This window comes from Meriones unguiculatus, chromosome 14, assembly GCF_030254825.1.
Source record: "Meriones unguiculatus strain TT.TT164.6M chromosome 14, Bangor_MerUng_6.1, whole genome shotgun sequence".
Lineage (NCBI taxonomy): Eukaryota > Metazoa > Chordata > Mammalia > Rodentia > Muridae > Meriones > Meriones unguiculatus.
The window spans coordinates 13,294,239-13,364,472 of record NC_083361.1 but is presented as its reverse complement, the minus strand read 5'-3'; the positions used below and the strand labels follow the sequence as shown (position 1 = coordinate 13,364,472).

The 70,234-nt window shown below is 49.0% G+C and overlaps 2 protein-coding genes and 2 long non-coding RNA genes across 4 annotated transcripts; 1 reads left to right on the top strand and 3 right to left on the bottom strand.

Annotated features, from left to right (window-relative positions):
• Window positions 1-2,214: 2,214 nt before the first annotated feature.
• Znf629 (zinc finger protein 629) lies at window positions 2,215-15,844 on the bottom strand. Its single transcript, XM_021635909.2, has 6 exons — window positions 15,696-15,844; window positions 13,955-14,038; window positions 13,609-13,687; window positions 10,295-11,190; window positions 7,856-7,962; window positions 2,215-7,723 (listed from the first exon to the last, which is right to left on the bottom strand). Exons 5-6 carry the CDS (start codon window positions 7,926-7,928, stop codon window positions 5,211-5,213), a joined length of 2,586 nt encoding a protein of 861 aa, XP_021491584.1. The 5' UTR covers window positions 7,929-7,962; window positions 10,295-11,190; window positions 13,609-13,687; window positions 13,955-14,038; window positions 15,696-15,844; the 3' UTR covers window positions 2,215-5,210.
• LOC110548002 (proline-rich protein 2-like) lies at window positions 9,624-10,355 on the top strand. Its single transcript, XM_021635928.1, has 2 exons — window positions 9,624-9,689; window positions 9,789-10,355. The coding sequence occupies exons 1-2, from the start codon at window positions 9,624-9,626 to the stop codon at window positions 10,353-10,355; spliced, it is 633 nt and encodes a 210-aa protein (XP_021491603.1).
• Window positions 15,845-34,839: 18,995 nt separating the features above from the next.
• Window positions 34,840-43,097, bottom strand: LOC132647144 (uncharacterized). The gene is made up of 3 exons (XR_009585434.1): window positions 42,063-43,097; window positions 36,433-36,501; window positions 34,840-35,955 (listed from the first exon to the last, which is right to left on the bottom strand). It is a non-coding gene; the product is annotated as an uncharacterized LOC132647144 (long non-coding RNA).
• A 6,485-nt stretch (window positions 43,098-49,582) lies between these two features.
• Window positions 49,583-69,585, bottom strand: LOC132647143 (uncharacterized). The gene is made up of 2 exons (XR_009585433.1): window positions 69,033-69,585; window positions 49,583-54,984 (listed from the first exon to the last, which is right to left on the bottom strand). It is a non-coding gene; the product is annotated as an uncharacterized LOC132647143 (long non-coding RNA).
• Between the last annotated feature and the right edge of the window lie 649 nt (window positions 69,586-70,234).

The window sequence follows — 70,234 nt, the reverse complement described above, 5'->3', positions numbered from 1 at the left end:
TTGCCAAGACCCCGGTACCTGGAGCAGTAGTGCCACCTTGGCGGGGCTGTGAAACCACTGGTGCAGGATCTGTCGCAAACCGCTGTTGGCCTTCATCACTCAGCCAGGGTCACAGAAACAGGCGAGGCAGAACTCGCCCTTGGCCAGCTCCCAGCAGGTGATTTCAGTGATGGCTATGATCCTATTTCAGCTGGAGCTGGAGCAACTGCCATGAGACTACTCACAGAACCGACCCCGGCCTCTGGGGCTACATTCACTGCTTGCCTCAAGCTTACTGCCTTCTGACCGCTTCCTTCAGCCTTAACCACTTTCCTTTGCACTTGGCCTTTCTCTGAGCTGTTTATCCAGAGCCAATGCTACAGGTAAGCTGTTGACACCCAAATTCCTGAAGTTCTTTCTCAAGCTCCAGGCCTGAAAAATCACCGTTGTCACTCAGTCTCTCACAACACTAACTTGGGCTTTGGGGCCGCTGTGCTGCACCCCATCAGTCCCTTATGTTCTAAGGCACTGGTTCTCAACCTTCCTAAAGCTGTGACCCTTTAATACCCTTCCTCCTGGTGTGTGACCCCCAACCAGAAAATTATTTTTGTTGCTATCTCATAACTGTAATTTTGCTACTGTTATGTTTTCCCGTGGTCTCCGGAAATCCCCGGGAATAGGCTGTTTGGCCCTCAAAGGGGTCATGACCCGTATGTTTAGAACCGCTGCTCAGTCCCTAGCTGTTTGCCTCCTCTATCCCGAGCCCACTCCTGACTTCTATACAGAGGGTCCCCTGTACTTGAGACCCCTACCTCCAAGTATCACTCAGCCCACTATAGCAGGCGTAACCTCTGGCCTTGAATCAGTTACTGCCCTGGTCCCCCTCTTACTGTAGTCCCTTGCTCAACCGAGGACTCCTCCAGGGCAGAAATTTGATGTTTCTTAGTGTTCCCAGGTCTGTCTGGGGACCCAGGGACACGAAAAGGCAAATCCCCCTCCCTGCCCCACCCACCCTCCCTCCCACCCCAGGAACAGAAAGTGAAAGAACTTGTTCTGGGATCTGGGCTAGAGACACAGTAAGGCTTAAGGGAGGGCTGGAGAAATGCCTGATGTTTAGAGCCCTGGCTGCTCCTCCGAAGGACCTGGGTTCAATTCTCTGCACCCACACGGCGATGAACAACTATCTGCAACTCTAGCTCCCAGAGCTCTGATGCCCAGTTCTGGCACATGATGCCCAGACATGCAAATAAAACACCCACACCCATCAAGCAATTTTCAATTTAAAAAAAAAAGGTCAAGGATACATGTTTCTGCCTTCATCAAGAGTCCTTTATGACAGGGGCAGACATAGTCTCTGGCTAGTGACCAGACTCGGAAGACAGTGCTGAACACAGTGTGGCATTGAGGACTTCCTTGTAGTGGTCCTTGGGCAGATGCAGACACAGGAGAAAAGGCAAGGCTGGGGTGGAGTGGCCTGACGACCTGACCTCAGGCCATTCTAACTCCCCACCACGTCTTACTTGTGAGTTTTGGTTAAGTGGCTGCACTTCTTACAGCTTCCGCCTCTCTCCTGGTGAGAACCTCTGGGCTATGCTGGGGATGGGAGGAACCAGGGCGCCACTCACCTCTCAAAGAGGACAGGTCCCAGGAGAGGCTGAGCTGGGCCAGAGAGGTAGCTGCCAGCTCTGAGGAAGAGGACCGTGGAGTTTTTCCCTGTGGCATTGGGAAGGCTGTAGGTGTTATGGCCAGAAAAGCTGTCATAGAGGTTGCAAAGCTCAGACCAAGATAATCAGTTCTAGAGCCACCAGGCAGTCATGCAGCTTACCAAAAATTTCTCTATCTTACACAAGGATATGGAGTTGTTTTGTTTTGGTTTTTTTTTTTTAACTTTTAAACATTTATTATTTATACAGCCTGAATGTGGGCCTGTGCACTGGAAGCCCTGTAGATGGTTGGGACCCACCATGTGGTTGCTGGGAATTGAACTCAGGATCTTTGGAAGAGCAGCCAATGCTCTTAAACTCTTGAGCCATCTCTCCAGCCCTGGATATGGAGTTTTAAAGTTCACAAACCTTCCAACAAGCAAACACTGGACAGGGAGCAGAGGGCCCCTGGGGAAGGGCACACTTGGGACAATACTGAGCTTTTGGGGTCCTCATGGGTCCTTGTTCTGGGAGAGGACGAGTTCTGAGTTTGCTGTTGGCTGAACAAGTAGATAAACAGAAAAACACCTAGGAAATCTTACTCCCTTTATTCTCTTCAACTATTCAACATGACCACTGGGGACACAACACTGTTACTGACACACAACACTCAAAAATAGGACTTCCGTTCACTCCATGGAGACAAGTCAGGTGGGCAGGTCTTGGCTTCCTTTGTGGGGGCAAAGGCTTCTGGGAGCCACTCACTTCAGACTGGGGAGGATGGGGTCATGATGGTTTCAAGTCCTCTCCCTGGTTCATGATTCATACCCAGGTCCTGTACGAGTTCCTATCTATTCAACGTCAGTTCTAAGTGTCCCTTTAGTGCAGATCAGCTCCGCCCCTCTCCTTGCTTGCACTCCTTTGCCCATGGTTGCTAGGCTCTTCCCTAGAGGCACTGACAGGGCTCCAGGCCCAGAATGGAACTGGCTCCTTTATGCCTTCCAGACTTAATTCTGGTGGACCTTTTCCTGAGCCAGCTAGAGGGACCCTGGGCCCTGCAAGAGTGTCCTATGCTGTAGCTGGACCTGAGAGGGAGATGGCCACGAGAACAGGTCTCACCACAAGGTCTCTGCTCTGCCCTTATCCTACTGGGAAGCCCGGTCCACCATCTATCTACATGGTCCCCTCAGTGCTGGAGTCAAGACCAGAGCCTTCACATGTCTTCAGAACATGCGAGCATCCTATTACCTATGCTACATCTCGGCCCTCCATAGCCTACAGTCAGCCATGACTACGACGACCACCTGCCCCCAGCATCGATGACACTCAGACCTATGTCCGAGGGAGTCTGCTCCTAGTTTCACAAAGGATTTTTCCCTACTTTCTGCTACCATCTTAGAAGGGGACAAGTCAATTATACTTACGAGAGTGACTACTCCATTTTAGAGGGATACTCCCTTATCAACATTTCTGTCGCTAGAAAGCCAGGCTCCTCCCAGTCTCAAAGGTGCTCCCCTACCTGGTGCTTGGGACTCCAGCAAGGCCCTCTCTGTAACTGCATAAGATCTGCCTTTTCTTTCTCCCCAGGAGGCCTGGCATCCTTCTCCTAGTATTCTAGATTTTGGTCCTTTAAATTCTGAGGTCATCCCTTTGGGGACAGGATAGATGAAGGATGATGATGGGGGTCCCTACCTTTTTAGCTTTTAGGTAACGGGATTGGAGGTCTCTTCCCACAGCTTTGTAGGCATCCGGGTCACTCTGCCGGGCACATCACTTGGCGCCTCAGGCCTACCCTGGACAGCGTGTCCCTAATGCTTGCACCAGGCTGAGGACACCCCCTCCACAACCCAGGCCCCGAGGAGAGTCCTCCCTATCCATAAGGGTCTTTGTTACAGATGCTTCCCTCCACAGTTTTCCTTCAACTGTCTCTGCTCCATCCCACAGCTCCAGTCACGTGAGCAGGCTTGGCTGGATTAATGAAATCTTTTGCCTGTAGTGTCTGAGGAGGATTCAGGCCTGGTAGGGGAGAGCGTTTCTTATCCTTCCCTTTCCCTTCAACGGTTTCTGGCTAAGGAGAGAGGGGCCAAAGGGGTCAGGTGGAATCTGTCCTTTCCCCAAGCCAAAATCACATTCAGCCACCCTGTCTCAGAGGCCTCCAGGTGCTGGGGATGGAGAAGGTAAATCAAGTTTCCGTTGCCTCTTCAGGACTGTGGTCCAGTCTGTGCTGTGTCAGGACATCCGCCGGGTGCAGCCTGGCTGGTCCTGCGGGCGGCCTTACATGGAGTTCACACAAAAGGCTGAGGTTTAGGTCATGTGCTGGTAGAGCAAAGCTGTGTATTCTGTTGTCTTGCCATCCCTCGTCACCAGAGAACCCACGAGTGGCTCTCGTGGACTTGCAGAAGTCTAGGGAGGGCAAGCACATACAAGCCTTGGATCTCTGAAGGGATTTATTCTTTGGAAGTTGACTAGCAGCGAGTGGTTCTCTCCACTGGGGACAGAATCCGAGGAAACAGGTTGCCACTGCAGTAAGACTCGTGGCAGTTAGTTTTCAGGTAAAACCTGTGAGACCTGAGAATGTGGCAGAGGCCCCCTGCAACCCCAGAGGCCTCTCAGAGGAGACACTTCCAGCTGGGCTGGGGAAAGGCTGGTCCTGCCTTGTCTGAGGAGAACCCTAACGGCGTGAACTGGGATCTGCCTGCACTTGGAGTTTAACAAGCCCCCCGGAAACAGGAGAAACTGGCTGGCTTCGCAGTTTCTCCACCTTGGTTTGCTTCCCTTCGAACACACGTAACTTTCCCCTAATATTTGAGGTGCTTTCTCACCATTTTCTCAGTATTCTTTCACTTGAGGCTTCTTTTTTTTTTTTTAATACCCCAAACCCCAGCCTTTAAAATGGCTTGTCATTTTTTTTCTTTCCTACTTGGGGGGCTCTTATTGATAAGGGACCCCCAGTCTTCCCCTAGTACATACAATTCACCTAAGATTGGCCTCACACCCCCAAAGCACCCCCGGTGTCACGAGACAGACTTTGTCTCATTGGTGAGTTTGGAAGGAGCTTGGCAGTCCCTCCCCAGTCTTTCTTTTCCTAGTTCTATTGCATTCCTGTATGACTTCCCCTCTGAGCCCTTTCCTCTGTCCACGGCTGCCAGGAGGGTATACTAGGAAGACTTCAGGGGTTTCCTCTGTCATCTGAGGGTCACCTCACAAGTCAGTGCTGAGCTGTACTCCTAACACCACCCCCACCCGAGGATTCTGATAAGGGTTTGATACAGTTTTATGGGGTTGTCTAGAGACATGTTAGAACCTCTTCCTACGCTTAATAGGGCTTTTACCCACTATGGTTTATAGGATTCTCTGCTACAGACATAAAGGGCTTTTCTTCCTACATATTTATAGGGCTTCTAACCCAGTTTTTCTCTACGGCTTATAAGTGATTCTCACCCACAATCTCATAGGCGTTTCATTGCTGATGCAAACACACTATTTCTTCCCAGGGTTCCTGACCCTCTACTTCTCTATGGTCTGATGGGGTTGGTCTCCTTTCCCCAGAGTTTCTCAGGAGAGAGGTCCCTGGTCACCAGACCTACTTCACAGGGAGATGCCGGGGTGACAGCTCCTGTGGAGGAGGAGCGCTGCAACTTCTGTGAAGCCATCGCCACATTCAGGGCACAGATAGGGCTTTTTCTCCGAGAGAGTTTTAGGGCTTTCCTCCTCCCTGTGGCTGCTGCTCTTTGGGGGGCTAGAGGCCTCTACCTCATCTTCCTGGTTCGTGGACAAGGCGGCTGACTCTGAAGGGGGGTCTTCAGGAGTGGGGGACCTTTCGTGAGTGTGGGTTTCCTGGTGTCGTGTAAGAGCTAGTCGATCCGGGAAGGAGGCCCCACAATCAGAGCAGCTGTAGGGTCTGGCCCCCAAGGGGCTCCTGAGATGCTCCAACAGGACGGAGGAGCTCTTCCCCAGCTCCGAGCTCTTCTGGGATTTCCCACCTGCATGGACCTTCTGGTGCTGCAGCAGCTCCGAGCTGAGGCCAAAGCTTTTTTTGCATTCTGGGCATTTGAAGGGCTTCCCGCTTAGGAAGGGGCTGGCTTCCGCCCCTTCGCCAAGGCCAGTCCTACCCTCGGGAAAGAGAAAGGGCTTTTCGTTGGCGTGCGTGAGCTTGTGCTGCAGGAGCACGGCCCTGTCGAGGAAGCTCTCCCCACAGTGGGAGCAAACATAGCGCTTGGAAGAGAGCTGACCCAGCCTTTGGCTGAAGCCCTCCTGAGCCTCCGGGGCTTTCAAGGGCTGTCCTGGGGGGTCAGCTCTGCCCTCCGAAGCACCCGGGTGTGAGTTGCCTCCAAAGGGGAGCCGGGGGGAGCGGAACTGGGGGGGCTTGGGGGCCGGGTGTGCTAGACCGTCTGCGTTTTTGTAGGGGTTTTCCCCGATGTGGATCCTCTGGTGCTGCATGAAGATCCCTTCGTCGTTGAAGCCCTTTCCACAGACCAGACACTTGTGGGGTTTGGCTCCCGGCGGCGGAGTGAGGAGGGCGGGGTCCCCGAGCCCCAGCAGGCTGTCCCCCTGCGGCCTCCGGGCGGGCGTCTTGCCCCTCTCGTGGATCGCGCGGTGCTGCTCCAGCTCCTGGGCCTCCAGGAAGGCCTTGCCGCAGTCGGGGCACACGAACAGGTTCTCGTCCATGTGCGTGCGCACGTGCGTGATGAGGTTGGAGCTCTGGCTGAAGCTCTTGCCGCACTCGGGGCACTTGTAGGGCTTCTCGCCCGTGTGCGTGCGGCGGTGCTGGATGAGGTGCGAGCTGCGGATGAAGCTCTTGCCGCAGTCCGGGCACTTGTAGGGCTTCTCGCCCGTGTGGATGCGCTGGTGGCGGATGAGGGTGGAGCTCATGATGAAGCTCTTGCCGCAGTCGGCGCAGATGTAGGGCCGCTCGCCGCGGTGGATGCGCTGGTGGTTGATGAGGTTGGAGCTGACGCTGAAGCTCTTGCCGCACTCGGGGCACTTGTAGGGCCGCTCGCCCGTGTGCGTGCGCTGGTGGCGCAGCAGCGTGGCGCTCAGCGTGAAGGTCTTGCCGCACACGGGGCACTTGAAGGGGTCCTCGCGCAGGTGCGTGCGCTGGTGCTTGATGAGCGTGGAGCTGTGGCCGAAGCTCTTGCCGCACTCCAGGCACTCGTAGGGCTTCTCGCCGGTGTGCGTGCGCTGGTGCTGCGTCAGTTCGGAGCTCTGGATGAAGCTCTTGCCGCACTCGGTGCAGCGGTACGGCTTCTCCCCGGCGTGGATCTTCTGGTGCTTGAGCAGGTTGTGGTTCTGACCGAAGCGCTTGCCGCACTCGGGGCACTTGTAGGGCTTCTCGCCGGTGTGCGTGGCCTGGTGCTGGATGAGGTCGGAGCTGCGGTAGAAGGCGCGCCGGCACTCGCCGCACTTGTAGGGCTTCTCGCCGGTGTGCGAGCGCTGGTGCTTGATGAGGTTGGTGCTCTGCGTGAAGGCCTTCTCGCACTCGGTGCACTTGTAGGGCTTCTCGCCCGTGTGCGTGCGCTGGTGCTGCACCAGGTTGGAGCTCCAGCTGAAGCACTTGCCGCAGTCCGGGCACTTGTAGGGCTTCTCGCCCGTGTGCGTGCGCTGGTGCTGCACCAGGTGCGAGCTCTGCGTGAAGCTCTTGCCGCACTCGGAGCACGTGTTGGGCCGCTCGCCCGTGTGGATGCGCTGGTGCCGCAGCAGCTTGGACCACTGGCTGAAGCTCTTGCCGCACTCGTTGCAGATGTACGGCTTCTCGGCCCCGGCCGGGCGGCCCTGCACCAGCTCCCGCAGGCTGGGCTCGCTAGCGGTGACGACCGGCGTGCTGTTCCAGGGGGTGAGGGTTCCCCACTGCCAGTTGGTCTCACAGGCCTTGGTCCACTCGGATGGGGAAGGGACTACCTCAGGGGTCTGGTGGTCTAAGGGGCTGGAAGAACCCAGTGGGGCTGGGGAATGCTGAGGGGCTGAGGCATCCTGGGAGGGGCTCCCCAGGGTCAACTCTGGCGGATCCTTGGATTCTGGGCTCTGAGCTGGATCGCCCAAGATGACCTCCTCCCCAGAACTGTCCTGCTGAGGGCTCTCCTCTTCATTCCCACTTTCGGCACCTACAGACAGAAAGGGAGCTCTCCAGTCTCCATCTCCTTTCAGAACATGGGGTCTCGTCTCCCTCCACCCCGGTGACTGCCCAGCGCTTGGGCCCCTCCCTGAGCCAGGGCCACAGTCCCCTGCGCCCTCACCTCTGTGAGCATTGTTCTGGCTCTCTTCCGGATCCTGCAGATCTGGGCCCCACAGCACTGTCTCAGGCTCCATCCCAGAGCTCCGGGCTGTGAGGGTTCCAGGGACTCTGGGTGGGAAGACATGGGCACATAATGCAAGCGGGTTTTGTGCTTGGCTTTTCTTTGCGCTCCCACTTATGCGACTCTGGGTGACCTGACACTCATTTTTCTGGCAGGATCTCTCACCGAGCCCCTTGGCCCCAAAGGCCTGCTTCCAGACACTGCAGTTCATAAAGATCGCAGTGAAGCAACTCCGTGAATGTAGAGTCAATTAAAAACTCATCAGTCATAACCCTTTGTACCTACACTGAGGGCTGGAGCACTATCCAACATTCACAGGGGAGGCAGGCTTTCACCCCACACATCCGATGCCCAGAAGCCTGGAAACGGGTTATTTTGCAAATCAGAGGAAGCTCATTAAGACTCCAATTTTCTTCCTTTGTGAGGCTGCTAATTGAGACCAATAAACTTTTCCCCTACGAGCCCCAGAGAGAACTGAGACTGACACTTTTTAAATGGTTAAAAAAAAAAAAAAGTTTCCCCGAAGGGACAGAGACTCAAAAGGACTGGGGCCCTCTGCCACTTTGCCATTGTCCATGCACAAAAAAGGTTCATCCTATGGGCGGGAAAGGGAGGTCTGAAGTCAGGGACTCCTGCAGAAGACTACAGGAAGGGAAAGATAGGAAAGGAGATGCCTGCCTTGGTGGCATACTTGGGAGCTAGAAACAGCTAGAAACAGGAGGATCAGAAGTTCAAGGCCAGTCCCAGCTACAGGAGATCAGCCCTCACACAAAATGGAGAGAGGGGAAGGAGGTGAGCAAGGCTGGAGAACACCTTTGGGGACACAGGAACTACCAGGTGTCCTTTCTCCCACTGCCTTGGAAGACTCAGGAACCATTTGTCCATTTTACAGACCAGTAAATCAACACCGGGGGGAGCCGTCTCCAAGGCTCCAAGCTGGGAAGAGAGCTAAGACCACGGATTCATTGTTCTGTGTTTGGCCTGCCCCGAGGCACAGAGTGACCTTGATAGTCACGTGAGACTCATACTTGTGGTCTACTGGCAGGAGAGTGAGGAGGCAAGCTCAGACAGCCTGAGACTGTGTGGTGGGCTGGAGAAATTCTGGGAGCAGTTTCCTGGGTTGTAAAAGGAGGAGTTGGGCCCAGTGACAAGGTCTGAGCAGCTCTGAGCTCTAGATAACGCTGCTCCCAAAGCCAGCCAGACCCACCAGGGGACCCATCCTTCTGCCTGGTTCTTTTTTGTCGGTGCTTTATCACATGCCTAGGACGAGTGCCCAGTAAAAACTTTGCCGGATGACTGGATGAGCGAGACACTCCTTGCTCTCAGAAAACCTATTTGCTTTAATGTCTTTAAAGATCACTTTGCAAAGGGATGTCAGAAAAAGGAACGCAAGTTCGGAGCGGGTCCCCAGGGAAAGGAATCACATCTGTCAGGCTCAAAATCGCCGGGTGATTCCCAGGAAAGGGAACAGGGCCACACGGAGATAACTGCAGGAGGGCGCTCCCGTTTAAAGGAATCCCTGGAACGGCCTAAACTTGGGGTGACAGTGTGCATAGGGACGAAGAGGGCAAAGTTCACCGGGAGGCAGCTGGGATGTGAAGCAGGTAAAGCACCAGACAGCTGACCACTGCTAAGGCAGCAGAGTGAGAGTAAAGAAAGAAGAAATTTCATCTCCACAGCCTCCCCCCGACCTGTGTCTTTAGGGGAGATGGCAGCCACTGGACGCGCCTCCCCGCCGGGGAGAATGGTACCCTGCTGGGCTGACCAAGGACAGGTAGGAGCTTAGGAGCTTGGACTGACTGAGAAACTTAAAACTCAGGGGGTCTACCGTAGAAGGGAAAGGGTTAACGCCAAGGCCACATGCAAGAAGTAGCAAAGACAGGGAGGCGACAACTACTGGGAAGCGGCCCAGGCCCGAGAGCGCCAGCCTCCGGCCCCCCGGACGACCGGGGCGGGAAGGACGGCCCGAGGCGGCTGCCTTCCCGCGGAGGTGCGCGCGGCCCAGGGTGACCCTGACAAGGAGGCAGCGGGACCGCCCTCGACGCCGCCCCCCGGCCCCCGGCGGACCGGGGCGCAAGCGCCCGTGGCCCCGAGCGCCGAGCCCGTCCCAGCCGAGCCGCCGCGGCCGCCCCGGCTGCCCGGCCCCGGGAGAGCTGCGGCCGCCCCGCCGCCCCCGGCCGGACCCGCTCTCCCGGCGCGCGCGCCTCCCCTCCCCCCCGGAGGCCCTCGCACGGTTCCCACAATCCCCCGGCCGCCGCCCCCGCCGCCCCGGGCCCGGCCTGCGCCCCGCGCCCCTCGCCGCCTCCTTGGCCCTATTGTTCCCCGGCGGCTGTCCCGGGCCTCCGGGCCACCCCGGGAACCCGAGCGGCCCCAACTCACGGCTCTAGGGTCTGGGAATAGCCGGAAGGCTGAGTCCAGCCCCAGGGGACTTAACCCCTAAGTGCCCTGCCTCGGGGGACGGGCTGGATGTCGAGAACTCTGGGGTCCTTCTCAAGGGGTGATTCCAGGCTGAGGACCCGGGGACCAGTTCAGGGTGACTGGGACGGAGCAGGAAGTGACCCCAGCTTCCCGGGCCCCTCTAGCCTGGAGTCAGAACATCAGCTCTATGGGATTTAACCCTTTGCATCCCACGGCCTGGGAAAAGAATGGGAGGGGGGTTACGGAAGCAAGGAAGTGGCTGAGGACGCCCCTTCCCCTGTGTCTAGAGGGATCGTGCAAGATAAGCTTTTGTGGGGAGCTCAAGAGGCCGGCGAAGGTCTCCGGATTTCTGGCCGTACTCTCTCTCCAAAGGCTCCACCAGCCGCCCAGTTAAGCTGATCTTAGAGTCGGCTGGAGCGGGTCCCCCGAGACCGGCCTTTGTTTGGACTCACCCTGGGATGGGGTTGGTATGCCTGAGCCGGTGACTAGGAGGTGAGAGCAAAGGTTGGGTGGGCAGACTCAGCGGGAGGCCGAAAGGCTAAGAGGCTGACAGCCTGCCGTAAGTGTCCCTCCCCCCCTCTCCCCCACCTCGGTCAGGTCTCCTTGGAGGAGGAAACTGAGGCCCTGGGTGGTGGCAGAAAAGCCAGCGTAGGGTCCCTGGGTGAGGTGGACGGAAATTATTCCCAGCGTCTTGAAGGTAAGGTATCTAATTCAAAGCAGGGCAGTCCTTCCAAAAGCCTAGGAAGCCAGAGGTAGTGGTGATCACATTCCTGGGAGGCAGCGGCAGGAGGGTCCACAAGTTCCAAGTCCGAGTGGCTCGCATAGTTCCAGACCAGCTAAAGCGACCCAGGGAGACCCTGTTTCCAAACAAACAAGGCATACAGTGACCTCACGGGGCTCCCAGATTTGTCCAGCTTGTGTCTAATTTTCTCCCCACCACAATCCCTAGAGAGGACTCTGAAGCATCAACCCCTTTTCACACACAAGGCAATCAAGACGTGACACGTGAAGTAAAAATGTGTGAGGCCACACTTTTCAAGTGAACCCAGGTGTGAGGAGACCAGAGCTGAACACAAACGGAACTTTCCACCCTCAACAAAGTTGAGTGGTAGCTAGGATCGGTGGCATGTAACTGGAATCTTCAGCCTTTAGCAGGCTGAGTCAGGAGAGTCCAGAGCTCGGGGTCAGCCTGGGCTGCACGGTGGGACCTGTCCCAAGCCATGAATAAATAAAGAACGAGTTCCAGGCCCTGTGCCCTGTGTGGGAGTGCATGGCTGGGATGCAGCAGTCTGGAGGCTGAGGTGGGCATCACCATGAGGGAAGGCCAGCCTGGGCTACACAGTGGGGCTCCTGTGTTAAAACATCAGCCAACGAACATTGACTTGTGACAGTAAATAACAGGAGCCAGTCTTAAGAAACTGCGACAGTCGGCCAGCGGTGGCACATGCTTCTGGAGGCAGAGGCAGGGGGATCTCTGTGAGTTCGAGGCCAGCCTGGTCTACAAAAAGAGTTCAGGACAGCCAGGGCTACACAGAGAAACCCTGTCTTGAAAAAAGAAGAAAAGAAACTGCCTCTATTGTCCTTGAACTTTGTCCTGTCGCAAAGTTTTTCTTTTTTTTTTTTTCTTTCTGATTGCTTGCTGGAGAGAACGAACGGAGGCAGGATGTCTGTTGCAAAAGTTAGGCACTGCTCACCCAAAAGCAGGACGTGCCTCAACTCTACACTGAGCCCCCAAAGCGCTATAACTGTAACTTTGTGTGTGTGGGGTTCTTTCATAAATACTGTACTAGCAATAAATCTGGGCCATAGGCAAGAGAATTCCAAGTCTCTGCTGTGGTCCCGGTCAGTAATTTTTAATAAAGCCTCTTACTATTAAAAAAACAAACAGCCAAAAAAAAAAAAAAGCAACCCATTAATAGTAACTGTCGACTCTGAAAGACCCCAGATGCATAATAGACTCTGTGTGTATATATTCAAGTGCATGTCTGTGTACACACACGTGTATGCCACATACAAAGGAATCGTTAGAGAACGTGGGAAGGACCATCTGACCAAGGACAGAACAACCCAAGTGTCAGAGACACAGTTCTATTGGCATCTGGGGTGCAGAGCGCGGCTTCAGGCTTCCCAGCCCCAGCTCCCTTAACCCACTTTTCCTCTCTAGGTCGTCTAGGGGCCTAGTACACCCTTACCTCCTCCCACACAGTCAGGCCTTGGCTCACCCCAGCCTCCTCTGGTCCTCACATCCTCTGACGGGGAGCTTTGCTACCTCTTTTTACCTGTGCCCTACGTACAAGCTATTGTCCTCTCTGCTTGGGCAGGGCTTGGTCTTCCGCGTTGGCTGCCGCGTCTCCAGGGCCCACAACAATTGTAGCCATGTACTCAATTTGTAGAACAGACTACACAAGCTGGGCCCAGACCTGGAGCAGGGAGAAACCTGAGAGCTGCTGCCTGGAGCTGCGGAGAAGAGGTTAATTAGGCCAGCAGAGGTTCTGTTTGTTTGGTTGGTTTTGTTTTAGCTGGGTTAATTGCTACATTTAACAATCAGTACAGAAAAGCCAGGGGTAGAGTCTGCACCTGTAGTCCCGGCAAAATCGAGAAACTGAGGCGGGAGGCTCACTTGAGCCTGGAAGTTTGAGACCAGTTTGGACAGCACCATCAGACAATCTCAAAAGATTCCCATCTGGTGGGACTCGGTGGCGCATACCTGTGATCTCAGCACCCGGGGAGGCAGAGGCAGGTGGATCTCGGTGAGTTCGAGGCCAGCCTAGTCTACAAAGAGAGTCCAGGACAGCCAAGGCTACACAGAGAAACCCTGTCTCAACACTCCCTCCCTCCCTCCCCCCCCCAAAAAAAAAGATTACACCTGAATTTCTTGCTTCTATGGAAAAATCCAAAGATTATAAGAGAATGAAAATGAGAATATGCCCACTCCAAGGTATGGTTGAGGAGAAGGTTTTTAGAAATGATGGGAAATACAGCCAGAGGCTTCTGGAAGAGTCCAGAGCAGGGAGAGAGAGTAGTAGACTAAATACGGGCAGTAGACTGAATAGGGTCATGAGAGGCGAGAGGCAGGGAGAGTGGGTGAGGAAAAGAAGAGAGGGAAACAAGAGATCAGAAAGGGCAAAGAACATGTGGCCGGAAGCTGGGGGAAGAGAAGGGAAGCCTCTGGGCTGGAGAGGTTTAGGGTAGGGCATGGGGTGAGAAGAGCAGAGAGGGGCCACAGGGGGGAGCCTGGTTTGGGACCCAACAATGACAATATAGTCAGTACTCACTTGTCCCCAACTGTCCTCTGGCAGGAGCTTCCTCACTCACAAGGTGTCCCAGCCCAGTGGTTCCTGTGTCCTCGGGAAGCTGAGAGATGGTTTCACTTGATTTAACTGTGCTTCCTTCCATCTTTTCTCCTGCGTCCCCCAGGTTCAGAGGAAGAAACACCAGAGACTGGTGTCTTCTGACACAGTTGTGTTTTGTTTATTTACTTAGGCGTTTGAAATAGGATCTCACCATGTGGCTCTGGCTGGCCTTGAGCTATGTAGCCCAGACTCGCCTCAAAATCTTCCCCCTGCCTCTTCCTACAAAGCGCTGGAATGAAAGGCGGGGCCGAGGGGCCTGGGTACTTACTGTGTGTTGGCACTCTTTCTAGTGCTTGCACTGTGGCCTCTTGGACCTCCCCAACAGCATACAATAGCAGCCTTCTCATCACCCCTGTAAGAAAGCCACGGGTGCACATTGCAGAGTGAGACGGAAACCGAGGTGCCACCTTGGCTGTTAACCATTTCCTTGGATGGGCTTCAGTGTGTCTAGACTAACACGGAGCCCTACGGGCCCCTCCACTCTCGCCTGGTCTTGATCCAGAAGTCAGAGCAAGGCTCTGGAGAAAGCAGGAGAACCCCATCAGGCCAAACTTTCCCCCAAGGGTAGCAGGGAATGGGTGGTCCCATTCCTAGGGTGGCAGAGGGCACACTGGCCACACACAAAACTGTGGGCGGGTGGCATGGTGTTCACGGCAGGGGAACTTTGGGATGAATGTAGGTGATCCTTGCCCGGGCCTTTTATGAATAAACCTGTCAAAGGCCGGCTTAGACATTACAGGGAAACTGAGGCAGAGCCTAGAGTGGGTGACTCATAACCCAGCAGACTTTTCTCTAAGGGTGAAAAGCTTGGTTCTCTAGGACAGAAGTGCTTGTTAAGAGAAAAAGGAAAGAAAGGGGGAAAAAGAATCATAAACACACACACACTTGGCAGATGAAGCAAGCTTCAACAACTTTACATATATATACTTACATACATACACATACGTATTCGCATTAGGTGGATGGAGCAGACTCCAAAGAGTGTGCTCCAACGATTTTACACACACACACACACACACACACACACACACACACACACACACACACATATTGGATGGACGGAGCAAACTTGAACGAGGAAGTTCCAACAGTTCTATTGTTTCTCCCATAGCTATATATCCTGGCAAAACCTTTCAAGCAGTACAAAAATCACAACGTGGTTTCATTATATTTTTCTTTAAGTGAACGATTACAGTGTGAATTCATAGAAAAAAAAAAGCCCTCACATGATCAAATGTTTTACCTATTATGGACAATAAACAAATGTGAAAAATAAATTATTCCCAAGAACCCACACATATTTGTAACTAAGCAGCTTGTTATAAATTAACAAAGTGTAAGCAAGCAAGGCAATTTTTTCAGCCAGTTTTTCTTTACTGGCAAGCTGCGATTTGCAGTTACAAAGAAAGAATCAAATTATCTTAAAAAGTAATTCTTTTTTTCAGTTTTTTTTTTTGAGACAGGATTTCTCTGTGTAGCGTTGGCTGTCCTAGACTCACTTTCTAGAGTAGGCTGGCCTGGAACTCACAGAGATCCTCCTGCCTCTGCCTCCCCTGTGTGCTACTACCGCCCAGCTTCCTAAGATTTTCTACATCAAAGCCACTGACAGAAACATCTTGACCTGACTTTCTAAAACTTTATCAAATCAAGAATTCTGTAAAATCATTAGTCATCTAAACAATATGTTAGGAAAGCTCATCTTCATATTGACTGGCAGGAAAGTTGCCCAAATGAGTGAACTGTTTCCCAAGAGGCAATCGCACCAGACTATAGGCACTAAGGGTCTCCCCGGTATGAGAAATATAGCAATGACAACACGAGAAAGCAAAGCAAGAAGCAATCTGGAGACGAAGCTCCCTGTGCTGTGCCTCTCTGAGGTACATTGGTGGCCCGTCTCCAGGAAGCTCGCTTGCCCACTGCTGCTCCTGCCTGCATGGCATCCACCATAAGCTACTGGCCGCCATTCAGAAATGATTTACCATCCTTCCTCAAGGCTCCTCAATACTCACGTCCAAGTGCAAGGTTGCTGTGAGAAGTTGAGGGGGAGTGTTGGATTGCCATACACAGTTGGAAATGCCTTTGAATCTCTGCATCTCTTGAACGCCTGCTTGTTCTGACAGGAACTTTGATTTGTACCTGGAAATTCGTGCATCTGAGAATCAGGGGCCCTGACTCTTGCCAAACCCAGCCTTCTGGGTTCTGTGCACAGGGCTCTCCTCTTCTACTCTTTCTCACACAGCTACAAACTCTGATTCCCTGGCACAGAAGGACTGTCCTGTTCCTGGGTGATGAGGTGAGTCACATCTTCTCCAGAATCCTCCTCTTTGCTTCTACATTTCGGCCTCTCTCGAGCGCTGGGTAAATCCCAGTTAGCTGAAGTCCGGTGTTCATTCACATGGAGTGAGCACGCCACACTCATGAGGCACTTTTGTGAAGCCCGTTGTTTCTTTGTTGTCTTCCTGCAGCTCATGGCAACAGGTCTCATTGGTGAGGACAGGGACTTCAGACAGAGGAGTCCATGCACAGGGCAACTGTAGCACCTTGGCACCTTCAGGTCTTGGGCTTTTTGGAAGTTAACTCCAAACCTAGGGTTTCCTGCCTGTCGGAGGACCCTTCTGCTAAGGCTTGCAGTCCACCATGACCAGAAAGCTTGTGGATAAAGGGAGGACTCCCTTTGTCAACGGGGCTCCCTCTTCTGCCTCACCTCATCTGGAGAGTGTCTCTAGGCACAAAGGCCTCTAACCACATCTGGAAAACAAGCTTTGACACAGTTCCCTGCAAACCTCTTCCCTTGCTGCCCATAGGATAATTAGGTAGTGCGGTCCCCTTCTTAGGCGAGGCTGTGCTGCCAGATGCAAATGAATTATTTCCGCCACTTCCAGCCCGACAGCGTGTACACCTACCCTGGGAACCCTCCACCCCTCCATGACAGCTACCTAGCCTTAGTTCATCTGAAATAAAGTCGAGCAGTGTCGCTGCAGCTGGTCCCGGGAGGCCATTCTGTCACACTCCAACCCTTCCCCCTTTTCCCCTGCTCTCTTTGTCCTGGGGAACCAGTGGCCATTGATTCCCAGGCCCCGGGAGGATCACACCTGCCTGTTTTGTTTGTTTTGAGACAAGATCTCAGGTGTCTCAGGCTGGTCTGAAATTCACTGTAGAGCCAAAAATGACCCGGAGCCCTGATCCTCTTGCGACCAACTCTCCGTGCTCCGGGGCTCGGATTACATGGGTGTTCACCGTTGCACCCAGCTCCCACCTTCATAGTACAGTTGAATCTGGCTTCTTCCACAAAGCCTTCCTTGACCACAGTGTCTTCTTCGGCCTCATCATTGCCCTGCCTGACAGCAGAGCTCCAACATCTGGTTACCCATCTTCACTGTTAATTAAAATTTTCATTTGACCAATTTTTCTTAAACACAGGAGATGTTTCTGAAACAGGACATGGTGATGCATGCCTCTAATCCTGACGCTCAGGAGGCCATCCTGGGCCAAACACATTAAGACCCGTTGGAGAAAAAAAAAAAAAAAAAAAAAAAGGGGACATAAAGGGGGGAGGGGACAGAAATCTGAGAGAATAGCTGGGTGTGGTGGCTCGTCTGTGAGTTCAAGGCCAGCCAGCTCTATAAAGTCCAGGACAGCCAAGGCTACACAGAGAAACCCTGTCTGGGGGTGAGGGGGGACAAAAAAAAAAAAAAACCAACAATCTGAGAAGAAAACTCAATGTTAGTATGATAAATTTAAAAAATGACTGGCTATAAACTATAATCAGACAAACGTTGATGAGGAGGTCAAGCATAGGAATAGTTAGCACCCTGGGACTCCACTTGGTTTGGACTTACACCCTCCTCTTTTCTCACAATAATATACTTGGCGGCCTAGATCCTTCACCGACGTGAACAGACCCCATTCTGGCAACACCCCTAGCAACCCCAGAACTCCCTGACTCCCCAGCTGAACCAGTTCCGCACACACACCCCTCTCTGAACAATAGTGCAAGCTCCTCTAACCCTAGCAGCAATCAAATTTAGGCAGTTTCTGTTCTAGCGTATTCTCAACATATCCAGGGATGAGGAACACGAGAGCCAGTTTGGCCTGAACTGTTTTGGGGAGCACGAGCAGTAAGGCAAAACAATATCCCTGAGTAAACTTTCACAGAGAATCCTCAACGTATCCTCTTGCTCCTACGCACAACTGGTCAGTCATATCGTTAAAATCAGATGCATTATGGAATGGGACTTTGCACGGCAGAAAAATTATTGATAGCCCAATCTATCAATTAAAACAGAGAACCACCCCATCCATGCCCTAGGAACCAAACTCCTCCTCCTCTTGAACCATCTAAGAGGAGACCCTGAACAGAGTAAGCAGCCTTGGGAGCCCTCGTTTATGCTGTCTGCCGTCAGCCTCGCCAGATCCCTCTCTCATCTGTTCTGTTTCTTTGCTCCCAATAAAGTTATCCTGCCACTGTGCCCATCTATGGGTCCTTATTTTTAGTTTTATGGCTAAGAGATCAAGAACCTGGAAATGCCGGATCCTGACCACCAACTGGTGTTTGCCTAGCATGCAGGTGACATTGGGTCTGAGCCTCAGCTTTTTTGTAAAATTCAGATCAAGACCCTTGAGGGTGCTTGTAACAAAAAGAAGAGTTTAAAAGACTGAGAAGAAGTTGGGCAGGTAGTTTGGTTGGCACGGTCCTGGCCTAGCATGGACACAGCCCTCAGTTCATTTGCCAGCTCTGTACAGATAGACTAGATCCAGAGACACACACCTGTAATCTCAGCACGAGAGAGGCGGGCAGGAAGGTCGGAAGTTCAAGGTCATTCTCAGTTGCAAAGTGGGTTCAAGGTCAGTCTTGGCTATTTGAGACCTTGTGTCTGGCACACAACAACGGGCAAGCAGAAAACTGAAAAGAAAGAGTTTTCGTGAGAATTTGGAGAAACGGGACTGCTCTCTCATTGCTGTCATTGGGGTGGTACGGATGGATAACACCTGTGCTCCTTAGACAGTTACACACAGAATTACCGTGGACTCCACTGGAGCCCAGCTCCAGCAGGTCAGGTACTGAAGACTTTTTCTCTGAGGGAGCAAAACTGGGCTGGCGAAAAAGGGGTAAACACACACACATACACACACACACACACACACACACACACACACACACAGGTTTTCCTTACGTCAGTGTCTGACTTCATTATTTCCCCACAGCTTACATTCCTCAGCAAAATCTTTCAAGCAGTAAAAAAAAAAAATTACAATTGCAATTGCTCTCTGTCTTTCTTCGAACAATTCCAACGGGCACAAGTGAAAAAAGAACAGCTTGTTCCCCAATACCCTGACAGGATTAAGTGTTTCGTGAATTCCAGGTGAAAAATGAATTTTTCCCAAGGACCCACATGCACTCATGTCTAATCAGCTTGCTTAGAAGGCATTCTTTCGGCCAGTTCTTTTACGGGCAGGCTGCATCTCTCAGTTACAAGGAAAAACCAATCTTTATTATTTATCTCAAAAAGTAATCTTACACAAAATATTAAAAGAATCACAAATTTAAACTTTTATATACAAACAAACAAACAAACAGTCATTTCTACTTTAAGTCCTCACAGTGCATCATCAATTTTTTTGTTAAATCATATCAGGGGGCTGGAGAGATTGCTCAGAGGTTACGAGCGCTGTCTGTTCTTCCAGAGGTTCTGAGTTCAATTCCCAGCAACCACATGGTGGCTCACAACCATCTATCCTGGAATCTGATGCCCTCTTCTGACATGTAAATGATCTGCAGATAGAGCACACTTATATGTAGAATAAATAAAGAAATAATAATAATAAAAAACAGAAACATATTCACATAACATTAAAAAAAATCATATCAGGAAGCCAAGGACAAAAATGGGTACAAAAGAAATTAACAACACCTTTGATCACCAACTCATCTTTAGCAAGAAAGGCGAGTCAGCCAGTAATAACCAGGCTGCCTTTGTTCTTGTTCTCTGACCTCAGCGAGTCCCTCGCTCACCTAGCAAAAGGGTGCCTTTCTAAACTTGAAATGGTTCCCCAACATTTTCTACATCAAAGCCATCAAAAACATCTTAACCTAATTTTACCAACAATCTGTGTCTCCATATTCTCTCCAAGGGTGGTGCTTGAACCATTCATCTGCTCTAGCAGCAATGCTTGGAAAAGCTCAATCACTATTATTGTTAAGTCCCAGTGGCATGCCAGTGAGGGGCTGGAAATCCTTAAAGTTTTCACATAACTCTTACCGGTGTGGTGACTGCCAGGGCAACAGCAGAGCTATGCTCAATAAGATCACAAGGTCGGGGCTGGAGAGATTGCTCAGTGGTTAAGAGCACTGTCTGCTCTTCCAAAGGACCCGGGTTCAATTCCCAGCACCCACATGGCAGCTCACAATTGTCCGTAACACAAATTCCAAGGGATCTGCCACCTTCACACTAACGCACATTTAAAAAAAAAAAAAAAAAAAAAGATCACGAGGGCCCTACCTCTCTGAAGCACACCCATCATGGCTGACTCCATGGAAACCCCATGAAGTCCAAGACCACTTGCTGTTCCTCTTGTGTGGCCCCAACAGGACTCAGCGTTTCCATTCCTCGATTTCTGCCCAAGAGACCCCCATATTGGGGTCTTTGGAAGTACTGTAAAGAAATTACCCCCAGATTCCTTGCTTCTGACTGAAAAGAGTGAAGCCTTTCTGCATGTGATGTGCATGCAAACCACAGTGACCGTGTCAGAGCTGGAGTTAAAATGTGGTTGCAGGGACATCTGTCTTGTCACATGGGTACTGGGATCCAAGTTCTAGTGTTCAAGATTATAGAGCAACTTTTCTGAACCGCTGAGCCATCTTTAGCCCTGGATTATTTATTTATTTATTCAGCAGTCTGCCTGCTTGTACCAGATCTCACTATAGATGGTTGTGAGCCACCGTGTGGCTGCTGGGAATTGAACTCAGGACCTTTGGAAGAACAGCCAGTGTTCTTAACCTCTAAGCAATCTCTCCAGCCCTAGCCCCTGGATTTTTATTTTAGTTTCTTAGTTGATTGATTGGTTTTGTTGGCAGGGTTTCTCTGTGTAGCCTTGGCTGTCCTGGAACTCAATTTGTAGACCAGGCTGACCTCGAACTCAGAGATCTGCCTGTCTCTGCTTCCCAAGTGCTGAGACCAAGGGCTTGAGCAATTACCACCCATTTTAGACTCTGAGATTTTAACAAAATTATATTACACACACACACACACACACACACACACACACACGAAAGCTTATACAGGTCAGAGAATGACTTGAGGGAGCTGGTTTTCTGCTTCTTCCTTGTGGGTTCCAAGGATCACACTTAGGTCATCCAGCACAACAGAAGATCTGCTGGGCCGCCTCACTGACGCTTTTTAATTTATTTCTGATTTCATTTCTGTTGCTTGAGTGCCTCTCCCTGCGTGGTCTTGTCATCAAGTCTAGGCTGGCCTGGGACTTGTAACTGTCCTGCCTTAAGCTCTCCAACGCTGGGATTACGGTATTGAACACCACACTCATTTTTCCACCAGATTGCAAAAGCAAAACACTTTTTTAGATGTTTTATGTGTGTGATTGTTTTGTTTATATGTACACGTGGGCTCCATGTGCACACCCGGTGCCTCAAAAGTCAGAGTTAGAGAGGGTTGTGCGGCACCAGGTGGGTGCTGGGCATCAGACCCCACTCTTTCGGAAGGCCGTGCTGAGCTCTGCGCCATCTGTCCAGTTGCTCTCGTGCAGTGGAGTCTGACTATGGGAATAAGGTGAGCTCAGCTTCCTCTTCTCTGGCCAGACCGTTATGCGTGTCTGACCAGCTCAGGGAGGAGATGGATGCTTCAGCGTGAAACATTCGGACTTGCAGCAACACTTGGCGGAGGCCCGAGAGATCACAGAGGCCGCACACATAAGGGACTTAGCACACGGGGAAACTGCCAGCTACCAACCCGTGTCACGAAGCTGGAGACTCTTCCTAACCGTCCCTTTGAGGCAGTAAAAATGATGAACGAACGGATGCCATGACTTCGTGATGATCTGCAGCCGAGCGCACAGGTGTCCTCTGCCGTGCTCTGGAATCTTTCAAGCACGCCAGGTGCTCTTGTAGCGCGTGGGGCTAATTAGCTGAAGCCTAACAGTAATCCTCGGGGCCGTGTGATTATTTCACAGGGAAGAAGAGAAGAGGCTCGGGGCGGCGCCGTGGAGCGGTTGGGAGGGCGTTTGCATTTGCCTAGGATGCGTCCCCTCCGCAGCAAGGCTTACAAGGCAGGGGGTGCAGACATATGGGTCTTTAGAAGTCCAGTTCCGGGCTGGCCCTGGGTACATGAGGCCCTGTCTCTAAAAAGAGGTAGAATAATAATAATAATAATAATAATAATAATAATAATAATAATAATAAACAGAACCTCAGGGCTTCGCTAATGTGCGCGAGGAAATGAGCAGAGAGGTCCTATGCCCCGGCCAGCGGAGCTTAAGTTATTCGGGGGATAGAAGAGAATCCGATCGTGTGAAAAGATGGGCGAGAGAGAAAACGAGTCCAAGCAAACAGGTGCTTGTCAAGGACCAACTTTACTGAGCAAAATCAGCTTTTATAAAGGGTTCAGGATGAGGAAGTAGGGTGGGTGAAAAGTTACAGATTCTTCTCGGCCAGGGCCTGAAACATCTTGTGATGAGCCACGGTTCTGTGAGCACATCTCTGCTGCTGCCAAGCAGTATGTTTACCGCAGGTAAGGAAACGGGCAAGTTGAGGCAGGTTGATGGGTTTCCACAGGTGGTCTCTGACATCTCCAAGCAGTATGTTTACTGCAGGTAAGGGAACGGACATCTCCAAGCAGTATGTTTACTGCAGGTAAGGGAACGGGCAAGTTGAGGCAAGTTGGTGAGTTTCCACAGGTGGTCCCTGAAGTTGGCGAGTTCCCACAGGTGGTCCCTGACACTTGTAGGCCATAAGGAAGGCCCAGCATCGTCCAGAAGAGATCGCGTCTCCGCCCTGGAAGACAGCGCCCGCCCGTCTGCGGAGCAGAAGGGGTTAGTCCCACTGAGACGCGGGCGCTCGGCTCCTAGAGCGGCCGGCGGGAGGGCGGCGGGGAGGAGCGCGGCGTCTCGGGGCGGGATCTTGGAATCCGGGCCGCGCGGGTTCGCGGGGGCCTGCGGCCGCTGCATCCCTTGCCCACCCTCGCTGCCGCCCCTGAGCTTTGGGAGCCGCTCCCTGCGGCCTTTCCCGGGTCAGCCAGGGGTGGAGGCGGTCCCGGCCTCCATCTGTAAGGTTTGATTCTTGGCGTGGATGAGGTCATGCATCTGCAGCCGGTGCCCAGGGTCTCATCACCTCGTCCTGGTCACTTTGTCTGGGGAGGCTGGTGGCCCTTTTTCCCGGAGGAGGGAGTGTCTGTTTTACTGTGTCGCCAGGGCTCCACCGCAGAGTGAGTGCCCAGGAGCGGGGCTTACAGCTCTTGCTGCCCTGGGGTTCGCTCATCCTCCTTCACACCCAAACTTCAGCCATCTTTCCCACCTGCCGCTCCGCCACTTCCTGCCTTCCGACCTACTTTCCTTCGTCGGCGTCATCCACCTGCCCAGGCCTGTCACTTGCAATCTTGGCCGTCTCTAGCTTTGCCTCATATGCCACCCTTCCACGGGGGACTCCGGACAGACTCCTGTACCAGTGACACCGTGGAGTGGCCGTCGGAATCTAGACCCAGACCTTTCAGCTTGGCATTCAAGGCGGTTTGAGACGTGGCTCCAGCCACAGGGTGGTCGGTGCTACCGAGGAAATGGATTTCACCCCAGGGCATCCGTCCCCATCTCAACAAAGACTGGACAACTGAGATATGGTCCTGGCAGACATCTATAGAACATTCTAGACAAATGCTGCAGAGGACACGTTCTTCTCAGGAGCCCGTGGAACCATCTCTGAAGTGAATTACCGTTAGGATACAAACAAGCCTGACCAAGTATGGGACAGTTGAAATAATTGCTCGCGTGCTGTCTGATCATCATAGACAACAAAAGACCCTAAAGCATAGGCTCATGAGCTTAAACTCACTACTGAGTGAGCATGGTACTTGAAAAAGTCCAGAAGGAACTCATGAAATCCCTAGAAATGAAGGAAAATGAAAACACAGTAAGACTTAAACCCCGTGAGTTGGAGTGAAGGAGGTATAGGAAGTAGACAGTAGCAATAGCTGTCTACATTAAGGCATTAAGAGATAACGCAAATAAACAGTGAGACGTGCCTTAGGGCCTTGGAAAACAAGCCAAAACTGGAGTCAGGAGATGGGAAGAAATAATTGCAGCCAGGGCAGAAATGAATGATATGGAGATGGAAAATAAATGAGAATGAAAGATAGAGTTGCTTCTTAGAAAAAATAAGCATGATTGAGAAAACTTTAGCCAAACTAACAAAAAAAAGGGAGACTCAAAGTAATAAAATGTGGGGTGTAAAACACGTGACAGTGACAGAAAGATATTGCTAAAAAGAAATTTAAAAAAAAGTTATATGTGTTTGATAGTGGGCTTGGCCCAGATATCTGGGGCCAAGACTGTACCTAGGAATTAGCTCATGACTGATTAATAGTGACATACCTAAAAATCTTACTTCCCACTAGCTTAGAAAGTTCAAAAGTAAGCCAAGCTCGGTGTGAAAGCTTGTAATTTCAGCACTCTGGGAGGCAGAAGCAGGCAGATCTCTGCGTTTGAAGCCAGCCTGATCTACAAAGCAAGTCCAGGATAGCCAAGGCTAAAGAGAGAAATCCTGTCTCAAAAAAAAAAAAAAAAAAAAAAAAACAAAAAACCGAGAGTGAGAGAAATAAACTGAGAGAGAGAGAGATTCAAAAGTAGCCCGATGGAGTGACACACACCTTTAATCCCAACACTTGGGAGGCAGAAGCAAGTGGATCTCTGCGTTTGAGGCCAGCCTGGTCTTCAGAGCGAGTTCCAGGGCAGCTGGGATACATAGAGAAAACCTGTTTCCAAAAAACCAGGAAAAAAAAAAAGTTCAAAAGAACAACAACAACAACAAAAGTCTAGGTGCACATACCTATCAAAATTAAACCAAAATAAGATAAACTCTTTCTTTTTATGAGACAGGATGTGTGTGTGTGTGTGTGTGTGTGTGTGTGTGTGTGTAGCCTTGGCTATTCTGGAACTAGCTCTGTAGGCCGGCCTCAAACTCACAGAGATCCACTTGCCTCTGCTGCCCAAGTGCTAGGGTTAAAGGTGTGTGCCAGTATACCAAGCTAAGCAATTACTGTTCTTGCAGAGGACCCAGGTTTGCTTCTAAGATCCCACCTGGTGGCTCACAAACCACCTGTACCTGCTGTTTCAAAGGATCCAGTGCCCTCTTCTGACCCCTGGGGCGTCTGCACATGTGGCACACGCACACGCACACAAACAAACACACACACACGCACGCACACACACACACATATATACATACCCAGACACACATTCATGCACATGAAAGAAGAAATACTTTTAAAAATACTCATTTATTTATGAGCACTCTACCTGCATGTACACCTGCATGCGAGAAGAGGGCATCAGATCACACTAGAGATGACTGTGAGGCACCATGTGGGTGCTGGGAATAGAACTCAGGTCCTCTGGATGAGTAGCCAGTGCTCTTAACCACTGGGCCATTTGTCCAGCCCCGGAGAAATACTTTTAAAATGAAATAAAAATTTGTCTGTTGCACTGGCGAGATGGTTTAGCAGACAAGTACTGGCTTCACTTCCAGAGAACCTGGGTTCTATTCCCAGCACCCGAGTGACAACTCACACCTGTAACTCCCTTCAGGAGATCTGATGCCTCCATGGGCACTGCACACACGGGGTGCACAGGCACCCGCACAGGCAAAAGACTTCTACAATAAAATAAACGGGCTGGAGGGATGGGATAGCTCAGTGGTTAGGAGCTGGCTGCTCTTCCAATAGGACCCGGATTCATTTCCCAGCACCCGCGTGGCAGCTCACAGCTGTCTGTAACTCCAGTCCCAGGGTCTGACATCCTCATTCAGACATAAATGCACCAGTGCACATAAAAAGAAACATTAAAAGAAAAAAATAAAATCTTTTTAAGAACTAATGGGCACAGACTCATGAATTAAAAGGCTTTTATATAGCAAAGAAAGCAGTTACCTGAGGAGACTGTCTGTAAAATGGGACGCACCTTTAATCCCATCCCTCAGGAGGCAGAGGTGGATCTCTGAATTTGAGGCTAGCCTGGTCTACAGAGCAGTTCCAGGCCAGCCAGGGCAACAGTGTGAGGTCCTGTCTCAACAGGACAAACAACCCCAAAGATACTGCACTGAGATTCCGTGTTACTGTAGTCAGAATATCCGTCCGTGGGAAAACAAGTAACAAATGCTCTCGAGGAAACAGAAAGAAGGTTAAGGAAAAAAATTAATCCAAGGTTGTTCACCTGGCAAGGGCTCACGTTTTCCTTTGCACCGTGAGTCAGTCACGTCAGACTGTGACATGAGGCTTTGTCACCACCTACAGGCATAAAGGACAGGAGCCACGTTGCCTTCCTGTGTTCCTAGGCTGACTATTTTAAAAGAAGCCGAGCACGGTGGCAGCCGCCTGTAATCCCAGCACTCACAGAGGCAGAGGCAGGGGGATCTCTGTGAGTTCAAGGTCAGCCTGGTCTACAAAGGGGGTCCAGGACAGCCAAGGCTACACAGAGAAACCCTGTCTCAAAATACCAAAACATAAATAAATAAATAAATAATAAAGTGTTGCTGGGGTTGGGGATACAGCTCATTGGTTGAGAGCTTGTCTAGCAAATGCAAGGCTCTGGGTCTGTTCCTTAGCTTAAAAAGAAAAAAAAGTTGCCTTGCCAAGCTACTTCCACTTTGCTCACGTGTTCCTTTGTGCAACAAGAAGACTATTTCCAGCAAATGGAATTTACGCTGCTGGTGGGGGGGGGGGAAACCAGTTCAGCCTCTATGGAAACCAGCATGGCACATTCTCAGAAAACCTAAAAATAGGTCTGCTACATGCCCCAACTAGATTGCTCCTTGGCATTCAAGTCCCCATACCACAGAGACACCTTTACCTCAGTGCTCACTGCAGCAGCAACGGAGAAATGGGCTGGGCAAAGGTGCTACGTAGACACACTGACACTTTCTTTTTCTGAGAACAGAGTTTCTCTGTGTAGCCCTGGTTGTTCTGGAACTGGATCTGTAGACCACACTGGCCTTGAACTCGGGGATCCACTTGTCTCTGGCTCCTGAGTGCTAGGACTAAAGGTGTGTTCCCCCACTGCCTAGCACTTTTTTTCTCTTGAGACAGGTTCTCACTGTATAGTCCAGGCTCACAGAGATCTGCCTACCCCTGCCTCCTGAGTGCTGGGATTAAAGGCAGGCCCACTGCAATGAAGCTTTTTCAACAAGAGTGAAGTTATGTCATTAGAGGGGAAGTGGGTTTAACGGATAAGGCAGTCAAAGAAAGAAAAATTGCTTGTTTTCTCTTATTTGTGATGCTTATATTTCACATAAAATCATGTAAAAATATCAAGCATAAAATCATTTAGGGAAATGAGATAGATTAGTAGGATGGTGGAGAAAAAAGGAGGAGAACAGGCTGGGAAGGAAGATCCTCAGTAAACGATATATACATGGAAGATAAGTTTAAAGAATGGGTTTCGTCAGGTGTTGGTGCGTGTCTTTAATCCCAGCACTCAGGAGGCAGAGGCAAGCAGATCTCTGTGAATGTGAGGCCAGCCTGATCTACAGAGGGAGTCCAGGACAGCCAGGCCTACAAAGAGAAACCCTGTCTTGAAAAACCAAGAGCCAAAAGAACGGGTTTCACCGGGCGGTGGTGGCAAGCCTTTAGTCCCATCACTCAGGAGGAAGAGACAGCGGAATCTCACTTAAAGGCCAGCCTGGTCTACAGAGCAAGTTCCAGGACAGCCAGGGCTACATAGACACTGTCTCAAGAAAAACAGAAAAGAAAAAAAAAAATAAAATAAAGCACATAAACACAATAGGTTTCAAATGCCAGGCAGAGCTTTTCTGCTTCTGTGTTAGGTGTTTAAATGTATACATTGTACATGTGTCTGTGTGTATGTATGCTGATGTTTGGTCTTTTTTAATGGAAACTTTCCTGTTTTCCAAAAGGACAGTGTTTCTTTTTTTTTTTTTTCCAAATTTTTATTTTTTCTATTAATTATAGTTTATTCACTTTGCATCCCAGCCGTAGCTCCCTCCCATATTTGCTCCCTGATGTTTGTTCTTTCTGGCACACATGAAGGCCAGAGTTTGACATCAGGTATATTTGACAGTTGCCTCTCCACTTTACGTTTTCAGTTACTTTCATTCTTAGGTCTGTGTGTCTGTCACCTAGGTGTGTATGCCTGTGGAGGCCAGAAGAGTTAGAGTTAATTGTGAGCTGCCCTTCATGGGTGCTTGACGTGAACTTCAGGAAGAGCAGCAAATGCTCGCGATTGCTGAGGCATCATCTCTCTAGGCCTGTGCTGGCTAGTTTTTATGCCAACTTGACAGAAGCTAGAGTCGCCTGAGAGGAGGGAGCCTGGATTGAGGAAATGCCTCCCAGAAGATCCAGCAAGTCTGCAGGGTATTTTCTTAATTAGCGATTGACGGGGGAGGGCCCGGCACACTGTTTGTGGAGCCAATCTGGTCCAGAGGTCCTGGGTTCTCTAAGAGAGCAGGCTGAGCAAGCCATGAGGAGCAAGCCAGGAAGCAGCATCCCCCAGGGCCTCTGTTTTGGCTCCTGCCTCCAGGTGCCTGCCCTGTGTGGGTTTCCTGTCCTGACTTCCACAGAGATGACCAGTGACAGGGAGGCATCAGCCAGATAAACCCTGCCCTTCCTAAGCTGCCTTTGCTCATGGTGCTTCATCACAGCGATAGTAATCCTATCGAACACAAGGCCCCTCTCTGTGCTGGTGCCGAGATTACAGGGGTCTGTGACACACCTGTGCGTGCTGTGGACACCGGGATCTAATCACAGACGTGTGTGACACGCACCTGCGCGTGCTGTGAGTGACGGGCTTACGTTATCCTGACCAAAAGCGCACACCTGGAAGCCAGGCCGAAAGGACTATCCTGTAACCGAGAGGGTGCGCCCTGGCCTCTTCATTCCCTCATTCTCGGGATCCAGCACTATTATCATCGGCCACTCAGAGCGTCGAGAACCCTCACGTACCTCTAGTGCCCCACAGCACTTCATGAACCTAAGAACCCCAGGACTGTGCTGTTGCACCATCTTCCCCAGCACCAGACTCTGTTCGGCAGGTCCCGGCTGCCTCTGTTCTGTGAACCTCCCTGACAGCCAGCCTGCCATCATCCAGCCATCAACAACTTAGCTGATGTCGTCAAGTTAGAATAACCAAGCCCCCGTCGCCTTTGTTTCCCCTTTGTAAGTTTCTATGCCTGTGCCTCAGAGTCTTGCAAATAAATACAAACAAGGCACTTTTATATTGTGTGCTCCTGGGGACAGTGAATTGGGAGTCTAAGGCTAGCCTGGGCTGCGCAGTGAGGCTGTTTCAGAAGCCCAACACAGGAGCGGGAAAGATCACCAGGCAGTTAACAGCCCTTTCTGCCCTTCCAGGGGACTGGGGTCTGGCTCCCAGCACTCACATGGGGCGGCTAACAACCATCTGCAACACGAGCTCCGAGGAATCCCAGGCCCTCCTCTGACCCCTACCCCAACCGCCCCCAGACACAGTGCCTGGCAACAGGGCAGACATTATTAAGGGCTAAAGAAGCGTGTGCTGTGATGAGGCCCCCCAGACAGGTCGCAGATGCTGAGTTTCCGGTCACTCCACGGCTGGAAGCACCCCATGGAGCCTTAGCTTAAGAGGCAGCCCCAGAAACGGGGGATCTAGTGGCCTTACTCACTCTTGAAAGCTGGAGCACCTCAGGGCCCTCAACCCGGCAGGCTCTGCTCCGGATTTTGTCGTATCCACGAGACCCAGAGAGCAAAATCCCAGCCCAGCTCTCATTCTGAATTCCAAACTCTACCACCATGACTAGCATTAACAGACACTGCTCCCGCTCCAGTCCTTGGCCAGAGCGTCAGTAAGGTCCCCTCCCTTGCCACGGTCGTGCAGCCAGCACTGCAGAGGAGAAGCCTGCTACCTGGACTACGGCCAGAGCCAGGGTCACTCTGCCTCCACAGGGTCACTCTCCGCAGCCTGAGAAATTCACTAATCTTTGCTGGACTTTGACCCAGAGAGAAACCAAGATCCACAGCTTTGGCTCAAGAAAGAACATCAGGTCCAGCTGGTCTGAAACACAGTTGGGCTTTTTTATTAAAGATATTTTACTCTGGTCAGGACTAAGGAGAAAAGAGGTGCTTAGAAAGAAACAAACCACAAAGAAAGAAAAACCAAAGAGAGAGCAAGTTTGGACGAGGCTTCTCTAAGAGCCAGAACAACACAACACATCCAAGTGTGGTCCTGGCTCCTCTAGGAAAAGCTGCTGTTAGTCCCGGACTCCGCCTAGTATTCAGTCTGTGGCTAGTTAACCTTCATTTCCTTTTCTCTTTCCTGTATTGAGCAAGATTAGCGGGTGGCTCTGGAGAAGCCTCGGATGGCATTTTAATCTGAGGAAGCAGGAGCCACGAGGGTTGACACAAGTCCCTTTCCTGTAAGCGGCATTTCAGGAGTCCTAGGAAGCTGCAGGCTTCTGGCCAGGGAGAACCACCTTCTAGTTGTTGGTTGGGTGAAATTCTCCTCCTCCCTCTGCTGGTGAGAAACTTCAGCTAGAGTCAGGCGTGAGAGGCTCCTCTCCTCTTTCTGTCCCCCACATTCTCTCCGGTCTCACACACATCATCTGCTTCAAAGTTAAATGGGTTCTGCATGCACCGCCATCCACTGCGGAACCTCGCTCGTCATCGTCCCGGTCAACCGGAAGTGGACTTTTGCTTCCTTAGCTGCCGTCTCTGTCCGCCATCCTCCCGCCACCGCGTCCTCGAGTCCTCGATGTCCATTTGCTTAGCCTGAATGTTTCACATATGTGACAGACTGGGAGAAAGGTGGCACTTTAGATTGTATTTTCCCCTACTAAAGAAGTTTTATTTTGAATTCTCTGTCTGTGTGTGTGGGGACGTGCACACCCATTCAGATGGCTGGAGTTGGAGCTGTAGGCAGTCGTGAGCCTCCTGATGTGGACCCTGGGGGCTGAACTTGGGTCTAGAAAAGCAGCAAGTGCTCTTCACCACTAAGCTACTTTTCCAGCGACTCTTCAATTTTTTTTTTTCTTTTTGGAGACAGGGTTTCTCTGTGTAGCCCTGGCTATCTGGAACTCACTCTGTAGACCAGGCTGGCCTCAAATCAGAGGTCCACCTGCCTTTGCCAACCAAGTGCTGGGATTAAAAGGCATGTGCCACCAACGCCTGGCTATTTTTTTTTTTTAACAAACAACTTTAACTGTCCTTCAAATGTTTATAACTGGTGGTTACCTTCCTTAGTGTGTCACATGTGCAAGAGGAGGGAAGACCATAGCCCTTAGTCAAAATACAACCAGTAAAACCATTCCAAGAGGAAGGGGGATACTGAGTTACAAAAAATTCCCTGCTTCATTGCTGCTATAAAACTTCCAACCTGGTGGTTCTTCCAAGTGATTTTTTTTTGTTATTTAATTAATATATGTTAGTCTCCATGTGTATATCTGTGTTCCACGTGCATGCCTGGTGTTCTTGGAGGCCAGACAGAGTGTTGGGGTCTCCTGGGACTCATATTAGAGACAGCTGTAAGCAGCCACGTGGGTCCTGAGAACTGAACCCGCGTCCTGCACAAGAGTGATGAGCTCTCTTGGCCACTGAGCCTACTGGGTGCTTCCTTTTGTCGGCTAGTGTTTCCTATTTACATTTCAAAGCAACTAGCACTGTTTTCTTCATGGGTTTTCCAAGGCTCCTACAGCACCGCACGCCTTCTGTGTAGCACTTTGTGGCCGAGGCTGCTCCCAGGACTTGGTTGGTAGACAGTGAAATTGATTCCGGCCTCTCTGCCCACAGCCACCCTGTACTCTCCCCAAGCCACCTTTCTGGTCCTGTACAGTCAACCTTCAACAGTTTGGTTCTTAACTTTTTAATTGGTTCTCTGTGAATTTCACACCATGCACTCCAATCCCACTCACTTCCCATCCTCTGGTACCCACCCTCCACCCTTTTAACCACCCCCCAAAAAAGGAAAAAAAAAATCATCTCATTGTGGAAGTCGTCGTGTGTCAGTGTGTCCCACTGTATAATCTCCTCCCCCACCCCTTTTAAAAGATTTATTACATATACAGTGTTCTGCCTACACACCAGAAGAGGGCACCAGATCTCATTATAGATGGTTGTGAGCCTCCACGAGGTTGTTGGGAATTGAACTCAGGACCTCTGGAAGAACAGCCATCTCTCCAGCCCCCCACAGTATACCCTTTTGTCCACATTTCCTTGCTTGAAAATACTGATTGCCAGTGAGTCATGAATTGGTCTAGTTCTAGGCCTCTGGCTTCTGCTACTCTGTCAATCCTGGAATCCTCACTGTTACTCCTCTCAGATATCCTGCTGCCCTGTGCCATGGAGATCCTACAGTTTTGGATCTGTAGGAGCGACCCCTTCATGCACTCCATCTGTTCACCCATGAGGTAGATGTTTGCCTGGGCTGGTGAACTGGCTAGCTGTCCTGCACCCAGCCCTGTCTCAGGTAGGTCATCTGATGCTGCAGCCAGCTCTCCCAATCTCATGCCCTCAGGGCCGGCTCACCCGTGCCCACACCATCAAGGTAAGCTCTACTTTGCTGCCCCAGTGAGGTGTAGGGCCCACTCTCCTGAGTGTTACAGCTGGTGAGGGACAGGGACAGTTCTCCTGCCTTGCTGTAGGTGAGGAGGGACAAGGTGGGGGAGGGCATCTCTCCCTCATCCAGGCCACTGCACAACAGAGAAGTTGCAGGGCCAGCTCCTCCACACTCGTGTACTCAGGACTGGCTCATCCATGCCCACACCATCAGAGCCAGCTCTAATCTGCTGCCCAGGTAAGGGGCAGGGCCGGCTCTCCCATGCTCACATCCTCGGGGCTGGCTCACCTGCAACTCTGGCAACCAGGGCCAGCTCAACTGTGTTTCCTGGGTGACGTCTGGGGCCTGCTCTCCAGAGGCCTGCAGCAGGTGAAGGATGGGATCAGTTCTACTGCACTCTGCAGGGCCAGATCTCCCTCAACAAGAAAGGAGGGGTGGGGCCAGTTCTGCACAGCCCTCAGACATCAATATGGCCCTGAAAATAGCCCAGACCAGGGACATCCACCTGGCCTTAGGTGGTAACAGATCCCTGCTGCTCAGGGACACAAACTCAGACATGGCTCTCAGTGGCAGCACAGGACAGGACCTCACCTTAAGCGGCATCACCGCCTACTCACATCAGGTTGTTCCTCACTACCCTTGAGTCTCATTGTGCACACATCTGTTGGAGTGATGTTTTTGTGCACTTTGTAAAGATTATCCTTGTGTATTCAAATGCTGACTTCTGTACTAGTGCAGATACCATTCAGGATTCAGGCGAACTTTAGCATTATCATGTTTATGAAGCATGTTCTATCTCAATGTTGTGTAAACATTGTTCCTCATCACCTTCTGATTGGTTAATAAGGAGCTGAACAGCCAATAGCTGGGCAGGAAAAAAGGCAGGACTTCCGAGTGCAGAGTGTGTATGTGTGTATGGGGGGGGTCCCAGAGAGAGACAGGAGTCACCGATTGGAACATGTATGAAGGAGTGCCAGGGCAAGATGGCAGGTAGCCAGCCACTTGGCTGGGAAGTAGGCCAGGCCAGCTTGTTGGGTCGATACAGGTGAGTTTCTGCCCAGCTATCGTGCCTGAAGTTTTTAATAAGTATAGTAAGTCTCTGTGTCATTATTTGGGAGCTAGGGCAGGCATAGAAAAGCTGTATGTTCTACCCACATCCTTCTACTTCTCTTTTCCTTCCGTTTCTCCACCATTCACTTGCTCCTCTTAGTGGTGCCTGGGGTCTCTGGGGTCATCTCAGGAGTGGTCTCAGGAGTGCCATGCCCAACCTATGCAGTGTTATCATTTGGGCGGGGGTCATCTTGGGCATGGTCTGCCCGCCTGGGCTTGGACGGTGCTGTGTGGAGGAATTTTAATTTAGAACATGGCTGTTCTGGCAAGAAATCATATCTAAAGAGCTTCTAGGTCTGTTTGATCCAGCTGGAATACAAACACGCCTTTTAAACCAGGAGACAGAAGAAGGCATACCTCTGAGTTCAAGGAGAGCCTGGTATAGAGCAAGTTTCAAGTAAAGAAAAGCTTAGGTCCAGGCGTGTACATGCCTTTAATCCTAGACAATAATGGTAAAGATAATTTGTAGAAGGGATGTCTAATTGAATGGCAGAAACAGTGACAAATCAGAGAAAGACTTGACAGAATAAGATATGCCCAACTCTCAGGAGAAGAGAGAGGAAAGGGAAACTACTGACTGGCAATTCCAAGAGAGGAGGCAGTTTTACTAGGAGAGTGATAGACAGATTGCAGAGAAAGATAGAACTCAGGTGAAGGCCAAATAAACCAGAGAATGAGAAGGAACCAGAAGATTAGAAAAGATTGCTGGAGTTAGTTTGAAGCCAAGCAGAGCAATTCAGAGGCTGAGAGAGAAACCAGATTGAATAAGTCAGCTGGGAGAGGAGTTTGAGCCAGAACAGCTGAGTTGCACCAGCCAGCCCAGAGCTCAGAAAGAACAAGAAAGGGTGAGCTTATTAAGCAGTAAGCCTCAGAGACTGCAAACATTCTGGGCTGTGGTTAGATTGTACGGAGGCTAGAAGCTTTCAGGACTAGGCCTAGGTTAGCAGATGGAGGCAGTGAAGCCTCAGAGACAACAATTGAACCAGGTGAATAAAAGTTCCTTTTAGAGTGCTGGACTGGTGGTCATCTAGATAATGGCACCAAACTGGCGATTAGTCTCAGGCTCACTTGTATGCAGGACGCTGGGCTCTGGGCAGGGTCATCCTGTCTAGGGCTCTCCCAAGCCCAGGGTGTTTATGAAATTTCGATTGGATCTTTTTGTTCCTACTTGTAGAAAGATGAATCGTTCTTTCTAAATTAATGAATGCAGGACATTATTACGGCGGCAGTTTTCCTTAACCAGATAATTCCCCAATGACTGACACAGGGAGACGAGGATTTATTATTTATTAAGGAACACATTCTGGGCACATTCTGACTATTGTAATCCCAGAACCTCTAAAACCCACAATAAAAGCCAAGGGCTTGCCAATCTGATGCTTCCCGGGCGCCTTCTGCCCCATCAGTCTCTCCTTGCAGCCACGGGCTCCTGGTCCATCTTGCCTCAAGGAGATTCCTTCCTCTCCAGCTTCCTGCTTCCTCTTCTGCTATCTCCTCACCTTCCCCACCCCTCTCGACCCCAAGCAGCCAGGCACCTAAAACTCCGCCTACCTCTCTTCTACCCAGTCATAGGCTCCAGCATCTTTATTTAGCCAATCAGGGATGACTGAGGTACATTCCTTATCATCACAGGGGAGATAGTTCAGCAATGCCCAGCACTGCGGGGCTGTGACCAGATCTCAAGGCGCTGAAATCAGCATTTGAAAACACAGTCGGACCTTCCTCGACATCTCCCCTTTTCTGTCTGATTAGAAAGGCCATTTTAAAACTATATACAGTAAGAATAATTTATGAAACAACCATAAAAACCAATAGGTCAGACTTACACGCATCATGCCTCTTCAAAAGTTATTTGTCAACCTTGAAGAAAATACTGTCTCTCCTATCTTGGTGAGCCTAAAGTTTTGTACCTAAATTATTCTCCAAAAACATCTATCTAGACATAAAATATATTTTTAACTCCTAAGCAGCTAAGCTTAATTGTAAAAACTCTTTAGCTATTTAGTCTTCAACCCCATCAGAGACTTGAGAAGGAATAAAATTAATTACGTGAGTAAACAGGAAGTGCAGGCTAGCAGCTTCCAAAATTTAAAAATGACGAGAGACAGTTTGCTGCCCGGACAGCCAACCAAAAACTCTACCACTGGAGCGTCATCTTCAGCCTTCTGACCTGTGAATCTGACAGATAGATTGTGAAGCAGAGCTATTAAGGGCTTATTTACCCTGTCTTGGCAGAGTTTGACAGTCAAGCTGGTCTGCATCCAAGCTCGCCCATTTTAGGCAGAATTCTGTCTGTGGAAAAGTGAGGGCAATTTCTTTGCCCTGCTGGCTGTCTTCCCACATTTGAAGCCTTCTCCATGTGGAGGTTCTTCAGTGCTTATCATCTTCTTTGAGGTAGGCTGGGTGCTGTGAAGAGTTGACCTGTCTTGTTAAAGAATCCTTAAAATAATAAAAACATCTTTAAACATATTCTATTGGTCTCTGAGGTTTTTGAAGACCTTATCTATTCATTTACGCAATCTATCTCTCTATAGAATCATATCTATCTGTTAAACACAGGATGTATAGGCTTATAATAAGTTAGTCTAGCATCTGACATGACCATCAGTTGTTCAACTAACAATTAATTTGCATTATTTAATTATCCTAAACAGTTTGTAATAGCAGCTTTAAAAGTACTGGAAGTAAACCATGTATTATAAGTGAGTTGTGTGGGCACAATAACTCATACCAGAGCAGAACTATATAAGTGTGTATGTGTATGTAACAAAGTAACCCTGAGTTTTTATCAGTGTACACAAAATTTATACTAAGGAATTAAAAATAAACCTATTTGAGAATAACCATAAAGCTTGAGGTTGAGGAGAAGATTCAATAATCTACCTTTTGTCCTATCATTTCTATATATTTTCCATACTTCTCCCTCTTTACTGTCAACCCCTTTCTTCTTACCTAAGAGAGAAAGAGAAAAGTAAATGAAAAGAGAGAAATCCCTGAGTCTAACCTCCTTTTTTCTCTGAATAAGACCATTAATGACTTGTAACCAGCTCCCCTAGATGACAACAAACATAGCCCATTAGAACAACCAAAAACCCATCCCCCCCACACCTTAAGGGAAATGGGATGTCATTCTTCTTAAGGTTGCTTCCAGCTGATTTTGGAGTGTAGGATACCTTTTTTGGGGGGGCCCCAAATAAAATTGGGAAAAATGGTTAAGCAAGCTAGCAATAACATTTGTGGTCTAGTCTCTAAACGTTGAGAATTTTTAGGCTTAATAGAAGTCCTGTTTGGAACAGGACTGAAATGCTGGACCAAACGAGATCAGCAGCTTTTTTTGAAGCTGTCCTGGGAGCAGGCTTTGACGGAACAGCAACTGAAGCAGCCATGGTGGAACAGGCAGGAAGCCAGAATAAATGTGTCAGCGTCTCAGCATCCTGGAGGAGGAATCCTGTCAGGCTTGTTCCGGCGTCACCAGCTTCCAGTCCTTTTGTTCTGAAAACACATAATTTCTCACGAGTAATATATAGCTCTAAAACAAATGCGTGAGATACACAGACCAATTAAGGGTGTTTCCCTGCTCTTTGTGTGAGCAGAAGAAAGACATCTGTAAGTCTTCGTTCGTGCTGTATGAAAGGATGGCGTGTAATAATAAGTCACGGGGATTTTGCATAGCAAGAATTACTGGCTATGCATAGACACTCGTCTCTCAGCCAGTCTCAGAGATATTCCCAGGTAGGGGGATCACCAATATACCTGCTTGTTCTGCTGTTTGAAGTCACGTAAGTATGGAATGATTTAATTTAGCAGTCTCTCTTTTACCTACGCTTGTTCCATTTGACCTCCCTCAAAGAGGATGTATAACATTACCATTGAAAATACAATCATTATTATGCTGAATATCAAAACAAGACTGTGTAGTGTCTAATTATCTTCCTCTGGGCTCCTGGGCACCTGTTGTATTAGGCCTAGCTGCCACCTGTCCTCAGTGACAGCCTCATTTCTAAAGGGGTAAGCCGGTTGCCCAGAGCAACTGAAAAGCATTACCTTTTTAAAATCAACTTTAAACTCCTTTCAACCTCTAGAGTTTAAGCACACCCTGGGCATCTTGTACCTGGGTTTCTGCATTTGCTGTGGCTATCCTCGCCCTGCCCTTCCTTCTTCCGTATGGAAGGGGAGGTTCTGTCTTTATAGCCTTTGTGTTTGGGGACCTAATTTAAGTCAGCGTGTACTTTGTACTTTGCGGCCCTGTGTCTCTTTGCACCAGACTTGTCACCCGTGAGAGCTTGTTCATAGGGATAAGCCAGCTACCCACAGCAGCGGACACCTCACCTCAGTCAGCATTTAACGGCTTTTGGCCGTGAGAGGCATGCAGCTTGCATATTTGTCTCCCAACCTAACTTTAGGTTCTTATATTGATTAACAGAATATCCCTTTTTAGGCCAAAATTCATTTGGCACCAGTTTTCCCCACCAAGGGAACAGCAATTTATATTACCTGTTCAGTTTGATCTTTTTGATTTCCCTCTTCTTGTGTGTGTCCAAGATCTTCAGGGGTCTTTTTCTGTCACATCCGATTTTTATCAGTTTTGATGGAACCCTTTAACTTTTCTTTTCCTGTATGAACATATACAAAACCTCTACCCCAGCATAACACATTTCCTGTCTTCCATTCCGAGGTTAGCATATCCTTGAAATAGACAGGCTGATCTAATTCAGCAGTTTTTTGTTGTTGTTGTTGTTGTTTGTTTGCTTTTATAATCCAGTGTCTCTCATTAGCATTCAAGACATTTAAAGTCAATAAAGCATTATGTAATCTATCTCTGGGGGTCTTTGATTCCTCTTTGTTAATTAATTATCTCTTTTAAGGTACAACTGGATCTTTCAACAGTTGCTTGTCCCGAAGGATTGCTTGGTATACCTGTAATGTTTTATATTATAGTATGTAAAAAAACGGTTTCATTTTATTAGAGACATGTGCTGGAGCATTGTGAGTCTTAGTTTGTATAGGTGTACCCATAACTGCCATCACTTCTAATAAATGCATAATAACAGAATCAGCCTTTTCAGAGCTGAAGCCTGTTGAAATCCTGAATGTGTCTACAGTATGGTGCACGTATTTCAGTCTATCAAACTCTGTAAAATGAAACACCTCCATGTGTCAAATTTCATTTCTTTGGCTATCTCCAGGGTTGGTTCCTGTAGGTAATAGGGTTTGGTTTTATAAGGACATTGTCTCACAATTTCCTTGGCTTGCTGCCAAGTGAGAGAACCTTGTGGGTAGTGGTGGCACACCTCTTTAATCCCAGCACTTGGGAGGCGGAAGCAGGCAGATCTCTGTAAGATTGAGACCGGCCTGGTCTACCAAACGAGTTCCAGGACACCCAGGATTACACAGAGAAACCCTGCCTCAAAAAAACAAAACAAAACAAAAATTCCTTCTTTAAACCTTTGCTGTTAACATGGTATTTTTTTTTATGAAATTCTGAAGCCTCTAACAAACTTCCTATTAAAAGTTAATCAATTTCATCATTATCTAGTGCTAAAGGGCCTGAAAGACCTGTATGGCATCTTACATGGGTTATAGATAACGGATAATTACTATTTCTGATCATTTGTTGTAAATGAATAAACAGTGCAGTTAGGTTGGGATCATCCTGAATCAAATCAGCAGTTTCTATGTTTTACAGGTATTGAGAGTCAGTTACTATATATTTTTTGTCAGTTACTATATTATGAGATTCTTGAAAATCTGGTAACACCATCAGAATTGCATATAATTCTGATTTTTTTAACTGAATCGAAAGGATTCTCAACCACCTTGTATTTTTCTGACTTATAAGCTGCCCTTTCTGATTTATTTGCATCAGTGTAAAATGTAGGAGCTCCAGAAATTGGAATCCTTTTTACTATATGAGGGAGAATCCAATTAGTTGTTTTTATGAATTGAAGTCGCTTGCCTTTTGCGTATCAGTTGTTAATTTCTCCCCCAAAAAAACCTCACTGTGAGCTCTTTGCCATCGTTCATTGTCTGCCCATAATGAGGCAATCTCAGCATTGATAAAATGTACCACAGTCTCAGCTGCATCTATTTGAGCTAATTGATGAAGTCTTATTTTTCCCTTTACAATTAATTCAATGTAGGTTTTTAATTTTTTACTTTGTTTGTGTGGTAAAAAGTTCTCCATTTTAATAATCTTCTCTCTTATTAAGAATTCCTGTGGAAGAATAGAAGGCAAGCTGACTAATATACAGGCCTTCTTTGGAACAATATGGTCTATATGTGCATCCTGTAATTTCTTTTCTACTAGAACCAATTCCTTTTCAGCTTCAGCTGACAGAGTTCTTGTACTATTTAAGTCCTTATCACCTTATAAGGTTTGAAATAAGTTACTTAGGTCTTGAGTATTTAAACCAATGGTAGGCCGTAGCCAGTTAATATCGCCCAGTGATTTTGAAAATATTAGGGGTCCTTAATTGGTTTCTCCTGATTTGCACCTTTTGTGGTCTAGTTTTCTGTAGATCTATTTGGTATCCTAGACAGTTAATAGAATCTCCTCTTTGAATTTTTTGAGGGAGCAATCTGTAATCCCCAACAAGGCAAGTTCTGCTTAATTCATCAATTTTTTTTCTAATGTACTTGTATCTGAATCAGCCAATAAGATATGATCCATATAATGGTAAATTATGGATTAATAGAATTTCTTATGAGTTATCTCCAATGGCTGTTGCACAAAATATTGGCACAAGGTAGAACTGTTTAACATTCCTTGTGGTAAAACTTTCCAGTATCTCTTTATTGGGCACCTTAGTGGTAAGGCTGTGTTTTATTAGCAATGGCTCACCAGCCTAAACTAAAGAGTTAGCCTCTGCTGTACCTTGTTTATGGACAGCCTGGGCAGTCTACAACTGTTTTTGATGGCATTTCTTTAATAATTAACTTTTTTTTTTTTTTTAAATCAAGAGTATCATGTTTTCTGGCTTGTCTCTGAAATTGGAGGGATGTTAATCTGGGTTTTCCATTGTTGTGAAAGATCTCTTCCCCGTAAACTTAAGGCTGTATCAGACACCTACTGCTTTCCTTAATTTTCCTCTTTGACCTTCTGGCCCTGTACAGTTAAGCCATCTGACACTGTTTTATCTGAGACAAAGTTCCAACCTTTTGAAATTGGGTATCTACCTCTTGAAGTGGCCAATCTGGAGGCCAGGATTTAGGAGTTAGAACCGAGCTGTCAGCTCTAGCCTTTGATCATCAATAGAAGTTTGCCAAAGTATTTGGGATTTTTTTTTTTTTTTTTTTTTGTCTCCTTCTGGGTTTTTTTGCTTTATCTTTAGAACTCACGCTAGCCTTGATACCTGGTTTTCGAATGTCTGTCTTCAGAGTGGTGGTGCTTAATCATCTTGTGGAAGAGTATTCTTCTGTTTTGTATTGGGGCCTATGAGAGGCCCCTTGGGAGCTTTTTGGTAAGGGGTTTCCTCATCTGTCTGTTTTTGTTCTACATTCACTTCTCCAGTGTCCGGATTTGCCGAATCTTTTGCATATTTCAGAAGGCAGAGGCTCCCTTTTGAAATTAGTTTGGTTTTCCTTGTAATTCATTTTGCAGCAACCTTGTCTACCACAATTAAGACATTTCTCAGTCTTTAGTGGGAGCTTCTCCTATTAAAGACCTATTAGACAAGTGAGGTCTGACGTCAACTGTATTTCTAACCCACTCATCTATCGATGCTGATCTTGCTCTTAATGGCATTCAGCGTTAGCATTTTCAAAACCTGAAGATTCCATCAGTGCCTTTCTAGCCACTGGATCTGACATGCTTCTGTCCACAGCTGAGGTGAGTCTTTGCAGAGTCAGTGAACGTTTCTTTTGGACCTTGCATGATCTGAGAAAATGGTTCAAGTTTTTTTTCCCTGTCTCCTCAACCTTGTCCGAGGCATTTAGGGCTGCTAGGCGACACAACGCTAAGGTTTCTTCACTATACACAGCTCCAATCTCAAATCTAGCACTTCCACTGGATGCCATTTAGCTTCTCGGTAATCATGTGGATGTTTATCGTCTGCTGGTCTCTGTGGTAAACTAACCTTCGGTTGGCTTTCTTTATTTTTATATTTTGTCTCTGAGCATTTCCTTTGCTTAATATTTTAAGCCATTCTCTTAAAGTCTGTGCCCGTATTTCATACCTATCTCCCTGTTGTTTATTTGTTCAGTAAGTTCTTGGATCTTGTTTTATATCATGCTTCCAACCTTTATTTTCTTCTTTATATTGACCTAGTTGTGTTATTCCAGTATCTTTTCTAAAGCCTTTGCTTTTGAGAAGACGGAAAAGGCTAATCCAATTATTAAAGTTAAAATGAGGATTATGACTTTCTGATTTTTCTTTTATTTCTATCTTAAAACCACAGAAGACAGCATCGGCCAAGCTCCTCCTCGGAGTCTGTTTTATTGTCTCTCCCATTCTGTATGCTGTATTTCCTTAAAGTCTGTATTTATCAGAAAAGAGCGACTATTAAACAGTTTACCTGATCAGAGACTCTGTTTCCGTCCGTGTCTGGTTTCCTGTAGTCCTATTCGGCCACTCCCCTGTCTTTCGGCTCACGGATAAAAGGCTTGTTTCCGCCTTCCACCTGTAGCTTGGACTAACTTTGCCAGATTCTGACCCTTCCCCATCTCTGGGAAGTTATAAAGCATTGGCTTCTGAGGTCATCACGTGCCCCTTCAGTTTGGGTCTGGCGTTTTACCTTGGGGTAAGCTTTTGGCCCTCGTTTTCTTGGAGCCTCGTTCCTCTTTGCAGGTTTGCTTGCAAGCCCCTAGGCAGTCGGGCTCTGAATGTCAGTTGCTAAGTAACCGCCTAGCAGGAGTGTCCCTAGCAGTTGGTGCTTGACTCCTTTGAAAATTTCCGCAGAGTGAACTGCCCGCGTTAGCCCCTGGCCCTGCTCCCCCGGCCGGCTTCCCACCTGAGCTGGGGCTGGGCCCCGTCTGCTTTGCAAGCTTCTCAGAGCTCTTGGCTCTGGGGGGGGGCAGCTGTAGTTGAATCCCCCCCCCGGCATCCAGAACTTTTTTTTTTAAATGTTTAAATATGAATATTCAGGGTGTTAGATAACATGAAATTCATTGGGCACCATTTGTAGAAAGATGAGTTATCCTTTCTAAATTAATGAATGCAGGACATTATTACGGCAGCAGTTTTCCTTAACCAGCTAGTTCCCCAGTGACTGACACAGGGAGATGAGGATTTATTATTAAGCTGTAAGCACTACGCTGGGTACATTCTGACTATTCTAATCCCAGAACCTCTAAAACCCACAATAAAAGCCAAAGGCTTGCCAATCTGATGCTTCCCGGGCTCCTTCTGCCCCATCAGTCTCTCCTTGCAGCCATGTGCTCCTGGTCCATCTTGCCTCAAGGAGATTCCTTCCTCTCCAGCTTCCTGCTTCCTCTTCTGCTATCTCCTCTCCTTCCCCACCCCCTCTCGACCCCAAGCAGCCAGGCACCTAAAACTCCGCCTCCCTCTCTTCTACCCAGTCATAGGCTTCAGCATCTTTATTCAGCCAATCAGGGATGACTGGGGAACATTCCTTACCATCACAGGGAGACAGTTCAGCATTCACAGCACTGCCCAGCACTGCGAGGCTGTGACCAGATCTCAAGGCACTGAAATCAGTGTTCCGGCGGAGGCAGGAAGGTAGCTGTGATTTCCAGGCCAGCCTGGTCTAGAAAGCTAGTCTAGGACCGCCAAGGCTACACAGAGAAACCGGCTCAAAAAAAGAAAGAAAGAAAAGAGTTGGACCTTCCTCCAACACCTACTTTGTGTTATTTTATCATTAATATTTTATTGTGTTTTTACACTTATCTATTTCTTGGATGTGTATAATGCAAATTTTTGTTGTTTTTTTGTTTTGCTTTGTTTGCTGGGATTGCAGGCATGTACCACTGTGCGTGGTGGGCCACCTGCACTCACATGTGCACAAACCAACACACACACACACACATATATTTTTAATTAGTAATGTTTTTTAAGTGGCTCAGAGACCTTAAACTTTGAAGCTCTAGAACAGATGATCTCAACCTTCCTAATGCTGCGACCCTTTAATACCCTTTAATACAGTTCCTCATGTTGGGACAAGCCCTAACCACAAAATCATTTTTGCTGCTACTTCATAACTGTAACTTTGCTGGTTATGAATTTTAATGTAAAGAGTTGATACCCCTGATATCGGATTCGTGGCCCTTGTAGGGCTCATGATCCATGGGGTTGCAAGCCGCTGCTCTGGAGGCAAACACTTCAGAGATTTTTTTCAATGGCACAGAAAATAACCTGCAGAAATGAGAGGTGGGATTGCAGGACATTTTAAGATGGTTCTGCCCAACTAAAGGAACCAAAGTGGAGAGACAGCTACAGAATGGGGAAACTGGTCTTTCAAGTATATCACAGTAGTAATATTCAGGATATATCTTTAAAAACATTAAACATTAAAGAAATTTATCCAGCTGGGCATGGTGGGGCATGCCTTTAATCCTCCACACTTGGGAAGCAGGGCAGAGGCAGGCAGATCTCTGAGAGTTCGAGGCCAGCCTGGTCTACAAAACAAGTCCAGGACAGCCAAGGCTACACAGAGAAACCCTGTCTCAAAAAACAAAAACAAAACATCCTCCAAGCGAGGCATAGCAGTGCACGCTTTTAGTCCCAGCACTCAGGAAGCAGGTGCAGGGGGATCTCTGTGAGTCTGAGGTGAGCTTGGTCTACAGAGTGAGTTCCAGGACAGCCAGGGCTACACAGAACAAAACAGACAACAACAAAAATCAAAGCAAAGCAAAACAAACAGAAAAGGAATATATCCTCCAATTAATAGGTGTCAGGGGCGGTGGCGGCGCACGCCTGTAACCCCAGCACTCAGGAGGCTTTGAGATTTCATCTCTTCCCAGCCAGAAGGGCCACCAACAAGAAAACAAATGACAACACATGGCAGTCAAGTCTCTCGGGTTACAGAGACTGAACTCAGGCTGTCAGCCCAGGTGGCAAGTGCCTTTGCCTGCTGAGCCTTCGGCTGTATAGCTACCTCCTATTCATATAAAATTTGCATTTAATTTATGAAGCAGTTATGATGCTTGGAAGCAGCTTGAGTCTTTTTTTTAATATTATGTCTATTATATTATGTCTGTGTGTCACCTACTTTCCTGGAAGTCAGAAGCTCCCGGTGTGTTTCTGTTTATTTATTTATCTATCTATCTATCTATCTATCTATCTATTTATTTATTTTAAAGATGAGCTGTCTCTGTGTAGTCCTGGCTGGATCTGAAGTCACTGCATAGACAAGGTTGGTCTTTAATTCACAGACATCCACCTGCCTCTGCCTTCCGAGGGCTGGGATTAACAGCGTTCAGCGCCACGCCCAGCTTGAATTTAAAAAGAAACCCACCAAACCTTTTAAAAAGTACAATTCCATGGCACTAAATACATTTATAAGCTGGATGAGGGGGTAAACACTCATAATAGCAGTAGAGGGAGATCCCAAATTCCAGCCCAGCCAGGGCTACATTGTAAGACTCAGTCTCAAAACATAAACACTGTAAATAAGTGTACATGTCATAGGGCGGTATCGGGGCCCAGTGGGTATCGGGGCCCAGTGGGTAATGGGGCCCAGTGGGTAAAGCCACGTGCTGCCAAGCCTGAAGATCTGAGTCTGGTCCCCAGGACCCACACTGTGGAAGATGAGAACTGAATCCTGACCTCCACAGGCACACATTAAGTGGAGCATATATGGAACATTTATCATATATATTTACCCTGTTGCTCTCTTATCCGCACTATCCACTCACCAGCTGTTTTAGGAACCTGACTCCACGGTCATTAAAACACAACTCCCTGTTTACGATCCCTACTCTTTCCCGGCTACCTTTGTTCTAGTTTACGTCTCTGAATTTGCTTATTCAGGTGTCTAAAATAAGTGGAATTATAGGTTTGTCCTTTTTATCCTATTTTTTTTTAAGGGCGTGGGTGTTTTTGTGTATGTCCCTTCTCCAAGGGCATGCAGTGCCTGCAGAGACCAGAAGAGGGCACCAGAGCCCCTGAAAAGGAGTTCCAGGGGGTTGTGAGCCGCCCAGTTGGTCTCTGGCAGAGCAGCTAGTGCTCCTAACAACTGAGCCTTCTCTGCAGTGTGTCCGAGCTGTTTCCCTTAACAGTGTTCTCAGAGTTCACCTGTGTTAGGTCAGAATTTTGCCCCATCCCACGTACGTTCCTTATTCTGTCAGTTAGCACACCCGCTGACAGCCACGTAAATCGGTTTCGGCTGCGCTCAGCGGTTTACCTTCCAGCCAGCTTCAGAGCCTTGCTCTTTTCATCGAGAGAGTCACGTGCTGGCGCCTACCTTTCTCTGCGGGCACCCTTCCTTTCTTCGTGACTAGCTCCTGCACGAAGAGTGGAAGAGACTCTAGCTGGGCGGTGGTGGCGCACGCCTTTAATCGCAGCACAGAGAGGCAGATCTCTGAGGCCAGCCGGGTCTACAGAGCTCTAGGCTAGCCAGGGCTACACAGGGAAACCACAGTAAAATCCTTGGGCTGTAGATGCGCTTGTTTTGTGAGTTGAAGTCCCACTAAAGAAACAACCAACCTCCTTCCTCCTCTGTCTCAGTAGCTAGAGGTCCTCCTGGGCTCACCCATGTGGCTCAGGCTGTCCTTGATCTTCTGGGAACTGTTCTTTCTGCACCAGCCTCCCAAGGGCTGAAACTGCAGCGCGTGCCTCCGTCCTTCCCATACACATACGTAAATATGCTTATGAATATGTATTGGTATTTTATTTAATATTTTTTAAAGATTTATCTATTTATTATGTATGCAATGTTCTGCCTTGCATTCCAGGAGAGGGCACCAGATCTCTTACAGGTGGTTGGGAGCCACCATGTGTTTGCTGGGAATTGAACTCAGGACCTCTGGAAGAGCAGCCGGTGCTCTTAACCTCGGAGCCATCCCTCCAGCCCTGTACTGGTATTCTATATAAACTTATAGTCAGACACACACATATACGTATATTTTAGAATTTTATCTTAGATGTGTGTTTTGCCGGCATGCATGTTTGTATGTACATGTTGTGAAGACCAAAAGAGAGTATTAGATCCCCTTGCACTGGAGTTCAGTCGCGGGTGCTAGAATTCAATCCGAGTCCTCTGGAAGAGCAGCAAGTGTGCTTAATCGCTGAGCCCTCTCAAGAACGTGTGCACACAGATCCATGCTTTCTATGCTCTGCAGGAGGCATCCTGTCCACCAAATACGTGCTGAGCAGAGAAAGGAAAGAGGGGTCTGGCCAGGTGTGGTAGCCCCTCGCTTTTAATCCCAGCACCAGAAGGCAGAGGTGGGTGGATCTCTGTGAGTTTGAGGCTATCCTGGTTTACACAGAGAGTTCCAGAACCACCAGGGCTACCCAGAGAGACCCTGCCTCAAAAGGCGGGGGTGGGGGAGTTCAGTAATGACTTCTGTTCCAGAGGCCTCCGAGCCAGTGCTGGTCAGTCAGGCAACGTAACAGCGACCACGATGGCAAACTTTAGCCTAACGGAGACCCCACCAGGAAGTAGCAAGGACTCACATCCAGTGTATCACTCAAAGGTCCGTCTCTGTCTTAGAGAAAAGCTGTCTAAGTGAAGTAGGGGAGATGGGAGTTAAATCTTCCCGCTCTTTGCCTCTAGTGCCTGAGCTCTTAACCTTCCTCACAGACGTAATCAGCTTGAAGGTGTTAACTTCTCTAGTCAATGAATTAATCAACTAATTATTTAAACAACTAATAATTAACCAATTAACTAGTTAATGGTTTATGTGCAAGTGTGGGCATTCCTGTGACCACCAGCTTCCCCCTCCCCCGCTAAAACTTTTATTTATTTCATGTGTGTTGGTGTTTTTCTGGCATGCATACCTATGTAGCACATTTATGGGTTACAGACAGTTATGAGCTACCATGTGGGTCCTGAGAATTGAACCTGAACTCTCCTGAGGACTAGTGAGTGCTTTCAACCTCTAAGCCATCTCTCCAGCCCCTGGAGCCCTGATTCTTAAGTTGCATCTGGTTCCCAAAGTTGTTTCTGTCCTCAGTGCCTAGACACAGGCGCCAAGCCAATGTCATGCAGCCCAGAGTGGCTCATTCCCGACACTGGGACAGTGAGTATGGATTATCCGCCTTGTGGAGTATTATGAAACCAACAATAATCTTGCCAGAATGTCAATGGCATATGTAGATATGGGCTTTGCTTCTTAAACATTTCCTCTTGTTTACCGAATAAATACTTCTTTCGTGAAATAAAAAATAAGTGTTCCCTGCCCCTGGGGCTCAGTTCAAACGCCACCTTCTCTCTAGACCTCCTCCCAATAGAAGCAACCTTGCTTGGGTTTGCACAGCATCCGGCTTTCTCCAGTCTTGAACCCTTCTGCCATGGCTGTGACCACTCAGCAGGCAGGACTGCGGCTTCCCTCAGCACCAGCCCCTAGGGGCATGTTCTAAGATGCTCAGCCAGACTTGGACTCATCTTCCAGGGCGTGAGGGGGAACTGGGAAGTGGCTGGAGGCAATATGCAGGCTAAATGGATGGACACTGTTAGAACGCTGACTGCAATGAACCCAAAGTGTGGCAGAAAGAGGATGTGGGAAATTCTCGGTGGCAAGAGACAAACACCTGCTTTAGAAAGACCCAAACAGAGCCGGGCATGAGGGTGCATGCCTTTCATCCTAGCCCTCAGGGAGGTAGAGGCAGGCAGATCTCTGTGAATTACAGGTCAGCTTGATCTACAAAGCAAGTCCAGGATAGCCAAGGGTACAGAGAGAAACGAAACGCTGTCTCAAAACAACCAAAAAAGAAAGAGAGAGAGAAGAGAGAGAGAGAGAGAGAGAGAGAGAGAGAGAGAAAGAAAGAGAAAGAAAGCCCCAAAGAGCACTAGAGTCTTCCAAGTCATCTTTCTGGGCTGGGAGAACAACAGAACGATCATTCTAAAACTCGGAGCCCCTGCCCCCAGTGGCCTGCTGAGAATGCATCTGTGGCCTGGGCTTCCACGTGATCTCTCTCCACAGACCTAGTGCCACCTCCACCTCCACACCCACACCTCTCTACATTTCACACAGAGGGAACACCTCAGAGCCCCAGTCTGGCCCCCTTTGATCCCTATTTCCATGACTACGGTTCCCTTTCACTTAGCATCCGGGGTGTTCTGATATACAAAATGAATCATGTCGCTTCACTAAAGTTGGGATGAAACTCAAGCCTCTAGAGTTTTTGGTTTGTGTGCCTGAGCATTTTGCTGTCATATGTTGTCTGTGCGGTGTAGGCAGCGTTCTTGAAGGCCAGAAGAGGGCATCAGATCCCTGATCTGGAGTTCTAGGTGACTGTGAATTGCCATGTAAGTTCTGGGAATTGACATTCTGGAAGAGATCACTGAAGGAACTTTCCAGCCATACATATATTTGTTGTTTTTCAAGACAGGGCTTCTCTGTGTAACCTTGGCTGTCCTGGACTCCTTTTGTAGACCAGGCTGGCCTGGAACTCACAGAGATCCACCTGCCTCTGCCTCCCCAAGTGCTGGGATTACAGGCTGGTGCCACTGTGTCCAGCTTTAAAAATATTAAAAAAAAAAAAAATCAGATTGCAGGCTGGAGAGATGGCTCAGAGGTTATGAGCACTGGCTACCTTTCCAACGGTGCTGAGTTCAATTCCCAGCACCCACATGGCGGCTCACAACCATCTATGGTGAGATCTGGCGCCTCTTCTGGCATGCAGGAAGAACCCTGTATAGGTAATAAATAAATCTTTTAAAAATATTTATATTGCACGCTTTTAATCCCAGAACGTAGAAGGCAGAGGCAGTTTAGTCTAAGGCCAGTCTGATCATCAGAGCAAATTCATGGACATCCAGGTCTCCATAGAGATGCTCTCCCCCAAAAAATTGTTTTTATCTCACCAGAGAAACAGACACTGTGCGCCTCCATCGTGACACTGAGCAGCTTCACTTGCACATTCTTCTGTGAACGCATGTCACATACGTGACAACAAAGAACCAGCAGGCAGACCCAAGGGGAGAAATAGTCTATTCAAACAAGGAGAAAAGAAAGTCTATGCCACATTAAAGGTACAAGCAAGAAAACCACAACATTTGACCCATATTGTTCGTAGACTTGATTTTGTCCTAAAGGGGAGATGCTGATAAAGGTGATTAAAGGGACGACGGACAAACAGGTAGGCAGGGGCCACATGTCTCATCAGTGTAAGTTCAGTGAGGTGGGCGAGGTATTCCTGTAGGAAATAGCCACTGTATGTTAAGTGTAAATGGACATGATGTGTGCAACCCAGTCTCGGCATTCAGAGAACAGGATATGAGTATACATTACAGGCAGGTGCAGGAGATAAATCAAGTGAACGGAATGTTTACAAGTCAGTTTGCAGTCCAAGCGTGCAGACCTCCTTTGTACCACCCTCAAAACTTTTCAGTAATTCCCAAATTACAAAGTTAAACCCCGAAATGCAAGGTGGTCTTCCTGTGGTCTGCAAGGTCCGTGACACCAACCCCACCCAGCAGCCGGCAGGCTCCGTCCAGCTTTCTCCCCTTGGAGGGGGTCTGTTATTGCCTTTACACGAATTCTCTTCTCCACACTACGGGCACATATTGTCATTTTCTTAACGCACCCATTTATTTGTTACGTTCTTTTGCAGCACTCTGAACTTTTTCTTCACATTTGTCAGTTTTACAGTGTGTATTTTGTTTGTTTTTGAGACAGGGCCTTACATGGCCTGGGTTGGCCTCTCACGGGATAAGCAGCCAAAGGCGATCTTGAACTCCTGGTCTTCCTACCTCCACCTCCCAAGGGCTGGCATTATAGGTGTGTGCCACCTTTGCCACACTGAGTTTGTACTCAGGGGACACTGGTGACGTCTGTCTTCCCTAGCTGCTTAGAGGCTTCCCAAAACCTAGGCTTGGGTCTGTTTTGCTTATCTCCTGCACCAGCTACTGAATCTGGCACAGCTTTGGGCGCCCAGTAAGCAGCTGACTGATGAGAGGATGAACCCCCTTCCCTAAGTTCATCTCCAACCTGTTGGCAGCTCTCAGGAAACACATCCCGCAGTTAAACTTCAGACTCGAGAATGTAATCAAGAGGCATCTGCTTTGGAGGATCCCTAGATTGTCCGATTGCCACATCTGTTTGAATCGGAAGGGCCCTGATAAGGAATGTTGGGAGGATGCCACTGGGTTGGCAGGGAACCTATACTTCAGGCTGTCTGAGGGGACGTCAGGAAGGCAGGGAGCTGAAGAGGGTGGTGACGGGAGAGGGAGTCTGGTTAGGACGGGAGTTGCCCTGTTTGGACTGACTCGAAGGACCCTGACTTAAGAGATGAGCTAGGAAATGCTGTCTGAGATGGAGGCCTGAGATTGAGAGCGAGAACTGCTGCTGGGGTCAGGAGAAGAGGAAGGACCCGTTCACATGGAACCTTATTCCTTCGCACTCCATCCTTGTTCAAGGTCAGCCATCTGACGCTGTGGGCGGAGGACCCTCCATCCAGGCGAAAGGCTTGGACTCTGTCCTCAGAGAGCCTGTGCTACCGTGGGCACTGGGCCTTCCCCAGACTCCAATCCCTGACGCGCCGGGATTGATTCTGTGGGGCTATTATCAGGACTGTACAAAGTCGTCCTTGGAGGGCCCTTTGAACTGCATTTGGTCTGCACTCAACAGAGTGAAACCTGCACTCAGGATAGGAGGGTGTGAGGCTTCCGGCCAATGGAAACATTTCCAGTCACCTCTCTCCACTTTTTCATACAGCCCTTCCTGCTATCTGAGTCCTATTTAGAAACAAACAGTCCACAAAGACTGTTCTTTATCAAAACCCTTAAACAAGGAGAGGGGTTTGTTTGTTTGTTGTGTTTTTCCTGAGGCGCTAGATATGAAATCCATGGCCCTTGCTCATGCTAGGCAAACACTCTCCTACTTTAGTCCGCCCTGGCAGCTAGCACCTTTCTTAAAATGAACCTGCTTGCTCTCTGTCCTCAAGGGTGTGAGTCACAGGCATTAAATTTCCCCACTTGACCGCAGTGACCCTCAGCAGAGGGCATGCCAAACCCTGTTCTCCCCTCAGCCCCTGTGGGACAGTGGCACGCCATGCCCCCTCCTTGGGTATTCTACTAATGTCTGACAGTAACTTCCTTCTTCCCCCTCTCCAGAGGGAAGAGGCAAGCACACGTCAATTTACAGCTTAGAAATCACCCCCAGTGCTCCCCTCCGCCCTCCGTCCTCACAACTGCCCTGTGAGGTAGATACAGTGGGTAAGTTGATCCCAGCCCACGTGGATCAAGCACTTAACAGTGGTCCCTGCTCTGAGGTTGAGCAGTTCATGTGCGATCTCACTTAAACTTACCACAGCCCTGTGACATAGATTCTCTGCCCCCATTTTACAGAAGAGAAGAATCCAGCGGTTAGAACTTGCCCCAAATCAAAGAGGTAGAAAGTCATGAAGTTGAGATTGGAACCACAGACTGACTCCAAAGCCATGCTGGTAACCCTTCTTCAGTACTGCCTTATGAAGCAACAATGTTACTTCCTACACATGCTTCTCTCCACTAAACCAAAGCTCAGAGAGGTAAGTGATTCAGCCAAGGCCTCAAAGCCGGGGACTGACTCCATGAAGCCTAGACCACTGGGCTTCGTAAACACTAGCACACTAGCTCACCATTCCTGCTCAGCCCATGGAGGTGTACCCATTCAGAAGTCCTTGCTGGGGTATATAGGGAAACCTGGGTGTTTGTTTTGTTTTGTTTTGTTTTGTTTTGTTTTGAATATCAACACCAATCAGCAAATACACTGGGGAAACAGGGAACTAACTAGCTGTCCTCTAACAGCCAGTGCTCAAAGGGCATAGGGGTCCTGGCTGTCAGGAACCACTGTAGCAGGTCAAAGGGCAGGCTTGGGACATGCTGACGTATCCCGTTAAGGTAGACATCCTCGGAATTTGGGACCCAAGAAACTGGAGGGGAACTGTCACAGTCCGGACCACTCTTCTGTAGCCTCTGGTATTAAAAATGTACCTGCGCCCCTCTGCCTGTAGAGTAATCCTCACAAATGCAATAAACATGAATGCGTAGCATCCTAGGATGCTCTGAGATGCATCTGGAAATAAGTCTTTATAGCAGCAAGTTCAAATCATGATTCTCAAGTACTATGAATCTAACTGGATCCATGAACATTCTGTTATACAAATACTACCCAGCGACACACACTGGCAGTTTCTGCCTTTTAAATATTTAAGGCTTACAGCTCTTTCAAACTACAACTAATTGTGACCTTCTTAGTTTTTAAGGTACAGAGGGTTATGAAAAATACAGAGTATGATTTTCTGGATCTTCCCAGAATTCCTTTTTTTTTTTTTTCATTTCTAAATCTTGAAAATTATTATCTGCTGGAAATTTAAAAACTTCTGCCCCACTGGTAATTGAGAAATCTTAATAATCCTTTGTTACTTGAAGTTCCCCAGCCACTTGGTATGACAGCACATGGCTTCCAGGGAGCCCTCCACATAGGAGCTGGGCCTAAACAGTGCTCTCCGCATCAATGGCACTCCAGAGAGGTGGCACAGAGACCCAGGGACTCAAGGGCTGAGCTGGAATCACTGGTCTCAACACCCAACATCTCTGTCAGCTCAGCTGGAGACACAAAGTTCACTTTGCTCCCACAGAACATCTGCTCATTTAAAAAAAAAAATGTCGTGATGTGGGCGTGGTATCATTCACCTTTAATCCCAGCACTCAAGAGGCAGAGGCAGGCAGAGCTCTGTGAGTTCAAGGCTAGCCTGGTCTAGCGAGTTCCAAAGCAGCAAAGGATGTATAGCTGAAGAAGAAGAAGAGGAAAAGGAGGAGGAGGTAGAGGAACAACAAGAATGAGAAAGAAAGAAAGAAAGAAAGAAAGAAAGAAAGAAAGAAGAAGAAAGGAAAGGAAGAAAAAGAGAGAAAGAAAAAAGAAAGGAAGAAAGAGAGAGAGAGAAAGGAAAGGAAAAAAAGAAAGAAAAGGAGAGAAAGAAAAAGAAAAAAGAAAAAGAAAGAAAGAAAGAAGAAAGAAAGAAAGAAAGAAAATTAAGTCCTATGTAATTTGCCACTGAGAAAAACAGTGCTCCTCGAATGACTGCCTTAACCAGCTCACAGCTTCTGTCCCACCTGATGCCCAGCACAGGAAGTGGTATACTAGCAGGGACTGTGGAGTCAGGCAGGTAGACTGGGTCCGAATGCTGGTTCTGCCACAGACAGGCTGTGTGACTTAGGGCAAGCTCTTAACCTCTTGGCTGTTACCTATAAAATGTAGAAGTAACAGGATCTATGACACAGGAATGTTGTATTACATAATTCCCACAAATTGCAATATGTGGCAGAATAAGGTCTCAATCAACGGGACACATTATTTCCTGGCATGACAGGCCCGTTAAGTTGGTAAGTCAGGAGGCAAGAGGTTGATGAAGGCCTTTGGAACCACTCAAATGGCTCATCTGCCATGAGATGCTCAGAGTGGGTAGTTAGTTTCCAGGTAGGCGTGGCGGGCTCAGCGCTGGACCGCGCTCTCCATCTGTTCCTAGACTTGGGTTCCTACAGCAGGACGCTGGTCCGAAAGGTCGCTAGGCCATGTGTGCCCCTCGGTTGACCTGAGGCAGGGCTGGTCCCCTGGTTAGGCACATGTCTTCTCGAGCCGAAGGTTAATTAGCAGACCTAGAGCCCATAGGCCTGGGGAGGGGAGGGGAGGGGAGGGGAGGAGGCCGCCAGGTACTTGCTGGAGTGGCGCGTCTCTCTCCACCCGTGGGCCTGCTCCCACACAAGCGTAGATTTTGACACCATTCACCGAGTCCAGCCGTGGCATCACCCAGCGCCGTTTGCCCAGTGTTTCAGGCACTGCCCATGTCTGTGTAGATGCTGTAGTTCCAAAGGTGCCACCGTCGGGGGCCAAGCCCGGCCCTTTGGCAGAATGTCTGGCCTGCTGCGTGAGGAGGTGGTCGAGCCGGAACGACAGCTACCCTTCTACATATTCAAGCTGCTTCTAGGCGTCACCGGGAGGCGTCCTCAGACACTCCTTGTCTGTGACCTGACCCACAGTTTTGGACCCAGGGCAAGCAAGGTGGAGCCATAATTTAGGGTCAGGGTCAAGTGGAGGGCTGGCTGCCTACCTCATAGTATGCAGAGCAGGCGTCCAGCTTCAATGCTCTCTCCGCCCTTACGTGGTGAGGGTAGGCGACTGGATTGTGGGGCCCGCTCACCTCCCCTTCCCTTGCGGTATCGTCCTGGGTGCCCTCTGGGCCTTGCCCCCAGCTCCCGGAGCTCTGGTGTCCGGCACCGTGGAAGCAGGCCGGGCGTTCGTCCGGAGGCCTCTCCTGGGAAGAAGCCTCCTGAGGGGCTCCGCCTTCAGGCCTTTCTCTTGCAGGGCTCTCCTCGTCAGTCTCACCCCGGAATCCTGCCGGGAGAAAAGAGCACCTGGATAGTTGCTCTCCTCGCTCTCCTCCTTACCCTACGCGAGGCCGGAATGCCCACAGGCCTCCCGACAGAGAGAGCGTGGAGAGAACATTGCAAACAGCTAGATTCTGAGATTCTTTGTGTGTGTGCAAGCACAGACAGAGGCCAAAGGGGACCCTTGGGTGTCTGCCTTAATCATCCTCCACGTTGGTTTTTTTTTTTTTTTTTTTTGAGAAAGGGTCTCTTGCTGAACCCGGAGTTCACAGACTGGGCTAACTGGCTGTTCAGCAAGTCCCAGCGTTGACGTTATAAATTTGTACAGCCAGGACTCGGCGGCACACGCTTTTAATCGCAGCACTTGGGAGGCAGAGGCAGGTGGATCTCTGTGATTTCAAGGCCAGCCTGGTCTACAAAGTGAGTCCAGGCTAGCCAGGGCTCTGTTTCACACAGAAAACCTATCTGGTGGTAGTGGTGATGGTGATGGTTGTGATGGTGCTGGTGGTGCTGGTGCTGGTGGTGGTGGTGGTGGTGGTGATGGTGGTGATGGTGATGGTGATGTTTGTGATAGTGATGGTTGTGATGGTGGTAGTGGTGGTGGTGCTGGTGATGATGGTGCTGCTGGTGGTGGTGATGGTGCTGGTGGTGGTGGTGGTGATGGTGATGGTAGTGGTGGTGATGATGATGGTAGTGGTGGTGGTGCTGGTGATGATGGTGCTGGTGGTGCTGGTGATGATGGTGCTGGTGGTGATGATGCTGGTACTGCTGGTGGTGGTGATGGTGCTGGTGGTGGTGGTGATGGTGATGGTGGTAGTGGTGGTGGTGGTGGTTACGGTGGGAGCCAGAAGTGGTCATGCATGCCTGCAATCCCAGCCGTTGGGAGGCAGAAGCAAGCAGACCTGTGACTTCAAGGCCTATCTACACAGTGAGTTCCAGGACAACTAAGGCTACGTAGAGAGGCCTTGTCTTGAAAATAGAGCAACAAACAAACAGACAGAAAGCCAAAAGAACGAATTTATATGTTGTGTGTGCATGGGGGGGCGTGGCAGTGTGAACCAGAGGGCGATGATATGATGGGGCTCTGCTCACACCACATGGATCCCAGGCATTGAACAAAGACTGTCAGGTTTGGTGGCAGGTACCTTAAATGGCTCCGCCATCTTGGGAACAAACATACCCTTCCCTCCGAGGCATTTATGTGAGCCATCAAGCCTACCGGGCAAGCACCCTATCAACTGCCCCTAAGCTCTGTGTTCCGACAGAAGACAGGGGTTGACGCGTAGCCTGGGTGGAGATCCGAAGGCGCATGCTTCTGCAGACAGACACTCTGGGCTCGAGTCTCAGCCCAGCACTCCCTTACTCTGTAATCCTGGGCGACTACATATGTTCGGAGAGAGTGGGGGCGGCGGCAGCTGCGTGGACAGCGAGTCCACAGGCCTGAAGGCGGGACATTCTTTACCTTAAGACGTTCTCCATCTGTCGGCAGAGGAAGGCCTGTCCCTTGCCCTCTACCAACACTGCCATCTATTAAAGCCGACAGGCGTCTTTAGGGGGAAGCTGATCCGGTTCTTTGAGAAAAAAATAAATAAATAAAGATGCGTCCGCAGCACCCTGCTGATATCAGAAAGCACAAGGATTTCAAGGATGTCAGGAGTAGTGGTACGAAAATAAACCTGATCATTAAATGATGGTCACTGTCTAAGCTGTAACGGCTTTGAGAACCCCGAAGTTCTGAACCTGGGATGCTTTAGACTGAGTTCCAAATCCTAAAAGAACACTACTGGGTTCAATAAGGAGATCTCATCCGGGGCTAAGGACGTCTGGCCGAGTGTCTGCTTGTCTGGCACGCCCAAGGCCCAGGTTCCATCCCCAGCCCTGCTAGAAAGAGAAAGAACTAAAGTTCAACAAGAACATCAAAGACCCTCATTAAAAATGGCAAAAAGGCGATTTGAATCCCAGCACTCTGGAGTTAGAAGCAGGCAGATCTCTGTGAATTCAAGGCCCAGCCCGGTCTACAGAGCAAGTTCTGGGACAGCTAAAGCTACACAGAGACCCTGACTCAGAACAGCTATGGATTTTAAAAAACCTTTTCAAATGATGATGATGATGATGATGATAAAGGATAAGCTCAGGGTCATGAATTACTAATTAGTAAAGTTCAGTGGTAAGCTCACAGGATTTGATATGCTGAATCTATTTTCTGTGTTTGAAGTCTTCATATAGATAGATAGATAGATAGATAGATAGATAGATAGATAGAATCTCATATTCCAGGCTGACTGGAATTCTCTTCATAGCTAAGGATAACCTTGAACTCCTGATCCTCTTGCCTCTACCTCCCAAGTGCTGGGATTATGGGCAAGTACCACCACTCCTAGTTACAAAACTTTTTTTTTCAAGTATTTTTTTTTTTTTAGACAGTGTCTATGTAGTCCTGGCTAGCCTGGAACTCATAGAGATCTTCTTGCCTTTGCCTTCTGGAATTAAAAGTAACTGTCACCCTGCTCAGTTTCTAAAACTTGTAAGTGTGTGCGTTTGTGTGTGTCATGTGCGCCTGCATGTAAGTGCCTGCCTGTACGTCATGAACCTGCTGACATCTGCAGAGGCCCTTGGAACTGGAATTACAGGCAGTTGTAAAGCACCCTATCGGGGGCTGGGAACCAGACTCAGGCCCTCTGGTCCTTTGGAAGAACAGCACTCTTAACCACTCCAGCCTCACAAAACTTTTTTGGATTTTTTTTTTTTAATAGAGTTTTTCTGTGTAGCCTTGGCTATTTGTTTTGTAGACCAGGCTGGCCTTGAACTCACAGAGATCTTCCTGCCTCTGCCTCCCAGAGTGCTGGGATTACAGGCATGAGCCATCATGCCTGGCTTCACAACATTTTTTTTTAACAAACATACAAAATAGGGATGGAGGCAGAGGCAGGTGGATCTCTGTGAGTTCGAGGCCAGCCTGGTCTACAAAGCAAGTCCAGGGCAGCCAAGGCTACACAGAGAAACCCTGTCTTGAGAAAATAAAAAACAAACAAAAAACCAAAAACAAAACAAAATAGGGATGGAGAGGTGGCTCAGCAGTTTAGAGTACTCGTTGCCCTTGCACAGGACCTGAGGTTCAACTCCCAGCACCCACATGTGGCTCACGACTCTCTGTAACTCCAGTTCCATCGGGATCCCACCTGCTCTTCAGCCTCTGTGCACATCAGGCACGCACGTGGCGCACGTATTATGTATTCAGACAGAACATTCATACACATAAAATAAATAATAAAAAAAAAACATACAGAACAGGCTAGGCGTGGCAACACACCCTTTTAGTCACAGCACTGAGGCAGACACAGGCAGATCTCTGCAAATCCCAGGCCAGTCAAGATCACAGAGCGGTCTCAAAACAACGACAAACTCTTACAGACGCGTGCACAGTAACTCAAGAGCTGGCCAGGGTCTCCAGAGAATGTAACGGACTTTCCGTTCTGTGCTGGGTAGTCCCCTGTTATCATCTCCTTTTGTGCTAGTCTGGACCTTAGGAATCCTTGGCACAGAGGTCTCTCTGGGGTCTGGGCAAGAGAGACTGCTTAGTGTTGAAAGCAGATTCTGAAGATATGCCTTCACCCAGAGATTTCTGTCTCCTGAGACAAAGCCACTGTGAGGGAACACTGCAAAGGGATTTAGCCGATGTAACTGAAGTCCCGTTTTAAATCTGGGCATCAACTCTTCACACCAGCCCACGCTGAGGTTCAGAAGGTCTTGTCCCTGCCGCCCAGCTTCCATCAGCCAAAAGGTGCTAAGTAGGCTCCTGAGGGGTGAAAGACGTCAGCGGTCTCACCCAGCACTGAACGCGTGCTACAGTTCCAACCTGCCTGTCAACGTGTGCCCACTCACGCCGTTATGGCACGACTCCAGTGGTAACTAACCATTTTCCGATCGGACATTGGACCTATTCCACAGGAGGGATTTCATACTGGTACTACAAACGTGGTCAAAAGTCCATTACCGGGAAGGTCACAGGCTCTGGGGGGGCTGGGGTGGTGGTGGTGGAGCCTGTTGTTTTGTTAAAAGGACACGCTGCCACATACAAACTGCACTGTAAATTATTTATGTTTATACCCAGATGCTTCAGCTGCTCTCAGCTTTCGTCACAGAAGTTTCTTTCTGTAGTAGTAGTTAGGGCTCCGTGCAGAGACTCACAACTGGTCAGAGCACAGAGCATAAGTAACTGCATTCAGCTGAGAATAGATCATATCAGTTCCCAACTAAAGCTCACGGACCATTGTGGAAGAGGGGGCAGGAAAAAAAAATGGAAGAACTCTCGGATGGAGGAAGAGAGCTGTGAAATGCTGACTTCCGGACATGGCATGGAGGATGCCATGCCAACTCACAGCAGCTGTAGTCACCCTTCGTAAGGCCTACAGCAGATCAAGCCAGGAAAACTCCAGCATGCTTGGGAGAGATGGTTCCCACGGCCCACCCTTGGTGGACAAGCCTTTGGCCATCTATGGCTCTTGGGAGAGAGAGATTCCCTCCCCTCTGGGACAACGTTGCTGCTAGGCTGTTCAAGCCTCCGTGGGTGCTCACATATACGGGCAGCACTGGCGAGACTCAGTTATTAATAGCAAGAAGGAAATGAGGACATGAGGATGGGAGGGGGATGGGTGGGGCCCTAGGAGGAGCTGGAGGAAGCTGGGAGTGTGTGGGCATGATTGACAGACATTTCATACTTGCATGAAACAGGCAGATTCCTTGATCCGAAGATGTGGATGGCAGCTTAAGCAACAGAACAAGACCCTGTCTCAACAACCGACCAACCTGGGCTAGAGAGATGGCTCGGGAGGAGGTGAGAGTAGCCGCCGCACAAGCTTGAAGACAGGGGTTCAGATCCCAGTCCTCATTAACAAGCACTCAGCACCCCTATAACTCCAGCTCTGAGTGGGCAAGGAGGAGGATGACTCAGCCTCGCTGGTTCCATCTAAGAAAACACGCATACCAGGCAGAGGGAGACACTTGGCCTTAAGGGAATGGGCAGAAAATGACAGAGCCCTTCTGTTCTGTGTCGACACAGGCAACACATGTGTACTTTGTATACACATATACATACATACACACACATATACACATTTACATAGACACACACACAAATAAATCTTTAGAAAGACATGAATATTAGCCAACCAGAGAACACACAGCTTTCTCCAGCTGGTAGAAGAGGAAATAAGAGATTCCAAGCAGTCAAGACATGAAAAGCCACTGCTGGGTTAATGGGGGATGAGGGATGGAGCCACTTAATAATGGGGATCCGAGAACTCCTAGCATCCTAATCGAGGCTAGGAGGCCATCAGCTCAACTCAGCCTACCCTTCAGCTTTACCTCCTGAGCTCCAAAGCTCAGACACCAGCCGGGTGCACGTGTTCTGACTGGTGGTATTGTGAAATATAAAGAAATACAACTTATTAACTGTGAATTTATGTCAGTTTTGTTGTTTTCCTGTGGGTTTGGTTGGTTGGTTGGCTGGGGTTTTTGTTACTGTTTTTTTTTTTTTTTTTTTTTTTGAGACAGGCTGGCCTAGAACTCTCAGAGATCCACAGCCTCTGCCTCCTGAGAGCTAGGGTTAAAGGCTGGCACTGCCAAACCTAGCTTGTGGCACTTCGATAAGAGGAAACAGATGCACTTTGTTTCACGCAGGAGCTGAGCTGGACAGAGCACAGCTGCCACTGTCCTCAGAGTCCCTTTCATGCAGAAGGAGGTCCAAAGGTGTACAATACTTTTGGCCTCTTCTGACTGACGAGGAAACAGTGGTGGCTAGGAAGGAGAACTGGTGCCTCTATATGCCTAACTTGCCACCGTTTTCCATATTTAGATTCTGCCCTATTTCCCCAAGTTCCAGGTTTTGCTAGGGGAGACCTGTGTGGCCTCTGAGAAATAGATGGTTAAGAAATCAACTCGGTAACAGGGTCCCGAGCTCAGGAAGTGGATGATTAATAGGCTCCTCTACCCTCCCCCGCCAAGACAACAAGCAAACACTAGCTCTCTTAGCAGGAGCAGCCCCGAGGGAGCCAAGCAGGCAGACCCATTCACGGTAAGTGCTCCTTGCCTAGGGAAGCCCTGGGCCCAGGCTGCTCCCGGTCCTGCAGGGTATATCTGCAAATCCCGGCTGTCTGGGACTGAAAGGAACTTCTCCTCAGACCCAGAGGCTGAAGTCCTAACTCCTAGAGTTTCAGTAACGGCTACATTTGGATTTAGGGTCTTTAATAATTGATAGCTGGATTAAAAATTCAGCCGTTAGGGTGAGCTCTAGTCCTACATGATTGCTGGGGTAATTACGGAGGCTACCTAGAAAGACCCGTGAAGATGCAAAGGAAATAGCTAAGACGAGGAGACAGGCCCCTGAAGAAACCAACCCGCCAAGCAAAACCTCATCCCAGTGTCCAGCCCCCAGAACAGTGCCAAAGTAGGTTGGTAGGAGGGACACGCCAGACCTGGAAGCCTGGGGCCTGTGGGCTGGCATGGCTAGCACCAATGGTATCAGGGACAGCCTGGTGCCTCGACATTCTCTCCTGAGGAGAGATTTTCAGGTGGAGGATGCTTTGAAGGCTGTGGAAACCTGGACTGCAGTTAGGAACAGACATAAAGAGAGGGTTGTCTTGGGCAGAAAAAGCTAGTCCTTTCTAAACTTCGTGAAGAAGGCGCCAGTAAACGACTCTTTGATGGTGACCAACCTGTTAGAATTATATATAATATAGGCTTGTTGGCACATGTTCATTCGTTAGCGGATGTAACGAGAGGAGACGCTTCCAACTTCTGATCTAACCTCTAGAACAGTGGTTCTCAACCTTGGGGGTCGTGACCCCTTGGGATCGGACGACATTTTCCCAGGACAAAGATACTTGCACTGTGATTCATTACCATTGGCTCTATGTGACTGATCCATCGGGTGTTTCCTATGGTTACTGGCGCTGTGGTGCTCTGGCCGAGCCGGGCATGCTGCAGAGGCAGAGTAGAAAGGTTCCAGGCGAAAGGGCCGCTGTGGTGTAGTTAAGGCGGCTTCTCGGATGATTGATCTCATGGTGAGGTTAAGGATGCAGCTTTTGAAGTAGAGCTCAGCTGTGCTGGTGAGTTAACTAAGGGAAGGCATAAATGGCTCCTGGAGACAGGGAGTGCAGAAACACGCTGAGGTACCTGACGCAAGATGATGGAGGAGGTGATGACGGTAGATAGCATCTTCAGCGTCTACTACTTCGTGTTCCTGTTACTGTGGATTATTCGTGCCTATGGACCAGTTTTCACCAGGTTTCTGCCTTACAGATGACAACAGGAAGCTGCTGCTGTGTAAGCCACTAACCGAGGCACTTTGTCCCTACGGTCCTAACGTGTTAGGCCGTTGGAGATGACGTAATCGCCCTGAATCACTTGCCTGCGTTTAAAGAACCTCATCTCCCATTCTGACAACTAAGAAGCAATAAAATGATGGGGGGGGGGAAGACAAGTTGGGGCCAGAGAGTTGGCGCAGTGGGTAAAGGTGCTTGCCACCACGCCCGAGGAGCTGAGTCGGGTCCATGGGCCTCACGAGGCGGATGGAGAGGACCCCCTCCCAAAGTTGTCCTCTGACCTTTGGAACCCCCGCCCCCTCACTCTCCTCACCCCCTCCCTCTAATTTTTACAAAGGAAACTAGCAGACCTTGTCGCTTGGGGTTTTGTTGCAGTGACAAAATTCCTGAGAAAAACAACTTAAAAGAAGAAAGTGTCACAGGAAACAGATCTTTGCCTTTGTTAGATGCAGTTAGTCCTGAAGAGGTGCCTCTTGGATGTGCCTCCGAAAGCCTCCACAGATAAGAATGCTAGAGAATGGGAAGTTCCTGTCTATTTTAAGGCAAGTCACTTGGGAAAGGACTTGTGGTCTTTGCTCTAGGACCCAAGGCAAAGTCAGCTGGGTGGCCCTGAGCTACCCCACCTTAAAGGTGAACCGGTTGGGGGGTGCCCTATTGACTTAGCTTGACCCGTGGTTCAGCCTGCCAAGGGTGCAGAGGAAGAGCTTCTTACACAGCAATCGACCCTTTGAGAGCTTTCTCCCCCCTCCCTGCTGGGAAGAGCCCTCCTGGAGGGGGCTCTGGGTAAGAAGAGATAGGGCAGGAACAACAGAGAAGCAGCTGGCGGGACATAGGTGAAACAGAATCCTAGGAAAAAGAGCCAAGGAGCCCTCTTGGGTTTGGAGGCCCTCAACAGAAAGGTAGGCTAGCTGGGTAGAATGACACAGACAGGAAGAGGTTTCTGAAGAGCTCGTGGTTTAGTGGCAGAATCAGGCTTGTAAATAAATGTTTTGTATATAGTTAAGAAAATAGAGTTAGCTGGGCATGGTGGTGCATGCCTGTGATCCCAGCACCCAGGGAGGCAGAAGCAGGCAGCTCTCTGTGAGTTTGAGGCCAGCCTGGCCTACAAAGTGAGTCCAAGACAGCCAAGGCTACACAGAGAAACCCTGTCTTGGGGGAAAAAAAGAGAGAGAGAGATAAAGAGAGAGGAGAGAGAGAAAGAAAGAAAGAAAATAAGGTTACCTCCCTGAGCTAGCAGGATTTGACCTCAGTTTATGCCTCCTGTGTCTTTATTAGTAGAAATATTAGCTAATTTAAACAGTTACAAGAAAGGCTTATTCTGTCTCACAGTCTGAGAGATTCCAGTCCGTGGTCAGCTGCCACTGTTGTGTCTGGACTTAAGGCCGAGAGACACAGGGCTATGGAGGAGCGGACCTGCTGGCCTGGGGAACAGGAAACAGAAAAGGTACCCTTCCACAGTCAGTGACCCGGTCCTCCAGCTGGACCTCACCTCCTCGGTGTCTCTCCAAAACATCACCACCCTCCTGGATGAGTGAGGCTTGAATGTGCAAGCCAGGACAAGTGGCTTCAAGCGTAAAGAAGGCTGTGATGTGGAACACTGCTGTGGAAGGGTTACAGAACGCCCCTCACAGCCCATGGTTTGAGCCATCGGTCCCCAGCCAGTCAGTGGCACTGTTTAGGTCTGGCTGGCTAACGCAGGCCTCTAAAAGCAGGCTTTCTAGGATGCCCCGACTCCAGTTGTTCTAGCCTAGCTCTGCTTTCTTGATCTACTGAGATGCAAAGAGCCTTGCTGTAAACATCTGCTGTACCCCCTCCCCCCCCCCCCCCCCCCCCCCCGCAGGCCAGACTGAAAGCCTCTAAGCTGCTCCTGCTCGCTACTGTTTCAGCAATGAACAACAAGGAAAGTAGCAGGAAGGCAAAGCCAGTCTCAGGGTGGTATCCGCTCCAACTGAAGCTAAGGGCTATCATTATAAACGTGCTAGAGAGGTGGCTCAGCAGCTAAGTGCACCAGCTGCTCTTCCAGGGGACCTCTGTTCAGTTCCCAGCACCCACATGACAGCTTACAACTGTCTGTAACTACAGTTCCAAGCAACTCAAGCCTTCCAAAGGACAAAAAGTTCATATACACAAAATGCAATAAATATATTTTCAACGTGAGAAGGGCTGGAGAGGTGGCTCAGCAGCTAAGAGCACTGGCTGCTCTCTTAGAGGTCCTGAGTTCCATTCCCAGTAACCTCATGGCTAATCACAGCCATCTGCAACTCTATCCAGGGAACCCGACACTTTCTAGCCTCCACAGGCACAGATACGCCTGCAGGCAAAACAGCCAGACACATAAAATTGAGTGATAATTTTAAAAACTCTGTTGAATTGGTGACACACATTCAATTCCAGCACTAGGGAGGCAGAGGCAGGAGAACCCCTATGAGTTCAAGTCCAGCCTGGTCTACATAGGGAGTTCCAGACTAGCCAGGGATTCACAGTGAGACCATGTCTCAAGAACAGATAGGTAGGTAGGTAGGTAGGTAGGTAGGTAGGTAGATAGATAGATAGACCGACAGATAACTGAACAAGCCCTTTGAATCTGAGGTAAAACCTTCCTTTGGTGCTTGCTAGAGGCACCGTCACTTGTGTGCCAGTATGGGAGCTGGGTGGACTAGCCAGGTCCTAAGTGTCAAGCAGCTTGGGTTGGTGCGGGCCTCGTGCTCTGGTCCCTGTAAGTCCTCTGCTGACATGCAGTATGTCACTTCTGATGTATAAATAGGCCTTTTTAGGGGAGTAAGCCGTAGGAGGGGCAGCTTACTTTTACCTTGAAGGACACATGTTTACACCTCTGAAACTACCTAATCTACAGCACTCTCCACTGGAGTACAAGCCCTGGAATTTTAGAGGACACTGGAAAAAATAGGTTGTTCTTTGTAGCCAAGGATGTCCTGGAACCCTTCGTCTGATGCATACACTGTGCATGGAAAAAGGACAGGATGCTGGCTTCGTACCAAATACCAAGAGCCATAACGATTTGCTCCGAGACGTACTCCATTATGGCAGCTGCCACTGGAGTCATCGCCTGCTAGGAGTTCAGGATCATCTTCAGTCATTCTTTAGGGTCCAAATAACTTCTGTCCAGGCCAGACCGGTGCATAGGTAACACTGGACTAGCTTCTTTCAGATGGCCAACAGTGCAATTAATCTCTGTGGCTTCCTTAGGGCTGTGGTATCTTTCGTGGATCTTTCTGGAGAGCCATTCTCAAGCCCTTCACTGAACCCTCCAGGCTCCCATACTGGCATGAGGGTCTGTGGGTCACAGGCCCTCTGTGGGAATTCAGTTTATCGGGTTTTTTTTAAGATCATGGGCACAACCAGATGCTTCACAGAACACGATGTTGAGCTTTGCCGGTAGAGGGCGCTGGGAGACAGTGTAAGAGGAAGAGGCTGTTTTGCCTGGTTCGGGTCCTGCTGAGATTTCATTTCTCTTGTCTTTGGTTGCAGTTTTGCTGGGCCAGTAGATGGGGACATCCTGGTGGTCCTTGGCCTTACATGGATGTCTGGAACAAAGAGCCCTTGCAGACTGCTTACCATGCCTCCTCTCCCAGCATCCAGACCACATACCGCATTTGCATGCACAGATCTCCGATGCGTGGATATCTTTGCACACACACTACACCTTGACCTTTCTCTATGACCCTTCTCTAGCGAGCTCTGGCACAGCAGTCGTTCTCCGGCGCTTGGTTTCTATAGCAACTGTCTTATAAGCGCCAGGTACTTTGTGTGTCTGCAGCTTCCTCCAGTCTTGCGCTCTCACTGAGTACAGAGCGTGAGTCCTGTTCTGACATGTCTTCATCCCTTCGGCAGGGCTGGAAAAGACATGCAGGCATTCCCCAAGCAGATCACAGGGGGAATGGCAGTCTAGTTCTGCTGGCTTTCCCAGCACATCTCTCCAGCCACGCACACTTGCTGTGGTCCTGGGTTCCGGGCACACTCCCAGCTCAACAGCTTCACCTGACACCATAGATGACACGCTCTTAGGACCTTCCCCTGCTGAGGGGCATCAGAGCCTGTCTTGTTCTTTCAAATGAAGTCTGGATCTTAGCCCTGGTAAGAGGACTCTTCCTTAACGCTCATCGGGACAGTGGGCAATCCTGAGAGAACACAGAGGGTACTGTATTCTCTAGAACTGCTTTTAGCTCTTTACAGTCAAGCTCCTACATCCAAATCATTCGTCAATAATTCTGTTTGTTTGAGACGAGGGCTCACGATCACAGCCCAGTTTGGCCTTGAACTTGTGATCTTCCTGCCTCAGCCTTCCAAGGCCTGAGATTACAACGGTGTGCCAGGGTACCCCAAAATAATTCCGTGCGCCAAACTTTCCTGTTGTACTTCTGCTTCATGATTGAACCCTGACTATTCTAACTGGTACTAGGAATGGCCTCAAGAAACAGTCCTGAGAAGAAGAGGTGGAGGGTTGGTTTGGTCTCACTTGGGCATGAACACAGTTCGGGACTCTCTGCTAGTAGAAAATAAAGTGTCCATATACCAGGGATCACAGCTGATCCATCTGTGGCTGACATGACCTTGAAATCCCAGCTGGAGAGCGTGCCTTGGGACCCCAGTCCTTGCCACCCTTAACTTCGAAGGTAGATTCTCTCCCGTGGGTGATTACAAAAAGTGATTAATCACGACAAGCTCGGGTCTCTTAGCCCTCGGTCAGGTCACAGCCTAAGAGCCAGAGCTTCAACAACAGGCCTGACACAGCCCGGTCCACAGACCCTGGGCTGACTGGGACTGCTACAAGTCAAACACCAAATTTACTTGTGTAATTTGCTGAATTACAAAGAAATTCAGTCTAGCAGATTCATTACCGAGCGATCCTATGACAAAGCCACCCATTGAATGCCTTAAAAGTAGACGCTCACTCCTCTCAGTCTTCACGAACTGCCAGATAAGGTAGGGCACGCCTGTAACCCCAGCATTTGGGAGGCAAGAGGCTGAGGCAGGAGGATGGTAATTTGGAAGATAGTTCGTACTGAACGGTGAGGAATTGTCTAAAACGAAACAAACAAAACCATCCGAACTACTGTTGCAGCTACTTTAACTGGAGTCAGGTCTCCTGGGTGCCTCAGGGACTTGTAGGGACAGTGGCACGATGAGCCAGGAGGAACAGCTCCAGGCTAGAACTGCAACCCAAAGACAGGACGGTAACCCAGGCATAGGGTATGGTTTTGTTTATTTGCTTTGAGACCAGGCCTTGTGCTGTCCAAGCTGGTCTTGAACTTGAAGTCGTCCTTCACTTTCTGATTGTTGAGATTTATGGACTGTCCCACCACACTCAGATTTGGAAAAATGAATTTTAAGGGCGTAATAACCTACCAGATAAGAGGAGAATAGTAATCTTAGAGTTACATTTATTGCTGCTGACTCTTTGTTAATTTGTTTTTCAAGTCAGGGTCTCACTGTGTAGCCCTGGCTGGCCTTGAACTCACAGAGATCTGCCTGCCTCTGCCTCCCGAGTGATGGGATTAAAGGAAAGTGTTGGTCTCCTGCTTGGGCTATACCCCGGAGAAAAGCTCTAGCTGACAGTCATTAAAATGCTGACTTGGGCTGCCGGGGTAGAAAGTCATACAGCCTCAAGGCTAGGGGCGGAGCTCAGCTGTTGAGGCCAAGATGCAGGGATCCTCATTAGCCCATAAATCGGGAGTGGTGATGGATGCCTGGAATCCCGACACTTAGCAGATGGAGGCAAGATCAGTTCAAGATCACCCTCAGCTACACAGGAGGTTCAAATGCAGCCTAGACTATATGAGACCCTGCTGGAAAGGAAGGAGGGAGAGATGAAAGGTGAGAGGAGGAAGAGAAAAGTCACAGCCTCTCACGGGTCTCTGGGCCTATGTCATCATAACTCAGGCGCCCTCGACTGAAGGCTCTGTTAAGTCCCTTTGAGGAAGGAACTAGAACTAATACCTCAAATTTGCTATAAATGCCGTGACCGAGTACCTAAAGGTACTTTTGGTCTTTTATGGGGAAGACTATGAACCAGAGAAATGAAATACGTTGACCTTTAAGGATTACTAAGCATTGGCCACAAAATGATGCTTATGAAGTTCATGGGGACCAAAGATACCACAGTGATCTGACACAGTAGCAGCCTTCAAAGATGGGGTAGATGGAGTCTTAATTCCAGACCAAGGAGTGTAGCCACAGGCCCTGCCCTATGGTTCTTTCCTCGAATCTTCAGGAAAGACAGACTGGAAACTGGAATAGTTGCTAACAAAAGACTCAGGGATACTAGATAACCATACATAAACATATAAATGCAGAAGTGGGTGTGATGGTTTCCATCTGGGAGGCTGACGCAAGAGGACGACTGTATGTTCAAGGCCACCTTGGGATACATAGTGAGTGTGAGAGCAGCCTGGGCTATACAGTCTGAGACCATGTCTCAAAGAGAGGCGTGCCATTAAGCATGGATTTGGAAGACCAAGCCAGAAGATCCGATGTGCACATCTGATGAAATTCTGAAATCATAAACGAAAAGCAAACTAACTTAGAAGCTTCCAGACAAAAAGATACAGGAGCAGGAACCAGACGTGAAGACCAGCCAACCTGGATGCTGTGAGCCAGGACACAGAAGAAATCAGAATACAAGGAAAGGAATGCACCTGGAAATAAGAGCCCGTTTCCCATCCAGGGCAGAGGGAAGGCATGTTCTAGTGACTCAGACCTGTTGTCCTCCTACCTTACCCCAGGGTGTCCTCAACAGAGTCCTCCATACAGTGACAAAGAGACTTCAAAAGTCCTCAGCATTCAGGAGGCTTAGCCAGAGGGATCCTGAGGCCAGCTCGGGCTATATTCAAAAGATTCTGACTCAAAATAAAAAAGCCCTTCGGTAATGTTGGATGAAGAGATAGGATTGCAGAAGACTGGCCAAAGGTGAACTAGGGATCTGTCCCGGGAATGCTATGTGGAAATGATTTTTCAGAAATGGTGAATGAAAAATCAATCGCAAAGCAAAAGCTAAGCTTGCTCAGTAAACACCAGGAGTGGGGGGGGGGGGGGTAGGAAAACCGAGAACAGTCCATCTAGAGCTGTCACCCTCCAGGGGAAGTGGACGCGTTTGGCTGGGGGCAGGAGTCTCATGACGTACTGCCCTGGAAGCCTTAGGATAATTATGAGTTCAGGAAAGAAGATAAACACCAGTGGGCCACAAAGAAAGAAGGGAATGAGCAGAAATCTGAATAGGCAGAGAAAAGTTTAAAGAACAGAGAAAAACATCAAGGAAAGTTAAAAAGTAAATGGAGAACCTGGCGCGCAGCTCCGTGACAGAGTGCCTACCCGGCATGCACAAGGCCCTGGCCTCAATCCCAGGTTTGTAAGACAAAACAAAGAGGACAAAATGAAAATAAACCAGAAAAAAATTTAAGTACATCAGTTAGTGCAGTAAACGCAAACAGGACGAACTGACCATTTATAAGTCAGAACTTGCCAGATCCAAGTACTTTTTAAAAAACAAAACAAATGAACAACAACAACAATGAAAAACCATCTCAGGTAGCTCAGGCTGGCACTGAACTTGCTATGCGACTGAGGATGACCTTAAACTTCTGATCCTTCTGCCTCCGCATCCCAAGCACTGGAACTGGAGCCTGGGCGTTGGAGTTGTCTTTGTGTGTGTTAGGCATCATAAACTATCAGCTCAACTACATCCCCAGCCAGCCTCAGGCTTGATGATTTTAAAAAACATAGCCTGGCCATGTCCTTAATCCCAGGCCGAGGCAGGTGGATCCCTGAGTTCAACACAGCCAATGATGTACACGCAACCCAAAAAACCCCTACCCACCCCCCAAGGTTTATATAGCCCTCGCCCCCCACTCCCATAAAGAAGAACTGTTTCACTGAAAACTGTCTTCAGAGAAGGCTGTTTCTCCTGCGCGCACCTGA

Coding starts and splice junctions, on each gene's coding strand:
- Znf629 (XM_021635909.2), bottom strand. CDS start 7,928: ATGGAGCCTGAGACAGTGCTGTGGGGCCCAGATCTGCAGGATCCGGAA. Junction 7,724..7,855: donor CCAGAACAATGCTCACAGAG/GTGAGGGCGCAG, acceptor TTCTGTCTGTAG/GTGCCGAAAGTGGGAATGAA.
- LOC110548002 (XM_021635928.1), top strand. CDS start 9,624: ATGGCAGCCACTGGACGCGCCTCCCCGCCGGGGAGAATGGTACCCTGC. Junction 9,690..9,788: donor GCTGGGCTGACCAAGGACAG/GTAGGAGCTTAG, acceptor TGCAAGAAGTAG/CAAAGACAGGGAGGCGACAA.